At 45.0% G+C, this 64,672-nt stretch overlaps 1 protein-coding gene across 1 annotated transcript; it reads left to right on the top strand.

Annotated features, from left to right (window-relative positions):
* The first annotated feature begins 11,819 nt into the window (after positions 1-11,819).
* On the top strand, positions 11,820-23,589 carry LOC125450149 (c-Myc-binding protein-like). Its single transcript, XM_048526157.2, has 5 exons — positions 11,820-11,888; positions 15,697-15,769; positions 17,811-17,859; positions 19,669-19,795; positions 22,630-23,589. Exons 1-5 carry the CDS (start codon positions 11,874-11,876, stop codon positions 22,672-22,674), a joined length of 309 nt encoding a protein of 102 aa, XP_048382114.1. The 5' UTR covers positions 11,820-11,873; the 3' UTR covers positions 22,675-23,589.
* Positions 23,590-64,672: the final 41,083 nt, after the last annotated feature.

Here is a 64,672-nt window from a genome sequence, read left to right as displayed (position 1 = left end):
AGGATGAACATTTCCCATCAACCACCACCCTCTGTCTTCTTTCAGCAAGCCAATTTCTGATCCAAACTGCTACATCTCCCACAATCCCATTCCTCTGCATTTTGTACAATAGCCTACTGTGGGGAACTTTATCGAACACCTTGCTGAAATCCATATACACCACATCAACCGGTTTACTCTCAGCTACCTGTTTGGTCACCTTCTCAAAGAACTCAATAATGTTTGTGAGGCACAACCTACCCTTCACAAAATCGTGCTGACCATCCTTAATCAAATTATTCTTTTCTAGACGATTATAAATCCTATCTCTTATAACCTTTTCCAACATGTTACCAACAACTGAAGTAAGGACCTACTGCCTTTCTAGATTGACGTGGTTGTAGGTTTGGAAGGTGCTGTCTAAGGATCTTTGGTGAATTCCTGCAGTGCATCTTGTAGATAGTACACACTGCTGCTACTGAATGTCAGTGATTTTTGTGTGTATAGGAGAAAAATGGCTCTTATTTTGCACAAACAGCTTTTAGATCTTGAGGTTATAAGTTTATTTAATGTTAAGAGATAAATTAAGGATTTCATTTTAAGGGAATATTCATCTTTTTGATTTACTCGTCTGAATCATTTTAAGTTTTTAATCTTGGACATGCCATCTAATGTGGCACGGGATGGGAATGAAGTCTTCTTAAGCTAGGGAACTAGTTGTAAAAGACAAGTTCAAGTTTGGTCTTGTCTGCAGTCTTAAAATAGACTGTCTGCCTGTTTTCCCATTTGGCAAGATATGTTGGTGAGATGCAGAATTGGAATAGAACCTTGTTATGAAGTGAAAATAAAAGCTATAAGATTTCTCCTGTACCCTCTCCAAAGCCACCATATCCTTCTGGTAGTTTGGCGAACAGACTTGAACTCAATATTCCAAATGTGGCCTAACTAAGGTTCTATAAAGCTGCAACATTACCTGTCAATTTTTAAACTCGGTGCCCCGCCTGATGAAGGCAAGCATGCTATATGCCTTGTTGACTACCTTTTCCACCTGCGTTGCCACTATCAGTGACCTGCGTACCTCTACACCCAGATCCCTCTGACTATCAGTACTCATCAGGGTTCTGCCGTTTCCTATATATTTTCCATCTGGATTGGACCTTCCAAAATGCATTACCTCACATTTTTCCAGGTTAAACTCCATCTGCCATCTCCCTGCCCAAGTCACCAACTGATCTATATCCAGCTGTATCCGCAATTTCACCGACCTTTGTGTCATCGGCAAACTTACTAATCAAACCAGTTACATTATCCTCCAACTCATTGATATATATTACAAACAGCAAACCACACCTTGTTATCTAAGGTCCCAACTCAGATCCCTGAGGAACGCCACTAGTCACAGCCCTCCATTCAGAAACACATCCTTCCACGGCTACCCTCTGTCACCTATCACCGAGCTTTTTTTTTAATCCATCTTGCAAGCTCACTTCTCACCCTGTGCAGCCTTACCTCCTGTATCAGCCTGCCATGAGAGACCTTGTCAAAGGCCTTACTGAAGTCAATGTAGACATCATCCACTGCCCTACCCTCATCAATCACCTTTGTCACTTCCTCAAGTTAGTGAGGCACGATCTCCCCTTCATAAAACCATGTTGCCTCTTGCTAATATGCCCAGTGATTTCCAGGTGGGAGTAAATGATGTCTTGAAGAATCCTCTCCAATAATTTCCCTACCACTGAAGTAAAGGTCCCCGGCCTGTAATTAGCTGAGTTATTCCCGCCACCTTTCTTAAACAAAGTAACAACACTGACTATTCTTCAAACCTCTGGGATTTCCCTTGTAGCCAGTGAGGATACAAAGATTTCCCTCAAGGCCCCAGCAATTTCCTCCCTTGCCTCTCTCAGTATTCTGGGGTATATCCCATCAGGCCCTGGGGACTTGTCTACATTAATGTTTTTCAAGACCCCCAATACCTCCTCCCTTTTGATCTCAACATGACCCAAACTATCTACACACCCTTCCCCGGACTCATCATCCACCAAGCCCTTCTGTATGGTAAATACTGACACAAAGCACTGATTTAATACCTTGCCCATTTCCTCTGGCTCCACACATAAATTCCCTTCCCTGTCCTTGAGTGAGCCAACCCTCTGCTTGGCTACCTTCTTGCTCTTTATACATGTATCAATGACTTCTCATGACTCCTTTTAGCCCTCCTGACTCCTTACTTATATTTATTTTGACTTCCCTTGTACTCCACCCTTGCTCCGTGCGTGCCCAGCCTCCTAGGCTTGATAAATGACTCCTTTTTCTTTTTGATTAGGCTCACAATATCTCTTGTTATGTTCGTGTCCGGGTTTCGAACCGGCCACACCGGACTGTTGGAGGAGTTGTGTATTTTCACCAGTTCGTCTTGTCCTTCCAGATGTTGGATGATGGGCAAGATTCCTGCGATAGAAGCTGCATGCGGTGCATGGAGGAGTGACTCCGGTGAATGATGCTGGTTCCACCTGGAGCAAGCCATAATGGTTCTTATCTTTTGCCCAGATTGGGTGGTGCCTAACCCTTCTTTTTCCTTGTCTTATGGACCAGCTCACTTAACCACCCTCAAAGTGCAAGGAAGACTTTACCTGGTTCAGAAAGCCCATTCCCAAGAGAGATTGTTCCACTGGTCCCACCCAAAACAAGGTTGTTTATTCATGCTCAGTTCAAAGGGTTCTTTTAATAGTGTGACCTTCGCCTCATGCTCCATGTGCTGTTTGTTTTCCTGTCCAAGGTTAGCAATTTTCCACAACACGGAGGTAAACCGGTTAATCCCACTCTTCGAGTGACAGTCTATTTCTTGGTTGCCCAGCCTCATAGGGATGTAAATTCCATCCATTTATTGTTATACTAGAGCCATCAGGGATACGGAGACAGTAGGCTCTGCTAATATTTTTTTGTAATATTCACATCTCTTTCTGCTGTTTGATCATCATATTCTTGATAGGTCATATTCTTGTTAGTAGCTGTGTGGGGAGGGGTTTGCCTCGGTCGAGACTTGCCATGATATTGAGTATCCACACTCTGTCCAATGGGTCCATACCATGGATTTCCTTCAGCCTTTCCAGTTGTTCCCAGGTCTTTAAGTTTCCTCTTTTGTTGGAGGAAATTGTTCTTTGGACCATTTGTCTGTGGTGGTGCGGGATCGTCTCTGCACCTGTTGACCCATTAGATTAGATTAGATTCCCCACAGTGTGGAAACAGGCCCTTCGACCCAACAAGTCCACACCGCCCTTTGAAGCGTCCCACCCAGACCCATCCCCCTATATCCCACATACCCCTGAACACTACAGGCAATTTAGCATGGCCAATCTACCTTGCCTGTACATCTTTGGACTGTGGAAGGAAACCAGAGCACCCGGAGGAAACCCACGCAGACACAGGGAGAATGTGCAAACTCCACACAGACAGTTGCCCGAGGTTGGAATCGAACCCGGGTCCCTAGTTCTGTGAGGCTGCAGTGCTAACCACTGAGTCACCATGCCATCCATTCAAGATTTGTATTCAATTCTCTTCCCTTCTTCAGTTTTTTGCTGGGGCGGGCTTTGCGTTGCTTAGTCCATAAAGGGGGCTAAACATCATTGGAGTCAGTGGACGATTCCACTTTCTCTCCCTTTTGCATTTCGCTTTCCAAATGTCTTAGCAAGAGTTAGAGTGGTCTTTTACCGACTCTGGGATAGTAGGATTAGGAGGGCTTGGTTAGGGATCCATAAACTTTTGTCGTGAGGTTTCTTTCCATTTTTCCTAGCTGTTTTTGGTGCATTTCAATTCCTCACAGACAGCCATTAACTGGTTTTTCAGCTCTGTTTTATCTCTTGTCATGGCTTGACTTCTGTATTATCTCCTTCAGTTGTCAGATCGGTCCCATTAGCATGAGGGACCATCTTAGAACACAGAACATTATAGCGCAGTACAGGCCCCTCGGCCCTTGATGTTGCGCCAGCCTGTGAAACCAATCTGAAGCCCAGCTAACCTACGCTATTCCATTATCATCCATGTGTTTATCCAATGACCATTTAAATGACCTTAGAGTTGGCAAGTCTACTGCTGTTGCAGGCAGGGCATTCCACACCCTTACTACTCCCTGAGCACAGAATCTACCTCTGACGTCGGTCCTATATCTATCACCCCTCAACTTAAAGCTATGTCCCCTCCTGCCAGCCATCTCCATCCAAGGAAAAAGGCTCTCACTGTCCACCCTATCTAATCCTCTGATCATCTTGTATGTCTCTATTATGTCACCTCTTAACCTACTTCTCTCAAACGAAAACAGCCTCAAGTCCCTCAGCCTTTCCTCATAAGATCTTCCCTCCAAACCAGGCAACATCCTGATAAATTACCTGTGCCCCCTTTCCAATGCTTCCACATCCTTCCAATAATGCAGCGACCAGAACTGTATGCAATACTCCAAGTGCAGCCGCACCAGAGTTTTGTACAGCTGCAACATGATCTCATGGATCCGAAACTCAGTCCCTTTACCAATAAAACCTAACACACCATAGACCTTCCAAACAACCCTATCAACCTGGCTAGCAATTTTCAGCCAGCTATGCACATGGACACCAAGATCTCTCTGCTCATCCACACTACCAAGAATCTAACCGTTAGCCCAGTACACTGTATTCCTGTTACTCCTTCCAAAGTGAATCACTTCACACTTGTCCGCATTAAACTCCATTTGCCGCCTCTCAGCCCACTCTGCAGCTTATCTATGTCCCTCTGTAACCTGCAACATCCTTCTGCACTATTCACAACTCCACCGACTTTAGTGTCATCCGCAAATTTACTAAACCCATCCTTCTAGGCCCTCCCCCCCAGGTTATTACTAAAAATGACAATCCCCAGTGGCCCCAAAGCAGATCCTTGCAGTAAACCACTAGTAACTGAATTCCAGGATGAACATTTCCCATCAACCACCACCCTCTGTCTTCTTACAGCTAGGCAATTTCTGATCCAAACCGTTAAATCGTATTCAATCCCATAACTGTATTTTCTGCAATAGCCTGCCATGGGGAATGTTATTCAACTGCTTTACTGAAGTCCATACACACCACATCAACCACTTTACCCCCATCCACCTGTTTGGTCACCTTCTCAAAGAACTCAGTAAGGTTTATGAGGCATGACCTACCCTTCACCAAACTGTGTTAACGATCACTAATCAAATTATTCCTTTCTGGATGATTATAAATCCTATCTCTTATAGTCCTCTCCAACACTTTACCCACAACCAATGTCCGGCTCACTGGTCAATAATTACCAGTTGTCTCTACTCCCCTTCTTGAACAAGGAGACATTTGCTATTGTCCAGTCTTCTGGCACTATTCCTGTAGACAATGACGACATAAAGATCAAAGTTAAAGGTTCTGCAATCTCCTCCCTACCTTCCCAGAGAATCCTAGAATAAATCCCATCCGGCCCCAGGGGACTTATCTATTTTCACACTTTCCAGAATTGCTAACACCGCGTCCTTATGAACCTCAATCCCGTCTAGTCTAATAGCCTGTATCTCAGTACTCTCCTCAACAACATTGTCTTTTTCCTGTGTGAATACTGACAAAAAATATTCATTTAGCGCCTCTCCTATTTCTTCAGACCCCACGCACAACTTCCCACTACTGTCCTTGACTGGCCCTAATCTTACTCTAGTCATTCTTTTATTCCTGACATATTGATAGAAAGCTTTAGGGTTTTCTTTTAGGTTGATCCTGCCTGCCAAAGACTTCTCATGTCCCCTCTTGGCTTTTCTTAGCTCTCTCTTTCGGTCCTTCCTGGCTAACTTGTAACTCTCAAGAGCCTTCACGCCTCATCTTTACATAAACCTCCTTCTTCCTCTTGACAAGAGATTCAACTTCTTTAGTAAACCACGGTTCCCTCACTTGACCACTTCCTCCCTGCCTCACAGGTACATACTTATCAAGGACATGCAGTAGCTGTTCTTTGAACAAGCTCCACATTTCAATTGTGCCCAGCCCCTGCAGTTTCCTTTCCCATTCTGTGCATCCTAAATCTTGCCTAACTGCTTCATAATTGCCTTTCTCCCAGCTATAACTCTTGCCCTGTGATGGAAAATAAAAATATAGGGGCAGACGAAGGGTTAAATCTTACAGTGATCAATATGATGATGTACCGAATTACGGAATGTTGCAATAATCAATGAAATGCTGTGCCTTAATAGAATGAGGTGCCTGAACAGGTCAAGGGAGTGTAAAACAGTGGTCGTACAACTAAGCTAGCTATTAACAGCAGCTTAATTAGGTTGATTAAAGCATGTAACTGAGAAGCAAAGACTAGCATGACGTAATGGGATCAACCCGAGGCAAAGGACCGTTGTGACAGATGTAGTAATAAATAATCACTATCTTATAGACTAAGTTTGGAGTAGAAGAGACTATTGTGGCAGATGTAGTAATAAATAAGCATTATCTTAGTTTGAAGAAGAAACAGCCATAGTGGCAGAGACAGAAAGATAACATAAATTAACATTGAACATAGAACATAGAACATAGAACAATACAGCGCAGAACAGGCCCTTCGGCCTAATCTAAGCCCCTCCCCCTACACTATCCCATTATCATCCATATGCTTATCCAAGGACTATTTAAATGCCCCTAATGTGGCTGAGTTAACTGCATTGGCAGGCAGGGTGTTTCACACCCTTACCACTTTCTGAGTAAAGAACCTTCCTCTGCAATCTGTCTTAAATCTATTGCCCCTCAATTTGTACCTATGCCCCCTTGTACTAGCTGAAGTCAAAATCCTCGGAAAAAGACTCTCACTGTCCACCCTATCTAATCCTCTGACCATCTTGTATGGCTCTATTAAATCCCCTCTTGGCCTTCTTCTCTCCAATGAGAACAGACTCAAATCCCTCAGCCTTTCTTCATAGGGCCTGCACTCCAAACCAGGCAACATCCTGGTAGATTTCCTTTGCACCTTTTCCAATGCTTCCACATCCTTCCTGTAATGGGGCGACCAGAACTGCACGCAATATTCCAAGTGAGACCACACTCGTGTTTTGTACAGTTGCAACATCACATCACGGCTCTGGAACTCAATCCCTCTACCAATAAAACCTAATACACCGTATCTATGTACATGGACACCAAGATCCCCTTGCACATCTACACTACCAAGAATCTTTCCATTGACCCGGTATTCTGCCTTCCTATTATTCCTCCCAAAGTGAATCACCTCACATTTATCAGTATTAAACTCCATTTGCCACCTTTCTGCTCAATTCTGCAGCATTGGCTTACTGCCTAAGTGTAGAAAGATAACCCATACTGACACCATTGGGCATGCTAGCAACCTGAGAAAGAGCATGATAACTGAAAATGTACAAAGGCTAACAAACCCTGAGGATCGGGGGCGATCGGGAAACCACTTTCTGATTGTCACAGCTTTTGTTTGCAAATAAAAGTTTAACTTCCTGAAGAATTCTCCGTGTCTTCTGGTAGTTTCTCCGCTACACCTGCAGTATACACCTATCCCTTTCCATCACTAAAGTAAACATAACAGAATTGTGGTCACTATCACCAAAGTGCTCACCTACCTCCAAATCTAACACCTGACCTGGCTCATTACCCAGTACCAAATCCAATGTGGCCTCGCTTCTTGTTGTCCTATCTACCTACTGTGTCAGGAAACCCTCCTGCACACATTGGACAAAAACTGACCCATCGAAAATACTCGACCTATAGCATTTCCAGTCAATGTTTGGAAAGTTAAAGACCCCATAACAACTACCCTGTTACTTTCGCTCCTATCCAGAATCATCCTTGAAATCCTTTCCTCTACATCGCTGGAACTTTTCAGAAACCTATAGAAAACTCCTAACAGGGTGACCTCTCCTTTCCTGTTTCTAATCTCAGCCCATACTACCTCAATAGATGAGCCCTCATCAAATGTCCTTTCTGCCACTGTAATACTGTCCTTGACTAACAATGCCACACCTGCCCCTCTTTTACCACCTTCCCTGGTCTTACAAACATCTAAACCCTGGAACCTACAACAACCATTCCTGTCCCTGCTCTATCCATGTCTCCGAGATGGCCACAACATCGAAGTCCCAGGTACCAACTCATGCTGCAAGTTCACCCACCTTATTTCGGATGCTCCTAGTGTTGAAGTAGACACACTTCAAACCATCTTCCTGCCCGCTGGTACACTCCTGCGACCTTGAAATCTTATTCATGACCTCACTACTCTCAACTTCCTGTTTACTGGAGTTACAATTCATGTTCCCTTCCCCCTGCTGAATTAGTTTAGACCCTCCCAAAGAGCATTAGCAAATTCCTCCACCCCCCCCCCCACCCAGGATATTAGTGCCCCTCTGGGTCAGGTGTAGACCATCCCATTTGAGGAGATCCCACCTACCCCAGAATGAGCCCCAATTACCCAGGTATCTGAATCCCTCCCTCCTGCACCATCCCTGCAGCCATGTGTTCAACTACTCTCTCTCCCTATTCCTCGCCTTGCTAGCACGTGGCACTGGTTACAAACCAGAGATAACAACTCTGTTTGTTTTAGCTTTAAGCTTCCACCCTAGCTCCTTGAATTTCTGCCTTACACCCCATCCCTTTTCCTACCTATGTCGTTGGTGCCTATGTGGACCATAACTTGGAGCTGCCATTCTTTCTCTTTCAAACGTGTCATCTTTCCCCAGGCTCTTTTAATATCATCCACAGAGGTTTTAGATAGATCAAATTGGTGTTCTCTGATAGGGTGGCATGGTGGCTTAGAGGTTAGCTCTGCTGCCTAATAGTGCTCGTGACCTGGGTTCAATTCCACTCTCAGTCAACTGTCTCTGTGGAGTTTGCACATTCTCCCTGTGCCTGTGTGGATTTTCTCCGGGTGCTCCAGTTTCCTCTCACAGTCTAAAGACATGCGCATTAGATGGATTGGACATGCTAAATTGCCCATTGTGTTCAGGGATATGTACATTATGAGGGATGGGTCTGGATGGAAATGTTTGAAGGTCAGTGTGGACTTGTAGGGCTCAAGGGCTTGTTTCCACACTGTAGAGATTCTATGAATAATCCTTCAAATTCTGTACAATTTGATCTTCCAATATATCAGGTGGAGTCTGCCCACCCTTAGTTGTTGTCAGGAGTTCATGTTTCTTTTCCCCTGCCAATATTTCTTATGACTATCAGTTTCAATGGGCTTTGAGTCATAGGCTAGTTGTATTGTTGGTAGGGGAGGGTCTTTGGTGCAGAGATATTATTTTCACTGCCAAGTTAGACACCTGTTAGGGGAGCTCAAGGCATACAGCAAAATCATACAGAGGGTACACCAAATTTAGACAAATGGCCAAGAACTTTTAAAAGGGGGAGGTCTTAATTCCTCAGCCAGTGTCGGTCTGTTGTCCAAGATTTAGTCCTTTATTTCTCCAGTGACCCTGCTCACAGCACCAAATTGTTAAATCTCATATTTCCTAATGACAGTCCAATGATAAAATCAGTTACAACTTTTTTTTGGCACAACTTTGTTACAGCTCCAGATTTTCTTCACAGTAAAGCATTCAAAAGCTTCAGATTGTGTACAGCTAAAACTTAGAGCTCACGTACTGCACCCCACCCCCCAATCAAACCTTTGATGCTACTGGTCAGCGGCACTGGGTCGCCCCTCTGTAATTGGCTCCCTCGTACAGCATCTTAAAGAGCTAGTCGGGCTGGTGATCCAACACTGGTCATGATGTTTTCACAGATTTTTTAAATCTTTCTCCTCAAAGTTTTTTAAGAAGGATAACATTTTGCCAGCTGCACTTTCTATCTCGTTTAAGACAGACTTGCTGTTGTTTAACTCACTGAGACCACATTAAGAAAATATTTCCCTCAGGTTCTCTGTCTACTGTCAGCCATTTTCTGCTGCATTCCACCAGCCATTTTCTGTTCAGTTATGGGCTGCTGTCAGCTATTTTGTACTACTTAATTATGGGCAACCCTATCACCACACACCGTTGGGACTGTTCGAGGAAACCTCATGCTAACACAGGGAGAATGTGTGAACTCCACACAGACGTTACCTGAGGATGGAATTGAATCCAGGCTCCTCCTGCTGTGAGACAGTAATGCTAATCACTGACCCACTATGGTGTTTGAGTTGTGGAGTTGAGATGACTGACCCCCAACAAGCATAACCATCTTCCTGTGTGCTTGGTATGACTATAACAACTACGAGCTTTTCCCATTGATTATAGCTTTGTTTGGGCTCCTCTGGTGCACATTTGTTATAGTGCAGCATTGAAGTCAAGCGCTGTCACTCTCACCTCACCTCTGGAACTTAGCTTTTGTTCATGTTTGAGCCAAGGCTGCAATGAGGCAAGAAACTGAGTGGCTGTTGGTGGAACAAGTGCTGCTTGTTAGCACTGTTGATGACACCTTCCATCGTTTTACTAATGACCTAATGGGACAATCATTGGCTAGGTTGGATTTGCGCTGCCTTTTGTCCCGAAGCATTTTTCCATATTGTTGGGCAAATGGCAGTGTAACTGTACTGGAAGAGCTTGACTAGGGGAGTAGCAAGTTCTGAAATGCAAGTTTTCACGACTGTTACTGGAATGTTTCCCCAGAGCATTTGCAACATCTAGTGCAAACAACTGTTTCTTGATAACACATGGAATGAATCAAATTGGTTGAAGTTTGGTATCTGAGAAACTGGGGACCACCGAGGAAGAGAGATGAATTATCCACTTGACAATTCTGGCTGAAGATTGATGTGAATGCTTGTAAAAATTGTGAATGAATCGCAGAAAAGTTGTCTGCAGAGACAGCAGGTAACAGGGAAGACAAATGGAATTTTGGTATTTATTGTTAATGGAATGTAGTATAAAAGTAGGGAAGTGTTGCTGCATCTGTGCAAGATATTAACAAGAGATAATAGGAACTGCAGATGCTGGAGAATCCGACATAACAAAGTGTAGAGCTGGATGAACACAGAGCAGCATCTTAGGAGCACAAAAGCTGACATTTTGGGCCTAGACCCTTTTCTGATGAAGCCCAAAATGTCAACTTTTGTGCTCCTAAGATGCTGCTTGGCCTGTTGTGTTCATCCAGTTTTACATCTTGTTACCTAAGGTATTAACAAGATGGCTTTTAGTACTGCAGCCAGTTTTGTTCTCCTTCCTTGAGAAGGAACAGACTACGATTGGAGTCAGTTCCGATCAGATTCACTTGGTTGATTCCAGATGTGATGGATTTCTCTTATGAAGAGAGGCTGCACTGTTTAGGGCCATATTCTCAGGAGTTTAGAAGAACAAGAGGCAGCATATTTAAAACAGGCATGAAGTGAGTTACTCCTATCAAACGGTCACAATGTGTGGAATTAACAAATGCATCGTGCGATGAATGCTGGAACAGGAAGTAAATCCAGAGGAGAACATAGACAGTGATAATGGGAAAGTCTTTTTTTTAAAAAATGAGCTGCTTGTCCTGGTGTTGGTCTGGATGTGCCTCCCAGGTTAGTCAATGTGCGGATCCAGCTGTTCACCTACGGGTTACTGTAGATGTTAGCCCCAGTTGTGGACCTGGATGTTAGTCCCAGGGATTAGTGCAGATCTAATACCCAGCTGTTAGACCCAGTAGTGAGTGCAGATGTTAAACCAGGTGTGGGTCCAGCTGGTGCTCCTGGGATTAATGCAGATATTAGTCCCAGGTGTGGAAAGATCGCGGCTCGTCGAAGTTCGGGGCGGGGGCTGAGTCACTCGCTTACTAATTGGACAAACGGCGCGAGCGCGGTCACCGACGGTACCATATGATTGGCCATTCAGTGAACCGGCAGTCATTGGCTGGAGATCCTGTCAATCAGCGAGTTCGGGGGCGGAGCCTGGGATATCAGCGTCAAAGAATATGGCGCGTTTTGGGGTAAGTAAGTAAGCGAGTGAGTGGGTTGTAGAGAGGTGGGAAGGAGGGGGAGGGGAGAGAGAGTAAAAAAAAAAGAAAAGAGGGTGAGGAAGAGATGCTGCTGAGGGGTGGTAAGAGAGGGGGAAGGGGTTTGGGTTTGGGTGAAGGGCAGTGGGAAGGAAATGAAGTGAGGGAGGGAAGACAGGAGGGGAGAGAAAAGTAGGTTCAGGTGGGGGTTGGAGGGCTTGGGGTGGAGGGGGTGTTGGAGGACTAGGCTGGGGGTGGGGGATGAATAGAGTAAATGGTGAGGTTGGGGTGGGAGAGAAAGTGGGTGGAGAATGATGGAGAAATAGAGGCAAGATGTAAGTGGGGGGAAGAGAGGTAGATGAAGATGAGGTGATGAATTTGAGGTGCAAGTGAAGTGGGTGAGGAAGGGGAACAAGGGAGGCAGGAGAGCTGAAAGAAAAGAATGGAGGAGGCATGTGGAGTGAGAGGGGAAGAGGTGGATGGGAGATTAGAGGAGGAGGGGATGGAACTAGGATGGTGGGAGGAGGAGGAGAGGAAAAAAACAACTGGGAAGGAAAAGGAGAGTAATGCTAACTGGGAAGAGTGAGAAGGGAGTGAAGTAAGCAGATGAAGAATGTGTAAAGCTATGGCACAGGTCTTTGTGAGTGCTTGTGTATGAATCTCAAAAAGCTAGCACCATTGCAAAATTCTACAGGGTAATAGGAAAGACAAATCAGATGTTAGCCTTTACTTCAAAAGAATGGAGAATAAAATGTGTGTGGGGGATGATACTAAACTATGCCACAGATTGCAGTTGGGATACTGAGACTAGTTTTGGTTACTGTATCTAAGGAAAGATGTTGGACAGAGTGCAAAGAAAGTTCACTAGGTTGATCCTGGGTATAATGTGATTGGCAAATTGGAGACATTAAGTAGGTTGGGCTTGTCAAATTTAGAAGGATGAGAGGAAACCTGAACTTATGAGATTCATAGTGAAGTTGAAAGGGTTAATGTGGAGAAGCTGCTCCCTGTATTTCTTTGAGTACTCCCCACTTTCTCCCAGTCCTGATGAAGGATCCAGACCAGAAATGTCAACTTTGCTGCTCCTCTGATGCTGTCTGAACTGCTGTGCACCTCCAGCTCCATGTTTTATCAAGTCTGACATCCAGCATCTGCTTTCCTTTCTTCCAGGTCCAGAACAGAGATAAGAAGGAATTTCTCCTTTTAAGAGTGCCTGGATCTATAGAACCACAGATGGCTGTTTAAAGGCTGGGTTATTAAGTATATGCAAGGCTAAGATAGATTTTTAGTCATTGAAGGAATCAAGGGTTATGGGTAAAGGGCAAGAAAGTGGAGTCGAGGATTCTCAGTTCAGCAAGAAAGTGGAGTCGAGGATTCTCAGTTCAGCTGTGATCACTTGAAGGGTGGTGCAAACCTGATGGGCCAGATGGTCTGCTTCTGCTCCTTCATCTTCTGGTCTTATTGTCTAAGTAGCTGTAAATCAGGAATGGATGGGAGGCAGGTAGTTGAGAAAGTGCCAAACACTGATACTGTGCAAGTTGTTGGAGCTGCAGACTGACAGGTCCTTGTGTCATAATGGACTGAACTTTCAGAGAGGCCAGTGAGATAGTTGATGCATTTTCAGGTTAGCAGAAGTAATGAGCAGTGTGCACAGGTTCAGTGCTGAGGCCTGAACAGTTTTACAACTTGTATAAAGGACTAGATTGAAGAAATGGAAGTTGCCAAATTTGTTGATAAGTAGGTGGATAGGAATGTAACTTGTGAAGGTAGCAAAGGGATGTGAATAAGTTAAGGGGGTGGATAAAGGTCTGGCAAATGTGGGAACTGTGTAATTGTTCAGACTGGCAAGAAAACAAAGAAAAGGGCATATGATCTAAATGGTGAAAGAGCACAGCTCTGAGATGCAGAAGGGCCTGGGTCTCCTTCAATAATGGCACAAGGAAACTGGGATGGGAAGGAAAGAAGGTCAAGGGAGTGGGAGGCAGAGAAGAGGGTAGGAAGGACATGAGGGTATAGTGGAAGGGGGAGCGAGAGAGGGAAGTTGATGTGTGAGAGAAGAACGTAGAACAATACAGCGCAGAACAGGCCCTTCGGCCCTCAATGTTGCGCTAGCCTGTGAACTAATCTAAGCCCACCCCCCTGCACTATCCCATCATCATCCATATGCTTATCCAAGGACTGTTTAAATGCCCCTAATTTGGCTAAGTTCACCACATTGGCAGGCAGGGTGTTCTACACCCTTGCCACTCTGAGTAAAGAACCTGCCTCTGACATCTGTCTTAAATCTATCACCACTCAATTTGTAGCTGTGCCCCCTCATACAAGCTGACATCATCATTCTTGGAAAAAGACTCTCACTGTCCACCCTATCTAATCCTCTGATCATCTTGTGTGTGTCTCTATTTAAATCCCTTCTTAGTCGCCTTCTCTCCAATGAGAACAAACCCAAGTCCTAGCGAGTTTTGAGCCAAGTCCCCCAGTCCTTCATAAGGCCTTTGCTCCAGACCAGACAACATCCTGGTAAATCTCCTCTGCACCTTTTCTAGTGTTTCCACATCCTCCCTGTAATGGGGTGACCAGAACTGCATGCAATATTCCAAGTGAGGCCACGCTAGCATTTTGTACAGTTGCAGCATGACATCACGGCTCTGGAACTAAATCCCTCTACCAATAAAACCTAACACACCATAAACTTTCTTAACATCACTATCAACCTGGGTGCCAACTTTCAGGGATCTATGTACATGGACACCAAGATCCTTCTGCACATCCACGCTACCATTGACCCAGTATTCTGCCTTCCTATTCTTCCCAAAGTGAACCACCTCACATTTATCCACATTGAGCTCCATGTGCCACCTTTCAGCTCAATTCTGCAGTTTTTTCAAGTCTCCCTGCAACCTGCAACATTATTCCACATTGTCCACCACTCCACTGACTTCAGTGTCATCTGCAAACTTACTAACCCATCCACCTATGCCTGCATCCAAGTCATTTATTAAAAATGACAAACAGCAGTGGTCCCAAAACAGATCCTTGAGGCACATCACTAGTAACTGGTCTCCAGGCTGAATATTTTCCATCAACCACCACTGGTTACCTTCTTACAGAAAGCCAGTTTCTAATCCAAACTGCTAAATCTCCCTCAATCCCATGCCTCCGTATTTTCTCCAATAGCCTACCATGTGGAACCTTATCAAAAGCTCTGCTGAAGTCCATGTACACCACGTGAACTGCCCTACCTTCATCCATATGCTTGGTCATCTTCTCAAAAAAACTGAGGTTTGTGCGACGTGACCTGCCCTTGACGAATCCATGTTGACTAGACGAAGACTGCACATCGGGAGTAAAGAGGGGTGCGTGTGGGTGGTGGGAGGGGGAGGAGGAGGAGGAACAGGAGATGGGGATGTGGGACGTGGTGGAGGTGAGGGAGAATGGTAGTGCCTGGAGGGGCAAAGGGAGATGGGGAAAGGGTGAGATGAGGTGGATGTTAAGAAAGGAGAATGGAATGGAGAAAGGGAGATGGATAGATGAAGAAGGGTCAGGAACACAGAAAATGAGAGAACAGTGAGGAATGGAGGGCAGGGGTCAGAGAAAGCATAAGTTTTGGAAGGTAGGGTGGAGGCGGAAGGATGGGCAGGAGTTTAGGAGGAGAGAAGAGGGGTAGAGCAGGAGAAGAGAGTAGAGATGGATGAGGGAAAGAGTGGGTGAAACAGTGGGTGGTTGAGGATTGATGTCACTAATAAACTTATACATATTTGTACCACAAATGCAGAAACATTATTACTTTTGTTCACTCCAGGCTGCTGATTTACAGAGAGAGCAATTTCGTAGATACTTAGAAAAAGGCAATGTGCTGGATATGCTTACAAAAGGTAAGGTGCTGGTTTCATATTTTTTTTTCATTCGTGACATATGGGTGTAACTAGCTGGCCAGCAGTTACTGCCCATTCTTGGTTGTCCTTAAGAAGGTGAGCTGCCTTCTTGAACCCTTGCAGTCCATGTGCTGAAAGTAGACCTACAGTGCTTGTAGGGAGGGAATTCCAGGATTTTGAACCAGCAACAGTAAAAGAATGGCAATATATTTCTAAGTCATGGTGGTGAGTGACTAGTAGAGGAGCTTGTAGTTGGTGGTGCTCCAATGTATCTATTGCATATGTCCTTCCAGACGGAAGTGGTCGTAGGTTTGGAAGGTGCTGCCTAAGATCTTTGTTTTTATGAGTTGCATCATAAATGCTGCTGAACGTCAGTGGTTAATGACAAACTGGAAACTATAGAAACAGGGTTGGGCCATTTGAGTCTCCTCTGCCATTCAGTGTTATATTCCTGCTTCCTCTTTACACTGCCTGATGCCTCAAAAATCATAAAATTTATCTAAACGTATTCAATATATACTTGTTTCCTCTTGGAACCCCTTGCAAGCAAGGCCAGTGTATTCTCTGCTCTCTTAATTGCTCGCTGCACATGCTTGTCTCTTGGCTGGCTTACATCAACATCTAGATCCCTTTGTACACCCACATTTCCCAATTTGAAATTTTTTTCATGCTGATACGTATAACTTCACATTTAGCTACGTTGTGGTGCATTTGCCATGTTGTTTTCAGACTTGCTCAACTTATCTAAGTCACCTTGAAGTGTCCTTGCATCCTCCTTTTTCCAGTTTTGCATCATCAGCAAACTTGGAAGTGTTGTGTTTGCCTCAATCATCAAGGTCATTAATTTATATCATGAGTAAGTGGGTCACAATCACTGATCCTCGAGGATTAGCCACGGCCTGCCAGTTGTGGCAAAAAGACCCATTTTCATCCCTGTCCATGTACCAATTCTTGACCCACACAAATACACTATCCCCCAACCCATGTGCCCAATAACCTTTTCTGAAGCGTGTTTATCAAAAGCCTTCTCAAAATCCAAGCATGCCGCATTAGTGGCTGGAATGGTGTCAGAAATGGGGTGCCACTGGGGCAGGTACTTGGTTCTCAACACGTTACAATTTATGTAACAGGTATGGATGAACGTATGGTCACTAAATTGCTGATGACACCTTAATACATAGGAAAGTGAGTTGGGAACAGGACATAAGGTGCCTACGAAGGGCTAGAGAGAGGGTACGTGAGTGGGCGAAGATCTGGCGAATAGAGTTTAAAATGGGCAATTGTGAAATTGTTCATTTGGCAGGAAGAATTAAATAAAAAAGCATATTATCTAAATGGTGGGAGGTTGCATATCTGAGATACAGAGAGATCTGGTTGCTCTGCTGCATGAATCACAAAGTCGGTGTGAAGGCCCAGTGATCTGGAAAGCTGGTACGACATTGTTTTATTGTGACGCTATTTGAATATGAGAGCAGAGAGGTTGTCCTTCAGTTGTATAGGGTTCTGGGGAGACTGTAATTGGAATAGTGCACAGTACTTACTGTACTTACAGAAGGGTATGAGTGTGTGAAACAGTTCAGAGAAGGTTTATTAGTGTAATAACTAGAACGAGTGGAGTGCCTTACGGGAAAAGGTTAGACAGGATAGGCCTGTATCATCTGGAGTTTTGAAGAGCCAGAGAAACATCTAAGATCCAGAGGGGACTTGACTGAAAAGATATGGAAAGGATGTTTCCACTTTTTGGGAGATTCTGGAATGAGGAGACATAGTTTAAAACTTGAGATTAATCTAGTTAAGAAACAGATGAGGGAATTATTTTTCTCCTGAGGGCTGAGAGTCTTTGGAATTCCGTCCTTAATCAGTGGGTGCAGAATCTTTAATAAATATTTTTTAAAGTCAGAAGTAGATGATTACCAAGGAGGTGAAAAATTATCGGTAGGGATGTAGAGTTGAGCTGAAAATCGGGTCTTGTTCTTTGTATGTCAATATGTCTTGAGCACTTGCAATGAATGTATAGACTTGAAACAGTTTTATTTTTCAGTGCTGGTCATCCTGTATGAAGAACCAGAGAAGCCCAACAATGTCATGGAGTATCCTTTACTGATCAGCAAATGTTACCTGTTCTCTCTGGCCTCATTGAGAAACTGTGCCATAACAGCTGTAACAGTTTTGTTCATTTTCGAGGTGCCAGTGCTGTTGCAAGATCAGAAGTTATTGCCGATGGTTCTCCGAACCTGATAGCGTTGCAGTGATCTTGATAGCCTTAACAGTCTGTGTCTGAAAGAAACAAGACCTGAACAACATTCCGGCTTGGGCAAGTAAATATCAAGGAACATGTGCCAGGTAGTGACCAACTTCAACAAGAGAGAATCACATGTCACATATGACATTCAGTTTCCTTGCCATTGCTAAATCTCTCTCTTCTGATACCCCCATCACCCATCAGTTTTGACAGGGACTGAACTGAACAGAATACTATTGCAACAAATCTTGGCACAGGTTAGAAGCTGATCACACCTGATCTGAGAGCAGCTTATCTCTGGCATCTTAACTAAATCTAACTTGTTCCATTTTGCTGTCATTTGAAGCAGCAAAATCCAAATCTAAGGTTTTAGGAAAGAGATGTACAGGAATGTGAAGAACCAATTTCTTCTGCATCATGTGGTAATGACCTGAAACTCATTGCCTACCAGGATGGTTGGAGTGGAGAATTTCATTAATTTCAAAAGGAAATCGAATAGGATTCGCATGAAATAACCTTGCAGGACATGTTTTTGATTTACTCTGACTTTCCACTGGAACTTTAGAAAAGATATTTGGTTAGAGTGTTAAGTTCTGGAATTAAGAGGGGTGTGATAGCATTGAAGAGGGTGGAGAGAGCATGATCCAGGATTTGCCTGGGACTAGATGAAAAGAGATTAGATAAACTAAACTAGGGTTATTTTCCTTAAAGCAGAGGACACTGGAGGTGGGGCACGGAGAGACTATCAAGATATCTCAAATTATGACTGTTGATAGGAAGAAACTCCTTCCCTTTGATGAAGTGGTTTGTGACCAGGGGCATAGATTTAAGCTAAATGGCAGACTGTTTAGAGGACATGTCAGGAAAATCTCTTCACCCAGAGGCTGGTGGGAATCTTGGAACTCACTGCCTCAAAGGATGGTAGAAGCAGAAACTCTCCATAGCGTTGGATAAATATTTAGGTGTGCACTTGTGATGCCAAAGCATATAAAGCTAAGAGTCAAGTATTGGAAAATGGGATTAGAATAGTTTACTTGTTATTTATTTCTGGTGTAGATGTGGTGACAGAAGAGCCTTTCTCTCTGATGCAGATCTCTATGACTATGACTCTGCGATTTAATAAATTTCGTAGGTTGTTTGTTTTCCTACTTATCTTTTGACTCTATATTCCTTAATGTTTCATAATGCCTATTGCTACCTTGACCTTTAATGTCCATATACCTTGTTATTTAGTTTAAATGTTGCCCTTATTGTCATACGAAAGAGGAGAGACAAGAAATAGGACCAGGAATAGATCATTCAGCCCTTTGCCTGTACTGCTATTCAAATGGATAATGACTGACTTGACTCTCCTCACATCCACCTGCCTCCCCTTTCACCATAAAGCTTGGTTCACCTACTGGCCAAGAATCAATCCATCTGAGTTTAGCATTTAAGGCGAAGTTATATTTTGGAATCATTACAGAAATGTAACTCCAGCACAAGCTATACTGCTATATTATGCTATTTGTACCAGTGGTATTGTAGAAAACAAGAATCTCGAACTAATGGGTCTGCCTGAGAACGATCTATTTTCACATTTCTTTGTGCATTGCTCAGTGGTGTTACAGTTTTGCTGTACTGAAAGAGAGCTGTGTCTATCCTTAATATGTCTTAGTTTTTTGAAACAGCATTTGGCCATAGGTCCTGAGCCTTCAGATGTATTAGCACTGCGACTTGAAATAATAGAACTGAGACAAGAATACCAATTGCAGCTGGAGGAAAATAAAGAACTAAAAGAGAAGGTAATGCATGATGCCATGTGTTTCTGCTGAGTAATGAGTACTATCTCACTCACTGTCCGTGAGATGGCCCACGGTTGTATGAAGCCATTTGAGTTGTTTCATTGTGGTGGGGCTGCATGAATCCAGTCAGATTTTCTCAACAGTTAGAGCCATAAATGGATGAAGTGCCACTGATACCTACAGCAAACTTGATTTTTACCTCATCAAATTACGATTTTATGCTCCATTTATCAGTCTCTAAATCTATTCCAGTGATGAACCTTTCCTCACTGGATTGTTTTCCTTTTGTTCTCAAACAAGGGTGGTTGGCTGTGTTGAGGGTTAATGTTGAAGTTCTGAGGAAGGGTCACTAGACCCGAAACGTTAACTCTGCTTTCTCCTCCACAGATGCTGCCAGACCTGCTGAGCTTTGCCAGCAACGTTGTCGTTGAGTGTTGAGAAATACAAATTTATTTTATTTAATTTTTAGTTCAGGCTCTCTACCACACCAGCAGGAAAGGCCAGACAGCTTGCCAAATATGGCTTTCATATGAGGCCCAATCACACTCTCTAAATTCCAGCGCAAATAGGAAGAGAAGTCAGTGATGCTCTCATTTCTTGGGTATTGCATGGGTTGAGTACATCCTCAAGGAAAGAAATATTCTCAAAGGCTGGGGTCCTTGGATCAGTAGGTTTAAGAAAACAGCAGCTCGTGCCTGACCTTTTGTCACATTGGAGCAGGTAGTGAAATTTAATGAATCTGGTGAACAAGTACTAGTGAAGCTTCCGGATTGAGTTTGCTTCTTCTGACACTCACAGATATGATTGGAGGCTCTTCTATCACAGCTGCCATTCTTATGATTCCAAAACGACACCATGTGGTTGATGCTTAATGCCTTTCTGGGCTTGTCCTGGTAGACAACACATTCTCCATTAAGTAATTCAATGGATGCATTGCAAAGCAAAAAACTGTATTTGATTTGACATGTGGAGTCTTATGCAGTTATATGAATGATTTGGATATAGGTTATGTCACTATAATCCTGCTGGACCATAGGGCTGAGCTAGAGATGACTGGTGGTGGTTTAACCTGAGTGTCACAGTGCCTCCAGTGAGGGGAGAGGTTGAGATGGAGAGTCCTTCATGAGAATCACAGCTGGAGCAGGAATTAAACCCATGCTGTTGGCATCACTCTTTGTTACAAACCGGAGTCCAGTCTTCTGAGCTAGCTCATTGCATTGATTTGGTTGTCTGTACAAGAGGAATGATGAAGTTTGGTGAAGAGAGAGTAATTTAGACTCAACCATGGGGGAAATAATACCATGTACCAAGCCAAATGTTTTAGGAGAAAAGAATAGTGAAAAGAAAGGCGGATTATAAATTGAGATTCTTCATGCAGGAACAGAGACTTTTTGGTTCAGATAGACATGTCCAACTTGCGTTCAGGTTGAAAACTCCGTATAAAACATGTAGATTCTGAATTTTATATCTTGTGTCCCTGAAAAGGATATTAACAAGTATGGGGTGATATGCTACAGTCAGAGTTTTACTTACTGCACGTGTGATACAAAAATGATAAAGCCATAAAAATGAATTGGTAAAGGTGTATGAGGTTAGCGGCAGTTAAGGGAGGTGAAAGCTGAGATAGGTTTGAGAAATGAATGTTTTCTCACAGGACCAGAGAAGGTTAAAGATTCTAGAAAATGATGAAGGTTTTGGGAGGATGATCAGATTGTTCCCACTAAATGAAGCCCAGAAGATGAAAATGTAGGAAGCGGAAGCAAGACTGGGCAATTTCTCTCATTGAGACTCGTCCACCATTCACTGTGATCGTGACTGATTCTTTATCTCAGTGGCATCCTCCTATTGTCTCTCTAAGCCCCTTGATATCAAGTGTCTAGAAATAGATGTAAGGTAAACAGGAGCAGGAGTAGGCCACTCAGTCCTTTGAACCTGCTCTGCCATTCCATTTGATCATGAGTGTTCATCTAACTTAGTACCCTGTCCACACTCTTTGATCTCTTGCCCCCAAGAACCATATTTCACCCCATGAAGACATTCAGTGTTATGGCCTCTGTTTCAGTAAATCACACAAGCTCACCACTTGGAGTGAAGAAATTTAACCTTGTCTCGCTCTTAAACACATTCTTAAATTGTGAGCCCTGGTTCAACTCTGCCCTTATCCACCTTAAGTTTATTCTGTCTAATCCTTTTGAGTTTTATAAGTTTTGGAGATTCCCTCCACCTCTTCATTTTTAACTCCATTGAATATAATCCCAACTGATCCAGTCTCTGTTTATGTGTCAGGCATCAGTCTGGTAAATCTGTTCATTTCTTTCTTCAATCTTTTCAGTGACCTGGCCTCCATAGTCTTGTCTGTTTGAGATTCCACAGGTTTGCCAGCCTCTGAGTGGAAACTTTTCTCCTCATATTAAGAATGAAATGCCTTTCCAGATTTGGACTGCCGAAGTAAAACGCTGTCTGATGAATCTTGCTTCACACTGGTCAAGTTCTATGTACAGAGTCTACATTGAACTGTTGTTCGTTTTAAAATCCTGTGGTTTTGGTGCATTTTTGTAGAACTATTCATTTCCTCACTGATTTTTATTGAACTACAAAATAAAATTATTTCTTTGAGAGCAATGCCGAATTTTCAGGGACAGTGGTGGAAAGATGGAGGAGGACCTGAAATGTTAACTGATTCTGAGCTTCTCCAGCAATTTCTATTTTGATTTTTGATTTCTAGTGACCGTAGTTCATTTGGTTTTTATGCAGACTGTAAAAGTTTTTGATATAGACATCTCTGGGAAGCTCATTTTAGTGACGGCTAAAATATTTTGATCTTTTGTCCACAGCTTGCACAGTTTGAACTGCCAAAAGAGACAGGACAAACTGAATAGCGAATCAGGAATTTCCATGTTGTCAGAAGGCGTGAAGTGAATTTGGATTATTTCAGCTTTGGAAATCCTATCAATTTTGGGGACTTATAGGGCAGAAAATCAGCCAGCCCTTTGTCAAATAAGTTGCCACTTTCAGCTGACCACATCTCTTTCAAATGAGAGAGCAGCCCGATAGTCCTCTGGCATTATGGCAACTTTACCTTTACCATACAATGATGCAGTTGCTGTATTGTGTGCTTGTCTGCAGAGCAGCATTTGGAATTAAATATTGAAACATACTTCAAAAAATGTGTTTAAATTAGAACAATGTATTGGTTACATGAGGAACTTTGATTCAGATATGAAAAAAACAAAACAAACTGTTCATGTATTGTTGGAACTGTCTAAAATGTTGTATTCAAGTTGGAATGATGTTCCCAGAGACCTGAGAGAGATTTCAATGATTGTTTGGCCTAGGTTTGTTAAGCACGAAGTTTGTGGGGAGGTGTACTGAGCTTGTTAAGAAGTACATTTTGTCTTACATATGCTGCTAGTTTGGGTGCAACAGGTTAATAGTACAGGTGGTGCAATACAGTCCCTAGCATTGCATTATCTGGTCACAAGCCAGACTGAACAAATGGAACTTGGCAGCACTTGAGTGCAGTTATTAACCTCCCTTGTTCACCGTTCATGCCAGCAGTTTGGCAGAAAGTGCATTCTGGTTATCAGACCCACTAACTCAAAACTGGAGTCCAGTACCTTAGAGCAGCAGGTCCACAGGAATAGTATTTTATCAGTAAAGTACTTTTATTAATAATCTGACTGACAACAGGACTAATTGGCTCCATTAATACACAAACCCTGTTGCTGCTTGTAGTTGTAAAGGACTTCACTGTTTCTCTTTTTTGGATTTACTCAATAAATTTGCTTATACATTTGGTGTGTTTATTAATTAAACTCAATCTGAATTCATATAACTACCATCCTCTCTCCATCTTTCCCTGTGATCTCCCTCTGCTCTTCCCTCCACTCGCTCTGTCTTGCGCGCGCGCTCTCTCTCTCTCTCTCTCTCTCTCTCTCTCTCTCTCTCACACTCAATGTTTCTTGCACATCCCCTCTCAATATTGTGGAAGCCTACTGTGTTTGTTGAACTTGTTGGGAGGCACACATTTATATAATGTCAGTGGAGTGACAGGAAGTAGTAATTGTCAACTGTTTTCTTTCTCAGACGGGAGAAAGTTAGTGGGGTGATTCAGAAGCTGCTTTTCTTGATTGAGAGCAATGACCTGAACTTGGGTGTTCAGACAAAGTTTCAGACTTTGCAGATGACACAAAACTTTGAAGCAGACTGAACTGTGCAGAAGATAAGGATTGATTTCAGTAGGACATAAGCTGATGCAATTAGATGGATTTAGAGTAGCTGAGACAAGCCTGCAATAATCCATCTTACTGGAGATGCAGCATGAAAGGAGGAGTACAATTCTATTTCAAAAGATGGGATAAATTGTTGGCAGGTGGGATGAGAAAGTGGTTGAAAACTCAATAGGTATCCTATAAATTGAGGTATTGTGCACAGAAGCTCAAGATAAGACACCAGTTCTGTCACACTTCAGACATAATGTTGGATTCAGACAGCACAACCCAGGGAGGATGTTAAATTGTGTCTATTTGGACCAGTTCAGAAAATGAATGCTGAGGCATTTCAGTTACATGGTTAGGTTGGAGAAGTTCAAGATTCACTTTCAAGAAGGGGGTGGCACGGTGGCTCTAGTTAGCACTGCTGCCAGCAACCCAGGTTCGATTCCACCCTAGGGCAACTATGGAGTTTCCACATTCTCCTCGTGTCTGCGTGGGTTTCTTCCAGGTGTTCCAGTTTCTTCCCACTGTCCAAAATTGTGCAGGCTAGGTGGATTGGCCATGAAAAATTGCCTGTAGTGTTGAGGGATGTGTAGAGTCAGTGGGTTAAAGAGGGATCTGTCTGGGTAAGTTGGTGTGGATTTGTTGGGCCAAAGTGCCTATTTCCACACTGTAGGGATTCTATGATGGTTGAAGATTGAGAAAAAATTTGATAGAGGAATTCAGAAGCATCGATTAAAACAGTAGATGGTGACAACCTGTTCTTATTGATAGATGGGCTGTTTAACCAAGGACACCAATTCAAGGTAATTGGCAAAAGAACTGCTGGTGACTTGGGAGAGTAGTTAAGAATGTGTCAGCCAAAGGTGTGCTTGGAAGCAAAGTCAAGTGAGTCTTTCAAAAGGGATTTTAATAAGTACCTGAGAGTTTTCTGCTCAGGGTGGGGGAAAGAGACTGGCTGAGTTTCTCTTGCAGAGTGCTGACCTGAACATGCTGAATTGTCTCGATCCATGTCATCATTGAATGATTCTAAGAGTTTTCTTTGCTGTTAGAAAGCCCACTTATATTGCATGGTTCCATTAAGGTTGCCCTTCAACCATGGTGTGCATATCTTAAAAGAAGATGCTGTTCTTACAGTCTGCACAGTCACAGGCAAACCAAGTGCTGCCACACAGTGGTCTGTGAAAGTTCGTAAAACTTGTTCAGCTGTCTTTCTGTTTTTCAAGTGTTACAATTTTACAAAAAACAAGATCAGTAGTAAAGCTTAGTCATAAGCAAGATAAGGTTAATTTAATCCACAAATTATTGTTGCAATTGTCTTATGATAAAGAAATACTTATTCACAAAAGCTGATAATGATTAATGGTGTGTTCAAATAAATGATATTTATAGGTGGCAGTAAGGTCAGCCTAATATCCTTACAAGCCTGTTACTTGAGTTAAAGGGAGCAGTGGAAACTTCGCACAGACCCTGATCACGTGCATGTTTACACACACACATAGACACGCTACACAGCTAATATCCCCAAACATGCACACAGACACATGCACCCCCCTATACTCAAAAGTCTGAATAATGGCATGCTCAACGCCCCTTAACCACCCTGCCTGCATGTAAGGCATATGTACCTGAACCCCTAGGTCTCTTTGTATGACAGCATTGCCCAAGGCCCTACTTTTAATTGTATAAGTCTTACCCTGTTTGTTATACTAAAATGCAATATGTCACATTTATCTAAATTAAAAACCCATCTCCCACTCTCAGCCAATTGATCCATTATATAAGCTCATTCACTGTCCTCTGTACCATCAATTTTGATGTCAGCTGCAAACTTATTAACCATACCTCCTATATTCGTGGAAAGACATAGACAGACTCAAAAGCTGATCGTCATCATTGCATTTGGTTCCAGCTCTCTTCCGGGTCTCTCACACTCCATCTCTCCCATGAGGAACAGAGCCTGCTCCAGAGACACGCTTCAGGATGACTGGTTCAGGGAGGAGGGGTGAGGTTAAAGGATTAAAACCTGACACACATTATTTTTATTTTAAAAATTTACTTTATAAAAAAACCTCGTACATATGCAGGGAGTAAAGCAGTTCTGTACAGTCTTTGCAAGTAAAGAAAAAACATACATTAGCATTTAGAACATAGAACTGTACAGCAGAGGAATGGGCCGTTAGGCACATGTGATGCCAAATTAAACTATTCCCTTCTGCCTACCCTTGGCCCGTGTCCCTTAATTTCTTGCATGTTCATGTGCTTATCTAAAAATCCCTTAAATGCTCTTATTGCACCTGCCTCCACCACTACACCTGGCAGTGTTGCAGACTGCTACCACCCTGTATTAAAAAATCACCCCAACTTCGTCTTTCAACTTTCACCCTCTAACCTTAAATGCCTAGTATTTAACCTTCGGGAAAAAAATTCTGACTATCAACCCCATCTACGCATCTTATAACTTTACAGACTTCTGTCAAATCTCCCCTCAGTCTCTGTTGCTCAAGAGAAAACAACCCGAGTTTTTCTAGCCTTTCCTTCTAGCTCATACCCTCTCATCCAGGCAGCATCCTGGTAAACTTCTTCTGCACCCTCTCCAAAACCTGTCTGTGTCTCTAACTGGCGAGTCTCCTATCACTATCGCTCACTTGTATCTTGCTGAACCCTGCTGCACAGCTGAACCAGTTGTGGTGCCACAGTCCTGGTAGCTGCTTTTATACTTCCCTGAGAGCTATGCCCCCAATAGTATCCAAACCTGTTAAAGAAGGGAATAGCCACAGGAGACTTCTGCACTACCTGCCTGCCTCTCCTGGCAGTCACCCATCTACCTGACTGAACTTATGGTGTGACCACCTTCCTGTAACTAGTGTCTAGCATGTTCGCCAAACTCCAACCAAACAATGCAGTCTGCCAGGAGCTGCGGACGGTCACACTTCCTGCAAAAATAGTTGTCAGGGACACCAGACTGCTCCCTGAGCTCCCACATTTGGCAGGAGGAGCACACCACTGCCCTTACTACCATCTCTGCCCCTTTACCGTAAGAAAGGGAAAAGAATCATGCCTAGCCTGCCTTACTCAGTGAAGCCCACTATTCATCTAAGCCTGCACTTACTATCTGCACTGACTGGTTCCTTAAATTAAAGAATGCATCAACCAAGAGTGTGTTTTGAAACAAAGTCAAGTGGATCTTTCAAAAGGGAATTGAATAAGTACCTAGGAGTTTTCTGCCCAGGGTGGGAGGCTGGGACTGTTTATGTTTCTCTTGCAGAGTGCTGACCTGAACAAATAAGCTGAATTGCCACAATCCATGTCATCATTGAATGATTCTAAGAGTTTTCTTTGCTGTTAGATGGCCCATTTATTATATCGTGTGGTTCCATTAAGATTGCCCTTCAACAATGGTGTGCATATCTTAAAGCAAATGCTGTTCTTACAGGCTCTTCTGCACACTCTCCAAAACCTGTCTGTCCCTAACTGGTGAGTCTCTGACCACTATTGCTTGCTTGTATCTTGCCAAACCCTGCTCTGTAGCAGAGCCAGTGCTCCTCTGACAGGCTGTGCCCCTAACAGTATCCAAACCTGTTAAAGAAGGGAATAGCTACAGGAGACTCCTGCAGTACTTGCCTGCCTCTCCTGGCGGTCACCCATTTACCTGACTGAATCTCTGGTGTGACCACCTCCCTGTAATTAGTGTCTATCACTCTCTGCCCCCTGTATGCTCGGCAAACTGCAGCCAAACAATGCAGTCTGTGAGGTGCTGTAGCTGGTCCCACTTCCTGTCACTAGACTGCTCCCTGATGGCCCACAACTGGCAGGAGGAGCACACCACTGCTCTAACTACAATCTCTGCCCCTGAATAGTAAGAAGGATAAAAAAGAATCTTACTTTGCCTACCTTACTCAGTGAAGCCCAGTATTCACCCAAGCCCACACTTATACTAACAAGCTGCACTGACTGGTTCCTTAAATTTACAGTGCAACTTTACAAGCCAACCAAACATCCTTGAGGCTACAACAATCTTTCTAACAGTTTCTCTCAATGCCTCTGCACTTTTCTTTTGGTTAGAGAGAGAAGGAAGGATGGAATGAGGAGACATTTCTTCAGTCAGAGTGGTGAGCCTGTGGAATTCATTATCACAGGATGTAGTTGATGCTAAAATATTGAATGCATTCAAGAGGTGACGAGATATTGCACTTGAAGTGAGTCAAAGGTTATGGGCAGACAGCAGGATTACGTTTTTGATTTGGGTGATTGTGAAGAATGGCAGAGCAAGATCGAAGGGCCGAATGGTGGCCTCCTGCTCCTATCTTCTATGTTTCTATGAAACACTACAGTAATGTAATGTTTGGGGCTCACTGTTTCTTGGCAGCATTCTTCCTCATTTTGCTGAATAAAGTCGTCACTGCAGTGACTCTTTTCAGAATGCTCAGCGGAGTCTGTCAGTGTCCTTTATTGATTTCTCATTGCTTGCAGCTGCAAATTCAAAGGCATTTCTTAATCGTGCAGGACACACTTTATATACATTTGAAGGCTTTTATAAACTGAACTTTGGCAGAAAGACCTCAGACAATCATCTTTCTCTGTTGTGCCTTTGTGATGGCTACCCCAAGCATTAGTGCATCCCTCAGAACATAATCCTGGACCTTGGAATGTGCCAGTCTGCAATACTCGGCAGAGGTCAACTCCTTGCTCTGGCAGACCAACCGACTTTGGACCAAAGAGCACCTTTCACTGAGTCGAAGGTCTTCCAGGTGTAGTCGATTCTTGTCTCAGTGTGTGTCCCAGGGAACAGACCATGGGTTCTCAGAGCTGCTTGGTTGAACCCTGACAAAAACAATTATGTTTCTCTCTAGATTTCCTTTGCAAAGACACATTGCAGCAGGAGTTGTGTTACTGTGTCTGCCATCCACAGCCACTCAAAGGCAGTTATGTGGTGGCGCAGAGGGCCCAGCATTCATGACGGATGTAATGGTCAGTGCCCTTCTCACCACCAGCCAAGTGATGTCTTTGTGCATTTTGGCAATGAGGCATTCTGCCAAGTGACTTTGACAATATGCTCAGGGAATCACGCGACAAGACCAATCCTCTCTTTTCCCTGCATGGTCATGACAACACTACATGCTGACCACTTCCTAATGGACTTGCGATCAAATGTGTTTCCTTTCACAAATTTCTGCACAAAGGACAGGTGATATGGAACAGTCCAACTATGTTGAGTGTTCCATGGTGCCGAGGCCTGTCCCATCCTTTGCAACACTGTGGGACAGGTAGGATATCAGTATGTAATGATACTTAGTGTTTGCATGCCAAAGGTCTACACACAGCTTCATGCAGCTGCACATAATGGTGGCCATCAGGAAGAAAGCGACATTGGGTACATTCTTCTCCCTCCCCTTTTACAGAGCTTTGTACATGGTGTCCCTGTGGACACAGTCAATCGTAGACCTCCAGATGAAGTAATTAATGGCTTGAGTGACTGCAATAGCACAAGTTCTGGGAATGGGTCTGACTTGCACCATGTACAACAACAGAGAGATTGCCTCCCACCAGGTTTGTACCTGCATTTGGAGAGGGACCAGTGCCCTCAAAAGACCAGTTTTTGCCTCACCTTGGTGATACGGTCCTTCCAAGTTTTGATTTTAGGACTTCATCACTAATAAGATGGATATTTTGCAGAGGGTTTGCACTAATGGGACTGCAGTGAATACTGGAAAGCATTCTAGTTCTAGGTAGAATATAAAATCCCCTGCTTGAATGCTGTGTAGAACCATTGATTTTTAGACTGCAAAGCATTTAACATTACGAGCTGCTGCACATCAACTGCCGCATCCTCGTTCATCGAACCTCCCAGAAGCAAAGGCACTGAAGTGCTGCTGATCACATTTTAGAGTATGTGTTCTGATTAATTCTGTACTGCTGCTTCCCCAGCTCTGCATGTACTTGCCCCATATAGCACAACCCAGTTACCTGGGATAAAAGAGGACACTGAAGGACCACCACTGGCCTGAAACATGAATTCTTGCTTCTCTCACCAGAGGCTGCCAGATTTGAATACTTCCCGTACATTATATTTTTCATTTCAGCTTTCCAGTATTTACAACATTTTGCTTTCATTTGACGAACAAACTTAAAGAAATTACAATCAGATTTTCTTTTCAATGACAAAATATTCTATGCTGTCCAGCTCTCAAAATGTTCAGTGACCACTTATAACAGTATTTATTATTATTGTCCTATCTATGCGAAGTTGTTCAAAGTCCTTCAGTCTACTATCCTTTCATAATGACCAGAATTTACCAGGCATCAGCGTCATTTGGTTACAGATCCATGCAGGGTCTAGACGCGAAATGTCAGCTTTCTTGATCCTTAGATGCTCCTTGGCCTGCTGTGTTCATCCAGCTGTACACCTTGTTATCTCCTTAAATAGTAGATGTTTGCGGATTGTGTGAACATATCTGACTTGAATTGTACAAAGTATTTGTCTTCTGCCATTTGACCTTTAAAATCATTGAGGCTTGCAGTACATTCTGAAATGCTGCAAACTGTTGCTACGAGATGATTACAAATGTTGATTTTGCCATTACATATTTTAAAAGTGCCTAGTTCTGCTAGTTTAGATCTACATCAGGGCAATGTTGTACTGGTCCTATTAGAATGGTTTTGCATTTATTTCAGTTGCAGTTGTCATGTCAGTTGTTGGGAAATTTTCAGAAGATAACTCTACCATCACCCTGGCAGCATGTGGGGGCTTTTTAAGTTGAGAAGAGAGAGATTTAAAATGGACATTCAGGACAACTTTTTTTTAACACAGAGAATGGCTCACATGTAGAATGAACTTCCAAAGGCAGGAATGGATGTGAGTACAGTCACAAAGTTTAAAAGACATTTGGATAAATACATGAATAAGAAAGGTTTGGAGGGAAATAGACCAGATGCAGACAGATGGGACTGGTTTAGTTTGGGATTTTCGTTGGAAAAGACTGGCTGCAGTGAACAGTCCGATTCTGTGCTGTGTGACTCTTTCATTGTACAATTGTGACCATGATGGAGGTGCCAGTTTTGGACTGGGATGGACAAGGTCAAAATCCACATAACACCAGGTTAGAGTCCAGTAGGTTTACTTGCAATCACAAGGATCAGAGCGCTGCCACATCAGGTGAAGTGATTGTATAGTTGTGGAACAGAAAGAGTTTAGGAGTTAAAGATCAAGTGTAACGCAACTCTTAACTAAAAGACCTGAAGTAAGAGACAGAAAGGAAGCATCTGAAGAATTTCTGAAGCAGGATCTAGAACCAAAATGTCAAGCCTTCCTGCTCCTCTGATGCTGCTTGACCTGCTGTGTTCAACCAGCTCTACACCTTATTATCTACACATGAGAGGGAAGCTGGATGATGCAGTGAACAGTCAAACCTTGTCTGAGTGTAATTTGGGCATTTTCTTCAACCCTCACTTTGATGTCTTGTCGCGCTCTCCTTTTTTTTTGGGCCAGTGGGCAGTGTTAAGTTCCCCTACAACTTCTCATTGGAAGTCCGTTCCTCAGGGAGCAATGAAAATCTTAGTTTGTGGGTTGAGACATAGTTCACAGCTACAGAACCCTCCCAAAACCTGCTGTGCACTCTCCAATTATTACCAGTGTGTGACAGGCAAGGACGCTGAGATTTGATTGAACATTGAGTGCAGCCAGCAGCTCACAGAGCTGGTCAGGTAAGATCTGCTTCAGTTACACTTAACGGAAAAAAAAATGTAAGTCAAGACATCATCATTCAGTTCAGCTACATCTGACATGGGGATTGTGAGCAGCAACAACAGGAACGGACAGAGTGTGTGCTTTTCGAAATTTGTCAGCACCCTTTGATCATACCACAGGGAGAACACGGATGAAACTGAAAAGAATGAAAAAAACAACTTGTACAATTCATGACTTCATTAGGGAGAGACTGAAAGACATAGAGGGACTCACATGTCAGCAAACAGAAAATTTATCTCTCTTATTGTAGGTGCTACTTTGTCAATTTATTATACAGAAGCTCTGGTTGTAGCACGTGGGTACGATTTGTGGATGAAGATTGGGATTTCTTCCAGGAGTTACAGATTATAGCCAAGCTTTCTTGATAGGTGTAACAGGCCAACAGTTCTCTTGAGAATTTGCTGGAGGAAAAGTGTAATCAGTCTCCAAGGACAGCTGAAATTTGACAATCTCCACAACAATTTGCACTTAATAACACCTTTCTAGGATTCATCCATCCCACTGGATATTTCACAGCTTTCTAGCACCGCAGACTGATCACAAACTGACCCTGAGATAGGAAGAACTGTCAAAGCAGGAGTCAGAGATAACACAGTCTGGAGTTGGAAGAACAGAGCAGGCCAGGCAACATCAGAGGAGCAGGAGATCAGGTATTTCGGGTAGAGAGAGCTCGGAAATAAATAGCGGGGGGTGGTGCTGGGGAAGGGAGTTGGGATGGTGATAGGTGAGTGCAGGTAGGGAGTGATGGGGATTGGTCAGTGAGATGGGAGGAGCAAATAGGTGGGAGAGAAGATGGAGAGTTTGTATCAGGTCCAGGAGTGGAAATGAGAGGGATGGTTGTTCATTGGAGGAAGCCAGGTGGGGAGATTTTGAAGCTGGTAAAATCCACATTTAGGCCATTGGGCTGCATGCTCCTCAGGTGGCATGTGACATGCTTCTCCTTCAGCTTTTGGGAGATATCGTTGTGACCCTAGAGGAGGAGACCCAGGATGGACATGTCACCCAGGAATTGGGAGGGAGAGTTAAAATGGTTCACGACTGGAAGATGTTATTGTTTGTCACAAACCGAGCGCAGGTGCTGTATAAACTGACCCTACTCTGGGTCCAGTAAGTCACAATACATGTCAGCAATTTTAATAAGTGAATCCAGGGTAAAATATCCAGGTTTGATGACAATCCAAAACTGTGCATCATTGTGACTGATGTGAAGCAGGCGAGGAGGCTTCAGAATGATATAAACAAATTGTGGAAGATGCAAATGTGAAGTTATCCACATCAGGAAAAATAAACAGAGCATCAGAGTATTCTTCAAGCAATGATAGAATGGGACAATATTGGTAACTGGAAGGAGTGTATGGGTAGGATGGGACAGTTAACACTCTCGCATAGGAGGTTGAGGAGCGAGTGATCTTACAGAGGTTGAAAAATGAGGGGCATATGTGAGGTGAACTGCAAAGGGAAGTTCAAAACTAGAAGGCTTAATTTTTAGCTGAGAGGAGAGAGATTTAAAACATCTGAGGGGCAATCTTTCCACATAAAGAGTGGTTCGCATGAGGATGGAACTGCCAGAGGAAGTGGTAGATGCAGGACCAGATACAAAATTTAAAAGACATTTCAGACAGGTACAAGAATATGAAAGAATTAGAGGCGTTTAAGCCAAATGTAGACAAATGGCAACAGTTTAGTTTGGGCATGGGCGAGTTGGACCAAAGGGTCTGTTTCCATGTTATATGAATCTATGACTATGTGGATGTCCTTGTCCAGTGGTCATTGAAATCAAAAATGATGGTGTAGTAGGGCAGCAAGGTGTTAGAAAGGCAAACAGCATGTTGGCCTTCCTTACGCGAGGATTTCAGTAGATCTTGAAAGTTTGTACAATTGATGAGACCACAGCTGGTGTATTACATACATTCTTGTTCCAGATACCTACAGAAACTGATACCTGCTGTAAAGAGACAGTAGTAAGGATTTCCCAGAAATATAAAAAACTGAAAGAATTGCGGATAATGTAAATCAGGAACAAAAACATAGTTGCTGGAGAAGCTCAGCAGGTCTGGTAGCATCTGTGAAGGAAAAAATCAGAGTTAACATTTCAGGTCCAGTGACCCTTCCTCAGATCCTTTCCCAGAATAATCCCTGCTGTGCCAGGTTGGCCCTGTGAGGAGTATTGAGCTTGAGTGGATCTGCACTCACTGAATTATATATGAAGGTGAAGTGTCTCTTTGATGTGTTGAGAATTCTGCTAGGGCTCAGGATGCAATGATAATGTTTCCCCCATCCTGGGAGTCCAGATAAAGGAACCACAGTCTCAGCATACACATGGGTAACCACTTGTAATTGACATGATGACAAATGTGTTCACTCAGAGAGTGGTCACCATCTGGAGGCCTGTGCCACAAAAGGCTGTGGAGACGAAGGTCCTGATGTTTTTTTGTTCAAAAAAGAAACAGATAAATTTCCAGAAGCTAAAGTTGTAGATGGGGATGGGAAAAGAACAGTTGTATGATTTTGCAATAAGTGATCAGCCAGGATCACAATAGAAGGTGGAACACGCTGATGAGAAGTTCACCAATTCTGCCATTGCACATTTTTTCCTATTCTTCGCTTCTCTTGTCAGATATTCAACTTCTCTTCTGTCCAGACCTGCTGTCCACTCTCTACTTGTTTACTCACCGTTTTCATATGTTACGGAATGGACCAAAAATCCTAAAAATACATGAACTTTTATTTCCAGGCAAGTAAATGATGCTGCATTCCAGATGTGATTTGAATCGTCAAACTACTGAGGTTTTAGCAAAACACACTTTATTCTAACTCCGTAATTAAAATGCAAACAAAAAATTGACATAACTTTAACGCTATTGAAATACTTAAATAATGTGTTGTTTAACTGCTACTCATCAACCGACTCAATATCGCAACATTCCATGAACATCCCTGGCAAATACAAATTCAACAATTCAACAGATTCCAACCCAGAAGAAGGATCAGTAACAGTATGAATCTAGCACAGAGAGAGAGCTGTATCTGGTAGTTTCAATTCCAACAGCCCAATTTCAACAATTAAAAGCAAAACTAAAACCTTTGGTCTGTTTGAGCTGATTTTGCCCATTTCTGCTTCATTTCTTTACTTTAAATAAAAATTACTTACTCTGCTCTTCATGGAGCAGACGCCTCAGCACGTGCTTCACAACCCCCTCACGAAGAGAAACCGAACAGACCAAATCCCTCTGAAAGGCACATATTGTCACACGCATCTCTCTCTCTCTCTCACTTTTTGGGCTGCATCTCCATCACCCCTCCCCTTCCCCATCACTCCACCCCCAAGCCCAGTCTTCAGTATAAATACCACTTATTCCCGACTGCTATCAGTTCTGATGAATGGCTGCCAGACTCGAAGCAGTAACTGTTTTCTTCTTACAGATGCTGCCAGACCTGCTGAGTTTCGATGTTTTGTTTATTAATTTCAAAGACAATTAGTGATGGATAATGACGGTTGACTTAACCAGCAAATACAAAAGCTGAACTTCACTCCCTGCACTCTCATCGAGACAAGGTACTATCTCTGAGTGCAGACAGAATACAAAGTGTAGAACCAAGCTCATGCTTCTGCCTCCTGGAACACAATTCCCAGATAATCGCCCCCTGAATGAGACATCGGCGTGCACAGAGTTCAGACTTTATTACATTGACCAGCAAGCATTTGCTCTGACTGTGGTTGGTACAGATCACACAAGCGTGCACCAACATACCCACAGTACAGCTGGAGACTATCATTTACCATCCATCCAAATGATATTGCAGTTTAGGATTTAGAATTCAAATTGTGCCTTTTCCACATTTTCACTGACATGATCTTGTCAAACCAGGCATTTAGAAATATAATGTCACGAATTCAGTGACCTGCTTCAGAAAGAGAGAGACAGGCTGACAGAGTGAGTAAGAGATAAACAGAGAGAGAGCAAAAATAAACAGAAAGACAAATGCTGAGAGAAAGACTCACAAAGAGACAGTGGGGGGCCGGAGTGGTGAAAGACTGTGAGAGAAAGAAACAGTGTGTGTTAGAGAGAGAGAGAGACAGACGGAGACAGACAGGGAGAAACAGAGCATGAGAGAGAGTGTGTGAGAGAGAGAGTGAGAGATATAGAGAGGAACAGAGAGAGCAGTGAGAGAGACAGAGAGAGACCAAAAACACTGAGTGAGAGAAAGAGAGAGGGAGACGGAGTGAGAGAGATAGAATGATGTGTATTTGAGTGAGAGAAACACAGAGAGAGAGAGATTGAGAATGTGTGTGTGAGGGAGAGAGAGTCAGTGAGTGAGAAACAGGCAGTGCGAGAGAGACATTGTGAAGAAGAAAGACAGTGAGAGAAAGAGAGAGAGTTTGAGACACGGTGAGACAGAAAGAAAGAGTGAGAGAGACAGTGAGACAGACATAGAGAGGGAAAGAATGAGAAAGAGGGGCAGAGAGAGTGAGAAATCGACAGTGAGAGAGACAGTGAGAGATACTGTGAGAGACAGAAAGAGAGGCAGCGAGTCAGAGAGGAGATGCAGAGAGAGAGACACAAGGAGAGACAGATCGATAGAGAGACATGACAGAGGGTGGTAAAGAGCAAGAGGAAGAGCGAGAAAGAGAAAGGAAGAGTTTGACAGAGTCAGTGATAGTCAGAGAAAGAGGAAGAATGATCGTGAGTGAGAGAGAAAGAGAGAGAGAGAGACAAAGAGGGAAAGAGCGACAAGTATGACAGAGAGAGAGAGAGAGAGATAGATAGAAAAAGTGTGACTGAGGGAGCCAGTAATTGAAAGAGGCAGCAAGGGGAGTCCCTGAGGCAGAGAGAATGAGAGAGACAGAGTGCAAGAGAAAGGGCGCGAGAGATAGAGATCGAAGTGAGTGGCGAGAACCAGCCTGACAGAGATACAATCAAGATTCATTAAGCTGAAACACCTTTTCTCTGAGCTACTGAACAACTCTGCCCTTGAGTCCTCAATTTAGTCATGATCCATGTTGGACCACTCCTCCTTTTGATTTGGCCAGATATTTACATCTTAGAAAAACAATCTTCTTGGCCAAATGAGATGCAGCATGTCCATCCGTCTCTGAGGCCAACAGGCAGAGAATGCAAAGTGTAAAAGAAAATTCAATTACATTTGCATGTGCCTTTGCTTCGTGCCCATTTGATGATGAAACTCTGGTGGCTGGATCCAGACTGTCCTCAAGGTGAGATATTTATTCAGTATTCAACATTTCAAAATGTGTGTTTAATTACATAAACACTACTTTTTTCAATGAGGCAAATAGTTTCATGTGCAATGCTACCGGCATCTGACAAAATACTGTCAAGTTGAACTCTCCTCTGGAAGCGTATCCTTCCCTCATAAGATCAGCAATACCATGCACTTTACTGAACGGCACAAACCATTTGAACTCTGGCAAGTGGACAACCTGACAGTGAAGCATTGCCTTACCACTGCTCCTGGTAACGCGACAGTCTGTGTACTCTGTGGTTTGGATAGCTTGCATTTAAAATGAAGATTTTAACTATTTCAACATTTGTGATAAATTTAAGTTCCAGTCATGAGACATATAAAATAATCAGAGGGTTAGATAGGGTGGGTAGGGAGACCCTTTTTCCTCGGATGGTGACGGCGAGCACGAGGGGGCATAGCTTTAAATTGAGGGATGAAAGATATAGGACAGATGTCAGAGGTAGTTTCTTTACTCAGAGAGTAGTAAGGGAATGGAACGCTTTGCCTGCAACGGTAGTAGATTCACCAACTTTAGGTACATTTAAGTCGTCATTGGATAAGCATATGGACGTACATGGAACAGTGTAGGTTAGATGGGCTTCAGATCGGTATGACAGGTCGGCACAACATCGAGGGCCGAAGGGGCTGTAGTGTGCTGTAATGTTCTACGTTCTATGTTCTATGAATAGAAGTCCAGCAAGATCTAATCATAGTGAAGGGAAAGATTGTTGTCAATCAAAGGAAAAGGTGTGTAAAGCTGAATTTGGGGGTGTGGGAGGACACCTTGTGGTGCAGTGGGAATGAACAGGTTAGTTAGAAAAATAGGCCACTTTAAATCGACAGTTATAAAGCTGTCGTTAAACCTCAGACCTGGGGATTCAGAACACTTTTAAATTCAGCAAATCAGAACTCATAAAACAATGCATTAAGAGAGAAAACAGCATGAAATTAACATAGTGAGAGACATAAACATGTGTTTTTGAAAACTTTCCCTACTTTTCCATGATTAGATCTTGTTGGACTTTTGCTCATGAGTTGAACTTAAATTGGTTACAAATGATGAAATAATTAAAACCTTCGATTTAAAGCAAGCTGTGCAGACCCCAGAGCACACAGACTATCACATTACCAGGAGCAGTGGTGAGGAAATGCTTCATTGTCTGGTTGTCCAATTGTCAGATTTCGGGTGGTTTGAGTCAAGTGCCCATGTCCGGTGATCTTATAAACAAAGGGCGTTGCTTCCAGTGAAGCTTCTGACAGTAGTATTGCACGTTAAATTATTTAACTTGTAAAAATAAAAGGAGAGTTCATTGAACACATGTTGAATTGTTGTATGATGAATAAATCCCTCACCTATGGAGCGTCTGGAACCAGCCACCAGAGTATAGTCATCAAATTAGCCCGAAGCAAAGGAACGTGCAAACGCAATCAAAATTTGTGTTTTTCACTTTGCATTGTATCCCTGTTGATGTAAGAGATGGATGTGCTGTGGTGAAATCATTTGGCCAAGAGATTATTTTGCAAGATGAACTTGCTTGGAGGATGGCAAGTTTTGTCAGTGTGAGGCAAGAACTTTTAAACATTGGGTTTTAATATTGTCAGGTAAAGGGACAACAGGCAAATTGGTGGGCTTCAAAAGTGAGAGAGAGAATCCAGAAACAATGTATTCCTGTTCGGGTGATGGGAAAGGCTGGTAGGTACAGAGAATGTTGGATGACTGCACAAATTGAGGCTTTATCTGAAACAAAGAAGGTTGCGTAGGTCAGGAATAGACAGCAGGGATCAAGTGAATCCCGAGAAGAGTATAAAGTCACCAGGAGTATATGATGAGGGAAAAGCAGGAGTGCACAAAGGGAACATGGGGTAGCTTTGACAAATGTGAGTAAGGAGAATCCAAAGGGATTCTACAAATACATTAAGGACAAAAGTAAATAATGAAGGAGAGAATACAACTCATTAAATATCAACTTCCAGAGATGGGGCAGATAGTAAATCAGTAGTTTGTGTCAGTTTTTATTGTGGTGAAAGATATGGAAGCTCAAAAACATGGAGAAATAAAAAATAAAGTCCATATTACAGAGGAGGAGGTGCTGGATGCCTGAAAATGCATAACGGTGGATAAATCCCCGGCACCTGATCAGGTGTACCCTGGAAATCTGTGGGAAGCTCAGGACCGTATTGTTGTGCCTCTTTGTTGTATCTTTAATGCCACAGAGTTTGGCTAATGTGGTCTCACTGTTGAAGAAACATGGGAAAGGAACGCCACGGAGCTATAAAAAGTGAGCTCAATGGCCTCAACCTGTTCCTATGGTCCGATGTTGAACATTCACTTTCTACATTACCAATGGACAGTTGCAGCTGTGTGTATCAATTGGTAAAAACAGAAATTGCTGGAGACACTCAGCAGCTCACTGTCAGTTTTTCTACTTGTATCCAGAGCGTGTCTTTGTGTTTCTGTTGAATACCTTCAACTGGAACAGAGAGAAAGTGATTCTCAATGTCAGCTGTACTGTCATAACAATTTCTCAGGAACTTTTCATGATTTAGTATTTACTGTTGAGTAATTGTTGAAGATTTTGTTCAGAGCTTCAGTTCATTTACCTCCAGAAATTCAACCTGTGATCAGGAAACACTTGAAAGTGGATAATGATCAAGAAATGTTTCAATAATTAGCTGATATTAATCTGTACTCAACAAGAAGATTTCAGAATGGGCAACATTCTCAGAGAGTTACAACATTCTTAAAGGGACAGACACAGTTGATGTAGAAAGTGTGTTTTGCCTGGCTGTTGGGCTTCAAGTAAGGGAGCACAGCCTCAGAATGAAAGACAAACAATTCAGATCAGGAAGAATAGGAACCTCTTCACTCCAACGGTGACCCCAATGAATTCTCTACCCCAGATTGCAATGGAAACTTGATCATTAATTAACTCCAAGATGGAGACTGATAAGATTTCCTTTTAGTAATTACATCAATGTTACACGGGTAGCTTGGGAATATGGCATTGAGGGAGATGATTAACCGTGAGCTAGAATAAGCAAGAGCAGGCTCGAGAGGCTGAATGGCCTCAACCTGATCCTATGATCCGATGTTGAACATTCACTTTCTACATTACCAATGGACAGTTGCAGCTGTGTGTATCAATTGGTAAAAACAGAAATTGCTGGAGACACTCAGCAGCTCTTGGAGCATCTGAGGAGTTTTCAGAAAGCTTTTTGACCTACGTCGGCATTCCTTTGGAGTCACAGCGTCCAAATGCTGGAACTCCAACCCAAACAGCATTGGCTGGTCCTACACATAAAGCATAGTAAATAAATGCCGGAGTATGTGCTTCAAGCCCAGCTCCGTTATTCAATATAATCATGGCAGATAATGGAAGATGGTGAATAGTGGTGTTCCACAGGGATCAGGGCTGGAACCTCTGCTGTTTGTGGTCTCGATAAATGATTTGGAGCAAAACCTGACTGGTCTAATGAGTAGGTTTCAGGGCACTACAACAATTGGTGGAGTTGTGTGAAGTGAGGAGGATTGTCACAGGATACAACAAGATATAGATCAGTTGGAGGCATAAAAAGGTAGAAAAGTTCCAGATGGAACTTAATCTGGACTAATGTGAGGTGGTGCATTTTGGAAGGTCACATACAGGTGGAAACTCCACTGTGAAATGCAGAACCCTTAGGATTGTTGATATGAGATGTGCATGGCAGGTTTTTCACACAAAGGGTGTTTAGTGCCTGGAGCTCACTGACAGAGGAGATGGTGGAAGCCGACACAATCGCAGGTTTCAAGAAATACCTGGACAAACACATGAACAGGGAAAGAATTGAGGGATATGGAACCTGCATGTGACGGCAGTTTTTTTCTATGGAAGGGAAAAATGAGATGGCACAGGCCTGGAGGGCTGAAGGGCCTGTTCCTGTGCTGTATTGTTCTTTGTTCTCTTATTCCCTTTGTTCTCGGATCCAAAGCCTGAGAAGCTGCAGCTCCATTAGTTTGCTGAATACTCCTTCCACAGAGTGAATACCCCTTTCACAGGAAGAGAGAGAGGGAGAGGTATTTGAGATTGAAAAACAGCAGCAATGTTAGTTTCTGAAATTCGGGCTAATAATTAACACTTGACCAGAACTGGATGCGAGAAAGGAATCAGATTATCGGGCCGGCCCATGTGGGATCTTGCTATGCATCAATTGCCAACATGCCATCTTCGCAAGCAGTGAGACTTCTAGTCAGCGAATTTGTATGTTTTGTGAACTTTTCAAAAGGATGAGGCCTGAAAAAATCAACTTCCTGCTGACACATTTAATATTTCGATGTTGCTGAGAGAAGAAATCTCTCGGATCTTGTGCCATTTCTCGAAAGATTTTCCAATTCTGTTTCTTTTCTCCCAGGAAATTGTTATTCACTCAGAAGATCCAAAGAGAGTGAGAGAGTTTGGGGCAAGGTCATCTTTGAACAACAGCATTCTCCAAGAATGGCACAGAGTCCTGAGGCCTTTTCGACAGACTGTCTCCCTGGCGCCCATGAGTTCCGTCTTGTTATTCTCCCAGAGTTTGATTTCCTCTGTTGGACCCTGGTTTTTTTAAAGGGGCCTCTGGATCACTAGGTTCTGTCAGATTGTGGCCCTGTCATTTGAAAACAGGTTTTAAGCCTGGGGTTAAAGTAACTGAGGCCTTCGGAGTTGACACAAACTTGCAAATCCCCACCATCCCCAGTGAGTATCTGAAAGACAGGACTTCCCAAAGAGGGAATTTAAACCCTAAATGTCAGACTGTCTCATATAAACTTTCTGTAATGTCAAAATAATAATGTGTAAAATTAAAATTGACTTTGGGAGTGAGACAGAGAGGGGGTTGAAAAAGTGAGAGGGGCAGTAAAAAGAGAGAGGGGCATTTGAGATTATGAAGTAATTTGTGATTTTTGACTGTTTATTACCCTGAGGTTTGATTTCCTCTGGGGGACCCTGGTCTTTTAGGGGCCTCTGGTTCATTGAATCCCGTCGGATTGCGGCTCTGCCATTTTCAAACAATTTTGAATCCTATGGTTAAAGTTACTGGGGCCTTGGGGTTTCATACAAACATATTAGCCCCCCACTCCCGTGGTGAGTGTCTAAGTGACAGGACTCCCCAAAGAGGACATTAAAACCCTGAATGTGAAATTCTCCTTAAACACTTGGCATAATGAAGAGTAATATGTGAGTTGTGTGGGGCAGGATCATACAACCGCAACAGCGAAAGAAAGAGATACACTGGCAAAAGAAAGACAGGAGGAGAGACAGGGAGAGGTATTTTAGACAGTGAAACAGCAGGAATGTTAGTTTCTGGAGCTCGAGCAGATAATGAACTCTGGTGCAGCATCACAGAGGACAGAGCAATCAGATTACCTGTGACTTTACCCAGGGAAGTTTGAAAGTCAAGATTGAAATGGCTGCAATGAGTGCAGGACAGAAAGAGAGGTGGACAAAGACAGAAACAGGAACGGAGAGAGAGAGGGAGAGAAAGATTCAGACCTAGGAATCACATTGTCAGCTTAAAAATCCCCAGGGACAGAACCTCAGAAAATATCCCCCTGGTCTGGCCACTGCTGTGTATGTTGGGAGTTTGAGCATCAGAGAATCTGAGAGGCTCATGTGGGATCGATGTTGAATAATTTCAAGCTGCACTGATATAATTCACAAATTAAATTGAAACAAGGAACAGTCAATCTCTGCTGCCCTCAAGTTAACATGTCAATGTTCAGGATGATTCAACAAGGTTCCTGCCCTGACATTAACATCTCAATGTGTCAGCGAGCTCTCGGGGGTGGGGGGAATAAGCCATTCCAGGGGTGGAGACAATAAACCCCTCACTGAGAATAAATCTGGAGAAGAATGCATCAGATTCTTTCTGAAATACTTTTCCCCTCTGTCTGTCAAGAAAGTCACCAGCTCTCCCTGTCTGTCAAGATTTTGTGTGTGTGTGTGTGTGTGTGTGTGTGTGTGTGACAGAGAGAGAGGGATAGATTGGGACAGAGAGACCGAGAGATAGAGAAAGAGAGTGATAGACAGACAGAGAGAGAGAGGGAGACAGAGAATGGGAGGGAGAGACAGAGAGAAACTTTTGAGATGAGGTAACTTCTGGAGTTACAGCAAACAGTGACCATTGAAGCAGTATCACAGAGGATAAAGAAATCAGATAATCAGGGTGACTGTTGCTGTATTGTTTGACAGAGAACTTGCTGTACAGCTACGTCTGCAATGCCATTGTGGCAGGCAGTGAGTGTTCAAAGCAGCAAACTCGTTGCTTTTGAAGTTTTTGAAAGGAGCCCCTCTCATCCCCAACCCCGAGTCCTGACACAACCCGTCCATCTTCATTCCCACCTCTCTGGCCCTCCCTTTCCACTGACACTATCCCCACTGCCCCCTCCCTGCATCCACCAATCACCATCCCACCTACCCTCCCCAGCCCAACCCCTTCTCCCTCTATCTATTTCCCAGCTCCTTCCACCCTCCCCATTCCTGGTGGGGGGCTGTCGGCCTGAAATGTCAACTTTCCTGCTTCTCTGATGCTGCCGGACCCGCTGTGTTCCTTCAGCCCGACCCTGTATTGATCCTGACTCCAGCATCTGCTGTTCATGCTGTCTCCTTTAACTAATCCTGTCTCGCTCCTCCCAGGGAATTGTTGTTCACTCAGAAGATCCAAAGAGAGAGAGAGAGAGAGAGAGAGGCTTTGGGACAGGGTGATCTTTGTACAAGAGCATCCTCCAAGAGGGGGGGGGCCACAGCTCTGAGGCCTGAGGCCTGCAGAACAGGCAACACTCCGTGGTGTCCATGTGAGCTGTTTCTGGTTATTACCCCGAGGTTTGATTTCTTTTGTGAGCCCCTGGTTTTTTTTTATGGGCCAGTAATTAACAGGGTCCTGTTGGATTGTGGCCTTGTAGCTTTAAAACAGGTTTGAAGCCTGGGGTTAAAGTAACCGGGACCTTGGGATTTGACACAAGTAGGTAAACCCCCAGCGAGCCCCTGACAGACAGGACTCCCCCAAAAGTGGAAATTAACACCCTAAATATGAAACTCTCCTGAAAGACTTGTTACTATGTCAGAGTAATGTGCGATGTGTGGGGGCAGGATGATACAATTTGCGAATCACATCATTGTCCACTTTAATTCAATTCACTGTGAATCTGGGAGGGCGTCCTCTCCCCCTCTCCTGCTTGCAATCCTCTCCAGCTTCCTTTTGTTTCTTAAACAAATAAAACATCCCACAGCTTGAAGGGCAGAACGGTCTCCTCCTGCTCCTATTTTCTATATTTCTATGTCCAATGCATCACTCATTTTCATGTCATACTCTAACATCCAAACAATGAAAAGCAGCGGATCCAGCACAGATCCCTGTGGCACATCACTGCTCACAGATCTCTAATCTGAAATGAAACTTTCCACCACCTCTCTCTGTCTTCGACCTTCAAGCCAGTTCTGCATCCAAATGACTAGTTCCCTCAGTATTCCATGTCATCTAACCTCACTAACCAGTCTACCATGCAGGATCTTGTCGAATGCCTTACTGAACTCCATACAGATCACACCGACCGCTCTGCCTTCATCAACCCTCTTTGTTACTTCTTCAAAATGCTCAACCATGTTAGTGAGAAATGATTTTCCACGCACAAAGCCATACTGACCAACCCTAATCAGTCCTGGCCTTTCCAAATACATCCAAATCCTGTCCCTCAGGATTTCCTCCAACAGCGTGCCCACCCCTGATGTCAGGCTCACTCGTTTATAGCTCCGTGGGCTTTCTTTATCATGTTTCTTCAACAGTGACACCACTTTAGCCAAACTCTGTGTCATCGATGGCATAAACACCTCAGTAAGAGGCGCAACAATCACTTCCCGAGCTTCCCACAGAGTTCCAGGGGACACCTGATCAGGACCTGGGGATTTATCCACCCTGATGTAATTTAAGGAATCTAACATCTCCTCCTCTGTACTATGGACATTTTTAAAAAGATATCACTATTGACTTCACCATATTACCATATTACTTCCACATCCTTTCCCACAATAAAAAACTGATGCAAACTACTCATTTAGTATCTCCCCCCATCTCCGCCTATTCCACACACAAGTTGATCTTTAACGAGCCGTATTGTCTTCCCAGTTACTTTTTTCTCCTTATGAATTTGTGGAATTCCTTTGGATTCTCCTTACTCTCATTTGCCAAAGCTGTCCCATTTCCCCTTTTGCTTTCCTCCTTACATATACTTCCAGTCACTCTCTACTCTCCTAGGGAGTCACTTGATCCGTGCTGTGTATTCCCGACCTCTGCAACTCTCTTTGTTTCAAAAAAAGCCTCAGTTTCTGCAGTCATTCAACATTCCCTGCCAGCCCTAGCCCTTCTCGGGAACAGGAAAAACACTGTTTCTGGATTCTCACTATCTCACTTTTGAAGCCTTCCCATTTTCCAGCTGTCCCGTTCCCTGTGAATATTTAAACAAACTTTTGCAAGTTCTTGCCGAACACTGTCAAAATTTGCATTCCTCCAATTTAGTACATCTTGCAAAACAATCTCTTGGCCAATGATCTTCACCACAGCACATCCATCCGTTTCCTATGTCAACAGGGATGGAATGCAAAGTGAGAAACAAAGACGTTGATTGAATTTTCATGTTCCTTTGCTTTGGGCTAATTTGAAGACAATACACTGGTGGCTGGTTCCAGACTCTCCTCAAGGTGAGACATTACCTCAGCATCCAACAATTCAACAGGTGTTCAACAAACCTGACTTTTTTTTAAACAAGGCAAATGGTTTCACATGCGATGCTACTGTGAGAAGCAAGTTATCTAAAGGAACACTCTTATGTTGATCACTCCGCTCGATGCAACGTCCTTCCCCCATAAGATCACCAGCAATGTGCACTTGACTCAGAGCCACCTGATATCTGGCAAGTGAACTACCTGACGGTGAAGCGTTGCCTCACCGCTGTTCCGATAATGCGATAGTCTGTGTACTCTGTATCTGCACAGCTTCCGTTTAAATCGAAGACTTTAGTTCTTTCATCATTTGTGACAAATTTATGTCCTAATCATGAGCATCAGTTCCACAAGATCCAATCATGGAATGCAGGGGAAAGCTTTTAAAAACAGATGTTTATGTCTCTCGCTAGTTTAATTTAATGCCGTTTTCTCCCTTAATGCATTATTCTGTTAGTCTCGCTTTATTGTATTCAAAAGTGTTCCGAATCCCCAGGCCTGGGATTTAACGTCAGCTCAATACATATTGTTTGAATGTGACCTATTTTTCAAAACAACCTGTTCATTCCCACTGCACCACATGGTGTCCCCCCTCACCCCCAAATTCAGCTTTACACACCTTTTCATGTGATTGACAACAATCCTTACTTTCCCCTGTATTCCATGATTTGAACTTGTTTGACTTCTGCTCATGACCAGAACTTAAATTTGTTACCAATGATGAAATGGTTAAAATTTTCTTTTTAAATGCAAGCTGTGCAGAGCACAGAGTACACAGACTGTCACATTACCAGGAGCAGTGGTGAGGCAATGCTTCACTGTCAGGTTGTCCACTTGCCAGATTTCAAATGGTTTGTGCCTTTCAGTAAAGTGCATGGTATTGCTGATCTCATGAGGGAAGGATACGCTTCCAGAGGAGAGTTCAACTTGACAGTATTTTGTCAGATGCCGGTAGCATTGCACGTGAAACTATTTACCTCATTTTAAAATAAAAGTCGAGTTTATGTAATTAAACACACGTTTTGAAATGTTGAATACTGAATAAATGTCTCCCCTTGAGAACAGTCTGGAACCAGCCACCAGAGTTTCGTCATCAAATGGGCACGAAGCAAAGGAACATGCAAATGTAATTGTATTATTGCAGTCTCTGCCTGTTGACCTCAGAGATGGATGGACATGCTGCATTTCATTTGGCCAAGAAGATTGTTTTGCCAAGATGTAAATATCTGGCCAAATCAAAAGTCGAGGTGGCCCAACATGGATAGCGACATAAAGTGAGGACTCAAGCAGAGTATCAGAGATAATGGGAACTGCAGATGCTGGAGATTCCAAGATAATAAAATGTGAGGCTGGATGAACACAGCAGGCCAAGCAGCATCTCAGGAGCACAAAAGCTGACGTTTCGGGCCTAGACCCTTCATCAGAGAGGGGGATGGGGGGAGGGAACTGGAATAAATAGGGAGAGAGGGGGAGGCGGACCGAAGATGGAGAGTAAAGAAGATAGGTGGAGAGGGTGTAGGTGGGGAGGTAGGGAGGGGATAGGTCAGTCCAGGGAAGACGGACAGGTCAAGGAGGTGGGATGAGGTTAGTAGGTAGCTGGGGGTGCGGCTTGGGGTGGGAGGAAGGGATGGGTGAGAGGAAGAACCGGTTAGGGAGGCAGAGACAGGTTGGACTGGTTTTGGGATGCAGTGGGTGGGGGGGAAGAGCTGGGCTGGTTGTGTGGTGCAGTGGGGGGAGGGGATGAACTGGGCTGGTTTAGGGATGCAGTAGGGGAAGGGGAGATTTTGAAACTGGTGAAGTCCACATTGATACCATATGGCTGCAGGGTTCCCAGGCGGAATATGAGTTGCTGTTCCTGCAACCTTCGGGTGGCATCATTGTGGCAGTGCAGGAGGCCCATGATGGACATGTCATCAAGAGAATGGGAGGGGGAGTGGAAATGGTTTGCGACTGGGAGGTGCAGTTGTTTGTTGCGAACTGAGCGGAGGTGTTCTGCAAAGCGGTCCCCAAGCCTCCGCTTGGTTTCCCCAATGTAGAGGAAGCCGCACCGGGTACAGTGGATGCAGTATACCACATTGGCAGATGTGCAGGTGAACCTCTGCTTCATGTGGAATGTCATCTTGGGGCCTGGGATGGGGGTGAGGGAGGAGGTGTGGGGACAAGTGTAGCATTTCCTGCGGTTGCAGGGGAAGGTGCCGGGTGTGGTGGGGTTGGAGGGCAGTGTGGAGCGAACAAGGGAGTCACGGAGAGAGTGGTCTCTCCGGAAAGCAGACAGGGGAGGGGATAGAAAAATGTCTTGGGTGGTGGGGTCGGATTGTAAATGGCGGAAGTGTCGGAGGATAATGCGTTGTATCCGGAGGTTGGTAGGGTGGTGTGTGAGAACGAGGGGGATCCTCTTGGGGCGGTTGTGGCGGGGGCGGGGTGTGAGGGATGTGTCGCGGGAGATGCGGGAGACGCGGTCAAGGGCGTTCTCAATCACCGTGGGGGGAAAGTTGCGGTCCTTAAAGAACTTGGACATCTGACATGACTTAGCTCAGAGAATAGGTGTTTCAGGTGAATCTTTTTTCTGCCTCTGTCTGGCTGTTTTTCTCCATTAGGTTTGATCTCTGCCTCTGTCTCTTCCTCTCTCACTCACACTCTCTCCCACTCTCTCTCTTGCACTCTGTCTCTCTCTCAGTCTTTCTGTCCCAGTGCCTCCCTCTCTCTCTGACCCTTTCAATTGCTGACTCCCTCACTCACACATTTTCTGTCTATCTCACTCACTCTCTGTCCCACTTCTCAGTCTTTCCCTCTCTGTCTCTCTCGGCTCACTATCATTCTCCCTCTTTCTGTGTCTCTCATTGTCTGTATCAAACTCGCTTTCTCTCTCTCACTGCTCCTCTTGCTCTTTCCCCCTCTCTGTCATGTTTCTCTATCTATCTCTCTCTCTCCTTGTGTTCCCCTCTTTGTGTGTCCCTCTGTGTCTACTGTCTGACTTGTTGTCTCATTTTGTGTCTCTCACAGCATCACTCTCCTCTCACCATCTCTCTGTCTCTAACTTTTTTCCTCTCTATGTCTGTCTCACTGTCTCTCTCACTCTTTCTTTCTGTCGCACCATGTCTCAAACTCTCTCTTGCTCTCACTGTCCTTCTTCCTCACAGTGTCTCTCTCCCCCTGTCTGTTTCTCACTCACTGACTCCCCCCAGGTCACATACACATTCTCAATCTCTCTGTGTGTTTGTCCCTCTCACATACACATCACTCTCTCTGTCTTAGCCCGTGTCTCCCTCTCTTTCTCTCACTCTGTGCCTCTCTCTGTCTCTCTCACTGTGCTCTCTGTTCCTCTCTGTATATCACTCTCCCTCTCTGTCTCTCATGCTCTGTTTCTACCTGTCAGTTCCTTTCTGTCTCTCTCTGACACACACACACACACACACACACACACACACACACACACGCACTCATCAGAAAAAGGGTCAGCTTTCTTGCTCCTGAGATGGTGCTTGGCCTGCTGTGTTCATCCAGCTCTGCACCTTGTTATCGCGGATTCTCCAGCATCCACAGTTCCTTTTGTCTCTCACACTGCTTCTTTCATCTTTTCTCTCCCCACTCCCTCTCTCACTGTCTCTCTGAGTGTCTTTCTCTCTACATACGTCCTTCTATTTATTTTTGCTCTATCTGTCTATCTCTCTCACTCACTCCGTCTGTCAGCCTGTCTCTCTCTTACTGCCCTCACTTTCTGAAGCAGGCTGCTGAATTCATTATATTTCTGAATACCTGGTTTGACAAGATAACAGTGAAAATGTGGAAAAGGCACAATTTGAATCGTAATTCATAAACTACAATGTCATTTGGATGGACGGTAAATGATAGTTTCCAGCTGTACTGTGGGTATGTTGGTGCACGCTTGTGTGATCGGTCCCAACCGCAGTCAGAGCAAATGCCTGTGGGTCAAGAAACAGCATCTCAGTGACAATGTAATAAAGCCTGAACTCTGTGCACACCCACATCTCATTCAGAGGGTGATGATCAGGCAGTTATGTTCCAGGAGGCAGAAGCATAAGCTTGGTTCTACACTTTGGATTCTGTCTGCACTCAGAGATGGCACGGTGTCTAGGGAGTGAGGTGGTATCCCCAAGGTAGCAGTGGAGAAAGCTTAGGATTTGCAATTTGGTGTTTTTTTGGCTAAATCAACCGTCATTATCCATCACTAACTGTCTTTGAAATTCATACCGTAAACCCTCAAAACTGAGCAGGTTTGACAGCATCTGTAGGGAGAAAACAGAGTTACTGCTTTGAATTTGTGACTCTTCATCAGAACTGATAGCATCTAGGAATAAGTGGTATTTATCCTGAAGACTGGGATGGGGCTTATGTGGTGGGGAAAGGGAGGGGTGAGTAGGTGGTGAAGATAGAGATCAAAGAGAGATAGAGAGAAATGTGTGACAATATGTTCCTTTAAGAGGGATTTATTCTGTTTAGTTTGTCTTCATGAGGGGGCTGTGAAGCAGGTGCTGAGGTGTATGTTCCATGAAAAGCAGAGTAAGTATTTTTGATTAAAGTAAACAAAAGAAGCAGTAATGGGTGGAGTCAGGCTCACACAGACCCAAGGTTTTAGTTTTGCTTTTAATTGTTGAAACTGGGCTGTTGGAATTGAAACTGCCAGATACAGCTCTCGCTCTCGCTCTCGCTCTCTCTGTGAGTGTGTGTGCTGCTAGTTTCATCCTGTTACTGATCCTTCTCCTGGACTGGAATCTGTTGAATTGCTGGATTTGCCTTTGCCAGGCTGCGTTCATGGATGTTCCTTTATTGGATCAGTTGACGAGCAGTAGTTCATACATTATTTAAGTATTTCAGCGGAGTTGAAGCTCTGTCAATTTTTTGTTTGCATTTTAATTATTGTGTAATGATAAAGCCTGTTTTGCTAAAAGCTCAGGAGTTTTGACCATTCAAATCAAATCTGGAGTGCAGCAGCATTTACTTGCCTGGAAATAAAAGTTAGTGTCCAGGCTATCTCCTTGCTGTTTTTTGGGAAGTTTGGTCTGTTGCATAACATATGAAAGGGGTGAGTAAACAAGGAGATAATGGACAGCAGGCCAGGACAGAAGAGAAGCTGGATATCTGATAATAAAAACTAAGAACAAAGTTAAATATTTAAACATAACAAAAGCTTTTCTGATGAAGGGTCTAGGCCTGAAACATCAACTTTTGTGCTCCTAAGATGCTGCTTGGCCTGCTGTGTTCATCCAGGTCCGTTATGTCGGATTCTCCAGCATCTGCTGTTCCCATTATCTCAGAAAGGGGTTACCTGTTTTGTGTGGGGCTCCGTGGCAGACGAAACACTTCCCCTGTCATAATCCAAATCTTTGCAATTAGAGCTTTTCTTGAAGAGTACTGGGTAGTGATACACTGGAAGGAGCTGAACAGGATAGTTTATTTGTTAGAAGCCTGAGATTCAAATCAGTTGGGGTTCTGGAAATCGCGCAACATCAGAACAACGACTAGCTTCAAAGTACTGATATTTGTAGTTGAGATGGAAAACATAAGCAAGTGTACACCTGGAAGTTCCACAGTGAGAGAGATTGTGTTCCCTCTGTAGGTGTGAATAGAGAAGAGCAGTTATTATCACGCTGTCTGTAGACATCCCAGTCGGACAGAGATATATCTCACGAATCATGCAGATGCCCGAGTGAGCGAAAATGTAAGGACCACTCATTCACATTATTGCTGTCAATTATCCAAGAACGGCCAGTCCATAATTTATCTTCCATCATATTTCATCTTCTATTGACACTTTCTAATGGTAATTCTGTGATCCCGGTCCCAGAATAACACAGTGACATGAGCATTCTACTGCTGACTCTCAGTTTCATCAGCAAGTTCCTTGCCATTTATTCAAACTTCACTCTGTTTATTTATTTTAATTCCACAGCAACACCTCCCATGGTGCATTTGTGACTTTACTCAAACAATGTCTCTGTTCTGGCGGTGTGACAAACTAAAATGTTATGGTTTGCAATAAACAGACGGTATAATCTGACAGAATAAAACCTAGTGAGTAATATACTGAATGGGCACAATCCTGTCAAATTTCCTTCACTGTTTGGGGTGGCACGGTGGCTCAGAGGGTAGCACTGCAGCCTCACAGCGCCAGGGACCCGGGTTCAATTCCAGCCTCATAACTGTCTGTGTGTAGTTTGCACATTCTCCCCGTGTCTGCGTGGGTTTCCTCCCACAGTCCAAAGATGTGCAGGCTAGGTGGATCAGCCATGCTAAATTTCCCCTAGTGTTCAGGGGTGTGTGGGTGATAGGGGGATGGGTCTGGGTGGGATGATCCAAGGGGCAGTGTGGACTTGTTGGGCCTGTTTCCACGTTGTAGAAAATCTAATCTCATAACTGTTCGCTGAAAATCTTTGATTCTTTTACAAAGGGCAAAATAATGGTCTTTCTTCATGAAACAAATATATGAATTCTGGAGTTCACAGTCATTCGTATACAATGCACAGATTCCAACAGAATGGTTACAGGAGAGAAGGAGGCCATTCTGCACACCATGGCTCTGCTGCCTCCCTGAATGATTCATTCTTCAAGGATCAATTTTCCACAATCTCTCAAACTCTTCGCCTCCTTCCTGTACAGACATGAAGCTAACTCCATCCCATGGAGCTGGATTGACGCTGCCTCCACTGGGCTCCTAAGCTTAACATTCCTGATCCCATCCAATAGCAGCGGGAAATATTTTTTCTGCTTTCTGGAATGTTTTCATTCACTCATCGCCTCAAATCATTGTTCTCTGGTATTCAATATTTCTGTCAATTGGATTGTTTTCTCATGATTGCACTGTCTAAACGCCTCCCGGTTTTCAATACTTTGTTCAAATCTCCACTCAACCTCCACTTCTTCAATGAGCAGAATCGGAACTTTCATCTGTCAAGGTCACTGAAACCCTTCGTCCCTGCTCTCATTTTCATCAGTTGTGGTATTGTTGCTTCCGGGAGTATATGCCGCGATGTAATATTCACGGCACTTAAGAACATAATATTAAACATGTTTTATGACATTCGGTCCCAGGGAGCGAACATGCTGACCCATGTGTGAATCATACTGTCCTGGGCCAGGCCTGGAGGAACATCGATCTGGATTGAAGTGAATGGCTAAATGGAGTAGATTGTGGAAAAAAAACTTTCAACAGGGATGGTACAGGTTTAACAGGTAAAGAGTGAACTTTCTTGGAATGTAGCCAAGAATTGTGGCAGCTTGGGGAGATGGTAGAGTGGTTGTACTTGTAATGTACTGGTAGTCCTCGGGACGAGGCAAACACCCTGAGAGAGCTGGTGGGAGTTACGGCCCATTTGTAACTCCAGAACATTAAACTCATCCCCTTCAGTCCTGACTGTGAAGCCATTGCCTGTTGCAAAGGGAAAAAAGATCACAAATATATTTAGGGAAGGACTTGTGGTATTTTTATATAATGTAAAGCACAGCCCGTTGATAATCCTGTTTAACAATCTTTAAAACATTTATCACAAACTACTGGAGCAAAGTACATATTGGATGTGAGTTTGCTCGCTGAGCTGGAAGGTTCGTTTTCAGACGTTTCGTCAGCTTTATTTTAATTTGAAAAAATATACTTTATTCGTAAGATGTACAAAAAATAAAACATATTTATACACCTACCCAGTCATGCAAGCCGCTCCGGGTTACCCAGGGGGTACACACATCAACGTAAAGGAAAAAAGCAAAGAAGGAAAGAAAAAACAAAGCAAAGAAAATACCCCGGCAGTCGTCACCCCGCAGAGTCCCAGTTGGCCCCCTGACCAGTTGGGGAAGGCGCCAGCTGGGCCCAGTTACCAGATGGGGCCCTTTTTTCTATTCTGGACGAGGGGTTTCATACCGTGGTCTTTCCCCACCACGCCTTGGTGGCGGCTGCCCCAAGCTTTAGTGCGTCCCTCAGCACGTAGTCCTGGACCTTGGAGAGCACCAGTCTGCAACACTCGGTCGGGGTCAGTTCTTTCAGCTGGCAGACCAGCAAGTTGCGGGCAGACCAAAGAGCGTCTTTCACCGCTTTGATGGTCCTCCAGGCGCAGTTGACGTTGGTCTCGGTGTGTGTCCCAGGAAACAGCCCGTAGAGCAGGGAGTCCCGCGTCACGGAGCTGCTCGGGATAAACCTCGACAAATACCACTGCATCCCCCTCCAGACCTCCTGCGCATAGGCACACTCCAGAAGGAGGTGATCGACAGTCTCATCCCCCCGCAGCCACCTCGAGGGCAGCGTGCAGTGGCACAGAGATTCCGGGCATGCATAAAGGATCTCACTGGCAGAGCCCCTCTCACCGCCAGCCAAGCAATGTCCTTGTGCTTGTTTGAAAGTTCTGGCGATGAGGCATTCTGCCAAATGACTTTGGCAGTCTGCGTGGGGAACCACACGACGGGATCCACCCTCTCCTTTTCCCGAAGGATCCCGAGGATACTACGTGCTGACCACTGCCTGACGGTCCAACTACTTGGAGCATTCCGCGGCAACGAGGCCAGGCCCATCCTTCACAACACCGGGGACAGGTAGAACCTCAGTAAGTAGTGACACTTGGTGTTTGCGTACTGAGGATCTATGCACAGCTTGATGCAGCCGCACACAAAGGTAGCCGTCAGGGCGAGGGTGGCGTTCGGTACGCCCTTTCCCCCATTTCCCAGGTCTTTGTACATGGTGTCCCTGCGGACCCGGTCCATCCTCGACCCCCAAATGAAGTGGAAGATGGCCCGGGTGACCGCAGTGGCACAGGTCCAGGGAATAGGCCAGGCCTGCGCCACATACAACAGTACCGAAAGCCCCTCGCATCTGACAACCAGGTTCTTACCCGCGATGGAGAGGGACCGGAGCATCCACCTGCCCAGCTTCTGCTTCAATTTGGTGATACGCTCCTCCCAAGTCTTAGTGCACGCCCCAGCTCCACCAAACCAAACACCCAGCACCTTCAGGTAGTCTGTCCTGACGGTGAAGGGGACGACCCCGTTCCCGAAGAACATGTCCTCGCTCTTAACCCTATTGACTTTGGCACCCGAGGCCAGTTCAAACTGGCCGCAGATGTCCAACAGCCTACTCACCGACCGACGATCGGTGCAGAAGACAGCGACATCGTCCATGTGCAGGAAGGTGCCTGGGATAGTCACGCCCTTCAGGCTCACGTCCTTCCTGATGGATGCGGCGAACGGCTCCACACTGCACACGAACAAGGCAGGAGAGAGCGGGCAGCCCTGCCTGACTCCAGATCTAACAGGAAAACTGTCTGATTCCCACCCGTTGATCGAGACTGCGCTAACGATGTTGGCGTAGAGCAGCCGGATCCAATTGCGGATGCCCTCCCCGAACCCCAATTTGGAGAGAACGTCCCTCATGTCAGCATGAGAGACCCTGTCGAAGGCCTTTCCTGGTCCAGGCTGACGAGGCAGGTGTCCACCCGCCTGTCCTGTACGTAGGCGATCGTATCCCTGATGAGTGCGAGGCTCTCAGTGATCTTCCTGCCCGGCACAGCACAGGTTTGATCAGGGTGAATCACTGACTCCAGGACAGACCTGACCCGGTTGGCTATGACCTTGGCCAGGATTTTGTAGTCCATGTTCAATAGTGAAATGGGACGCCAATTTTTAATTTCTTCCCTCTCCCCCTTCCTCTTGTAAATGAGGGTGATGATGCCCTTCCTCATGGACTTGCACATTTCCCCTGCCCGAAGCGCACTATCGTACACCTCCAGCAGGTCCTGGCTGACCAGGCCCCACAGAGCGGAAGTCGTTGCTTCCGGGAGTCCTATTCCTCTCCAAGGACTTGAGGGCTCTGGTCAGCTCGTCCAGCGATATCAGCCGGTCCAGCCACTCCCTCGTGCCGTCGTCTAAGACCTCCGTGATAGACGACAGGAACGACTCGGAGGCCGTGCTGTCCGTGGGCTTCGTGTCGTACAGTCCGGCATAGAAGGATCTGCCGATCCTCAAAATGTCGGGGCGAGACGACGTCACCGAGCCGTCGCCCTCCTTCAGCCGGCTAAGCACAGAGCTCTCTTTGTGCACCTTCTGAAAGAAGAAACGCGAGCACGTCTCGTCCCGCTCCACGGAGCGGACCCTGGACCGTAAGATTATCCGGGAGGCCTCCGCGGCGAAGAGCAAGGCTTGCTGGCCCCTCACCTCACGGAGGTCCTCCGTAACATCGATCCCCATCAACTGCAGAAGAAGCAGGTTCTGCACCCTTTTCTGGAGTCGCGACAGCTTTCCCCGCCTCTCTCTCGCCTTCCGAACACCCTTGAGGACAAAGAACCTCTTGATGTTCTCCTTCACCGTCTCCCACCAGTTGCCCGGAGACTCAAAGAGGGGTTTCACAGTTCTCCAACCGGCGTACTCCCTCTTAAGCTCCTTGACGTTCTCTGGGGTCAACAGAGTCGTGTTGAACTTCCACGTCCCCTTTCCAGCCGGCTGGTCGTCCTGTAAGTGACAGTCGGGCAGCAGGAGGCAGTGGTCAGAAAGGAACACCGGCTCAACGCCGGTGGACCTGACCGAGAACGCCCGTGACACAAACAGGAAGTCTATCCTTGAGCGAATAGACCCGTCTGGCCGCAACCAGGTGTACCTCCGCTGCGCTCCGTCTGCAGGGGTGCTGAAGACGTCGAGCAGCTTGGTGTCCTTCACCGTGCCCATCAGGAATCTGGACGTGACGTCCAGTTGACTCCCCCCACCCGCTGTCCCCACGCCGGATCTTCCATCTGCATCGATGATGCAGTTGAAGTCTCCGCCTAGGATGACCGGCCTGGACGTAGCCAGCAGGGGTGGAAGCCGCTGCAGGACGGCCAACCGCTCACTCCGTACCGCTGGGGCGTACACGTGGATCAGCCTCAGGGGAGCGTTCCTGTAGGTGACGTCAGCCACTAGGAGGCGCCCCCCACCACCACCACCTGAACTTGAGAGATGGTGAAGTTGCGCCCCCGCAGCAGAATAGCCAGGCCCGAGGAGCAACAGTCATTGCCCCCTGACCAGATCGAAGGCCCACAGGTCCAGGCGCCGGACCATTTCCCGTACCTGCCGAGGTGCGGTATCCCGCACTCCTGCAGAAACAGGAGGTCCGCCTTGACAGTGGTCAGGTAGGCCAACGTGGACACACATCTCGCGGTTGACTTGACGCTGCGCACATTAATGCTCGCAACTCGTTCCCCCATTGTGGGCAGTGACCGCAGTACCCTCCCCAAGTCCAAGGTCCAGCCCCTCCATCTGTCCCTTCATGCCCATTGCCCGGGCTAACTGCTGGACGCTCTCCGGGCTCAGGAAACCATCCGTGCTGCCTTCCGGGTGGCATCTCCCCGTCAGGGGTGTGGAGGCAGGAGGGTCAGGCTCCGGGTCAGGCTGGGGACGTGCTGTTTCCTCCTTCCCGTCTGGAAGTTCCGGGGGGCCCTCCAGTGCCCCAGCGGCACTTGACTGGGTGTCGGAGGGAGCCTCAGAACGCCTCCCGTCACCTGGAAGCGGGGTACTACTTTCCTTCTCCCTCGAGATCTTTAACTTCTGCTTCGGGTGGGCCCTCTCCGAATCCCCTTCGTCAGAGGAGCTCTTATAGCCCCCCCTGTAGCTGCCTCTTCCCACCTGATGGTTGCGGTTCCTGGGCCCGTCGACGCACCTTCCTCCTCGCTTTCCGGACTGTTGTCCGCTCCCCTGGGTCGCCTGTTGCCGCCTCCATCGACTCCGGGTTGTCGGGGGGGTGGGGATCGGAGCCTGCAGGGGCGCTTTGCTGGCCTCAGGCCCATCCTGCGTGGCCTGGCCCTCTTGCTCATTAGTGGGGTCCTTGCTGGGCCCTGGTGCCTTCCTCTCCTCCGGGGGGGGGGGCTGGTCCCGCATTGCCCCTGCCGGTGGCTTGGGCGTAGGTGGTCCCCCGCTGCGGGCATGCCCTCTAGAGGTGGCCCGTTTCCCCGCAAAGGTTGCAGCTTCTCTCTTGTGGGCAATCCTTTGCAAGGTGTCCCTCCTCCCTGCAGTTCCTGCAGATGGTGGCTTTGCAGTCGGCCGCCACGTGACCTGACCTACCACAGGCAACGCAGACTTTAGGTTGCCCTGCATAGGTCAGGTAGCCCTTGCTCCCACTGATCGCGAAGCTGGACGGTGGGTGTACGACGTTCCCATCCGCGCCCATCCTCAGCGTCACCTTGACCTGCCTCTTACTCGTCCAGATGCCAAAGGGGTCCACGATGTCAGTTAGGTCCCCTTCCACCTTCACATACCTTCCGAGGAAGGTCAGGACATCAACTGCTGGCACATGCGGGTTGTACATGTGTACAGTCACCATACGGCTCCTCTGCGCTGGCATCACAAACAGTGGGACAGCGGTCAGTACAGAGAGGGGGCCCTCACCTCCTTCCTCCTTGAAAACCTCCAGGAAGCGCTCGCAAAGCTTGGCACTCCGGAAGGTCACATCGTAAAAACCTCCTCCGGGGAAATCCTGCAGGCAGTAAATGTCCGCAGCAGCAAACCCGCAACAGTCCAACAGGACCCTCTTCACGAAGAAGGTGCGGTCCACAGGTGCACCTTCATCCACCTTCTTTACAGAAACACGGATGGTGTTCCGGACCCCCTGACCTGGGGCACGAGCACTTGCCGCAGCCATCATTGCAGGTTGGCTGCTCCCCTGAACCAGCGTTCGGCCGAAGCCAGCATTAAGATCCACTGGTCACAAGGTTGCCGGCCAACCCAACGTCTTCCTTTCACCTCCAACACAGCACTCTCGTCCTCTCGGTCCACAAGAGAGTGGGTCTTTATTGTGTTCGAGATGTTAGCTGGTTCACTGAGCGTGAAGGTTTGTTCCCAGATGTTTCGTCACCATTCTAGGTAACATCAACAGTGAGCCTCCGACGAAGCGCTGGTGTTATGTCCCACTTTCTATTTATCTGGTTGGGTTGGTGATGTCATTTCCTTTTCTTTTTCTCAGGGGATGGTAGATTGGCTCCAGCTTAATGTGTTTGTTGATGGAGTTCCTGTTGGAATGCCATGCTTCTAGGAATTCTCGTGCATGTCTCTGTTTGGCTTGTCCTAGGATGGATGTGTTGTCCCAATCAAAGTGATGATGTTACTTAGAATGGTTGAGAGGTGACTTAATTGAGACACATAAAATAATCAGAGGGTTAGATACGGTGGATAGGGAGAGCCTTTTTCCCTGGTTGGTGACAGTGAGCATGAGGGGGCATAGCTTTAAATTAAGGGGTGAATGATATAGGACAAATGTCAGAGGTAGTTTCTTTAGTCAGAGAGTAGTAAGGGAATGGAACGCTTTGCCTGCAACGGTAGTCGATTCGCCAACTTTAAGTACATTTCAGTCGTCATTGGATGAGCATATGGACGTACATGGAATAGTGTAGGTTAGATGGGCTTCAGATCGGTATGACAGGTCGGCACAATATCGAGGGCCAAAGGACCTGTACTGTGCTGTAATGTTCTATGGCCTATGTTCTATGTGACTGAAGAGAGTCGACTGCTGTGACACAGAGGAGTGAAATGAAGCGTTGGAGGGGAATTGGATGCAGTGATGGAGAGGCGTGGAATGCAGTGATGGAGGGAAATGGGATTCAGTAATTGACAACATCAAGCTTCATTGACTGGGGTGAGTAGGACTTAGTGAATGATGGGAGTGGGAGGCAGTGTCTTAACTGAGTGTGAAATGATGATTTGAGATGTAGAGACCCAGTGAAACGGAATTTAATGATTGAGGTGATCGGCATGCGATGACAGAGGTGCGTGAGATATTGTAACTCGAGAGAGAGAACTCGCAGAATTATACAAAGCAGAAGTACCAAAGAGGCCACATGACCGATGAAACATGACAACCATCACAAGTCCCACTTACCCCGACTTGGCCCGTAGCCTCGGATAATATAACACTTCAAGTGCTGGACCACTACGTTTAAATGTTTTCAAGGTTGCCTTCCTGAAGTGACCTCTCAGCCAGTGCGCTCCAAACCTCAGTCGTGTCTGTGTGACTACGTTCTTACGTGAAAAACTTTCCAAGCCTTCTACTTTTCACTTGAAGATTACACCCCATTTTATTTTAGCTCCGATTAAGGGAAACAGCGCTTTCAAAAATATATTTCCACCCCCTGCCCATGTCCCTTCTCATCTCTATACCGCTGTCAGGGCAGGTTTGAACATTTTCCTCTCCAAGGAAATCAATGCAATCTTATCCAGCCTTTCTACACAGCTCCATTCCAAGCAAATTCCTGTTAAATATTCTGTGGTCAACCTCCACTGCAGTCAAATCTTCTTGTTGCTGTTCGCAGTCCTCCAACAATGTCCTAAACAGAGTCCTGAAACATGACCTCCTTGTGCGTTTGCACTGAAGGATGCCTGAGAAAGGGAACTATCCAATGTGCCTCATTCACCACTCTGTTCACCTGCCTTGCCACATTCAGGGGTCTGTGTACAAGCACCCCGGATTCCCTTCTTCCTCTCTGATTCCGAATGTCCGGCCATTCATTCAGTAATGTCTTGCATTCTTCCTCATTCCAAATTGCATCATCACATATATGTCAGGGTTAAATTTCATCTGGTTCTGACCCCAACATCTGGCAAACCATTCATATCCTCCTGTAGCCGAATACCTTCATCCTCACTGGGATTACTTGGCCAATGTTTGTGTAGTACATAAACTTAATAAAAATTCCCACCACACCACGCTCCAAAATATTCATCTCAACAGCTGCATTATTTACGAGTATCACAAAGTTGAAGTGATCCAGTATGACCACCGTGGTATCCGCAGCTGCCAGTTCCACAAACTGACCTCTGCTATAGCCGCCGCCCTCCAGTCATTCAGAAAAATCTGGAATCCAACTTGCCCAATTACCCCGGGTACCATGGATTTTACTTGTTTTTCCCTCATGTCCGATTTGGTATCTTGCTAAAGTAATTGTGGAAGTTTGTGTCAACGACGTGAACTGTTAAACACATTGTAACCTGTGGGAAATATTCCAACAGGTTTCTGAGGCATGACGTCGCTCTGGCAAGCCTCAGTGAATTCCATTTCAGATTTTGTTTCTCCAAAAGGACATTAATTGTATGCTTCACTTTTTATCCCCCAAGAGGTTTCGTGCCAATTAAATGAGGTCCCTGGTCTATATCTACCACATTACATGTGCAGTGTAAGCTGGTGCATTAGCTGTTCTCCAATCCTCTTGCACCGCTTCTGTGGCAGGAGACGATTGGAAAATTTGGCTGAGTCCCCTGTAATTACCTTCCAGACCAACCCAGGATGCATGCGAGTCGGACCTGAGTATTTGAGCTTTTGAATGCGCCAAACCCTCCAATGCCTCCTCGTTTCATACATCAATCTGATAAGGAACTTCACAGTCCATTTTCCCACATTCTGTGCTTTCATCGTCCTTCTCCCGAATAAAGTCATCTGTGAAGTATTCTTGTAGAATTCTACCAATGTGTTCCTGTTAAAGCACAGATTACTCTCTTTACCTCAATAGGACTGAATCTTTCAATGGATATTCAATTCCCCTTGACAGATTTGTAGAATATATTGGGATCCGCCTTTCTGTTGCTTGCCAGCGTTTCCTTATTCACCTGTTTGCTCTTTCAATTATTTTCTTGCTTTCCTGCATCAACATTCTTTGTGTCGGAAATGATTTTGCTTCCAGGAAATCTGTATCCAGGAATATCTATGTCCTTGTGATGATCCGGGAATATCTGTGCTCTGATTCAGTCCCCTTTCCCCCTGTGAAAGTATATGACTGACGCACAAAGTGCGAGTGTGGATCAGTTTCTGTGGAATGAATGAAGAAACTAATCATTTTCTAAACGCCCAAAATAGATTGAGGGGTGATAGATGTAGGACAGATGTCAGAGGTAGGTTCTTTACTCAGAGAGTAGTAAGGACGTGGAATGCCCTGCCTGCAACAGTTGTAGATTCGCCAACTTTAAGGGGATTTAAATGGTCTCTATATAAACATATAGATGGTAATGGAATATTGTGGGTTAGATGGGCTTCAGCTTGGCTTCACAGGTCGGCGCAACATCGAGGACTGAAGGTTCTGTACTGCGGTGTAGTGTTCAATGTTCTGTGTTCTGTGTCTGCAAACTAACCAACCAGTTCGGTGAGCGAACCACAACCCGAGCTACAAATCTCCTCAAGAACCTTCGAGAAACACAAACGCAGAAGGACACTCAACGGCATGGGCGAGCGTGCGTGCACAAACAGACATGGATATAAACAGATAGAAACAAACATACACAAAAAAGTATGCACACTCTTACTTATACAGAGAAAAACCGACCCACTCAGACATACATTAATACCAGTGACACTATCATGGAGTCTCACAGGGAAAACAGACACTTGCCAAGTGTGAAGCACAGATAAACGTGAAACACATTTGTGCGTTCACAAGCAAAGCTGCATCAGCGTGGACACATAAATATTGACCCACATATACAATTTCAAAAATAGTTATACAATCAAGCACGCACTTAGAAATGCAGAGACAAACAAAGAGAGGCGTACTCTTACATATGCAGATGCAGTTGCTAGTTACACACACACCAACACATACTAAGTGCATACACAGTCAAAGAAGAAGACAGTAGTACAGAGAGTTAGCATCGCAACAATGGGATTTATCAAATAAATACAAGGCTGATCACCGTTGAGCTGAATGGATTGACAGTAACAGATTGTGCAGGAGTAAACTGTGATGAGTCCCGAGAAATTCTCAGTCAGCGATTGGTGTTGGGAACATTGTTGTCTTCATTCCAGGACGTACTGTTTCAACCCATTCATTGAATGAGACACCTCAGGTGCAGAACACCTCCGCTCGGTTCGCAATAAACAACTGCACCACCCAGTCGCAATCCATTTCCACTCCCCCTCCCATTCTCTAGATGACATGTCCATCATGGGCCTCCTGCACTGCCACAATGATGCCACCCGAAGGTTGCAGGAACAGCAGCTCATATTCCGCCTGGGAACCCTGCAGCCATATGGTATCAATGTGGACTTCACCAGTTTCAAAATCTCCCCTTCCCCTACTGTATCCCTAAACCAGCCTAGTTCGTCCCCTCCCCCCACTGCACCACACAACCAGCCCAGCTCTTCCCCCCCACCCACTGCATCTCAAAACCAGTCCAACCTGTCTCTGCCTCCCTAACCGGTTCTTCCTCTCACCCATCCCTTCCTCCCGCACCAAGCCGCACCCCCAGCTACCTACTAACCTCATCCCACCTCCTTGACCTGTCCGTCTTCCCTGGACTGACCTATCCCCTCCCTACCACCCCACCTATACTCTCTCCACCTATCTTCTTTACTCTCCATCTTCGGTCCGCCTCCCCCTCTCTCCCTATTTATTCCAGCTCCCTCTCCCCATCCCCCTCTCTGATGAAGGGTCTAGGCCCGAAACGTCAGCTTTTGTGCTCCTGAGATGCTGCTTGGCCTGCTGTGTTCATCCAGCCTCACATTTTATGATCTTGGAATTCTCCAGCATCTGCAGTTCCCATTATCATTGAATGAGACAACTGTCAGTTCGAAGACGTGCATAAGAAAAGAATGAGGAAGATGTGGTCGCAATTTTAGCAACTTCCAATTGCTGGACGGTGTATCCTTACAGTTGGATCGAATCCTCTCCCCACCAGGCACGGCAAGAGCATGCGTCTTGACTCGTGTGACTGATTTGATGAGCAACTGCCAGCCAGCAGGAGGAGATCGGTATTTTGGGGAGCTGGATAACAAATCACTTGAGCGAGGTCGCTAACAGGTTAACATGCTGAGGAGAGATTCGGTTCTTATGTTTCTTCAATATTTGAACAATAGATCTAACAGGATATTTCAAAACGCCTCTCAGCTGTTCTCTGAATTTGGACTGCGTCACCGCATAAATAAAAGTATTTGTCCAACAATTTAAATTCTGCAGCATCACACCAACTTGTTGAAAGGTAATGACACTGTATAATCCCCGGGATCTCTTCCCGTTATGTTGTAGTATTTCACTTCTAATACATACACAGACCAAAGGAGGATGAAACTGCCAGATATGGTGAAAAACAAAATCACAGATTTCCTTCTTCCCTCCACCTCTGGGTCACTGCAATTCTCTCGGTTGCTTTGGCCCTTCAGTCCCTTACGGGCTCTGCTGGGCACTAAAATATGTCTGACTGTCCCAGCATTAATTAACAAAACCAAACTGAAGGGTAGGAAGGGAGTTGGAATCTTATCAAACCAGTCAAAACCCACCCAACCAGGATGAGAATAGTAGCTTGGCTTCGCAGAACCAGGTTACATTGTCCAAGGTTCGTATATAAAGTACAAAAGAATGTTTTTCAAACAAAGGAGAATGCAGATTGTTGCTAGAACCACACCTGCTGTTTTTGCAGGGCAATACCGTGTTTCCAGCTGCTGGCAACAAATGACAACAAAGCGATCAAAGGAGAACATGACGGTAAACCAGACAGAACAGTCTGTAGCTGCAGAAAGTGGGACAGCCATTAAACTACACATAGGCGTGATATCCAGGAAAGAAATTGGGAAATAATAAAAATTGCCGTGGATCAAGATGACTCCAGTGATGATGACATTAGGTCTACCATTGCCATGGCCACCAGGTAGCGAGTCGTGCAGGTGGAGAGGCCACACTTTCTGTAGGACATGATCACAATCCCCAGTAAATTCACTGAAGAAGACAGAACGAAAAGTGAATGAAGACACTTCCTAAAATTCATCAAAATCTGACATTCATCTTCTTCACTGAATGGACCATGCATTCGTGTGTGTGCCTGTGTGTGTCTGTGTATGTGTGTGTGTGTGTGTGTGTGTGTCTATGTATGTGTGTGCCTGTGTGTGTGTGTGTCTATGTATGTGTGTGTCTATGTGTGTGTGTGTCTATGTGTGTGTGTGTCTCTGTGTCTGTGTGTGTCTGTCTGTGTGTGTGTCTATGTATATGTGTGTCTGTGTGTGTGTGTC

This window comes from Stegostoma tigrinum, chromosome 48 (assembly GCF_030684315.1).
Source record: "Stegostoma tigrinum isolate sSteTig4 chromosome 48, sSteTig4.hap1, whole genome shotgun sequence".
Classification (NCBI taxonomy): domain Eukaryota; kingdom Metazoa; phylum Chordata; class Chondrichthyes; order Orectolobiformes; family Stegostomatidae; genus Stegostoma; species Stegostoma tigrinum.
The sequence above is the reverse complement of the archived record's forward strand: the minus strand, read 5'-3'. Positions and strand labels throughout refer to the sequence as shown.

Excerpts from the sequence above, each read along its gene's own strand:
- LOC125450149 (XM_048526157.2), top strand. Across the intron at positions 15,770-17,810 it reads GCTGGATATGCTTACAAAAG|TGCTGGTCATCCTGTATGAA; the intron begins GTAAGGTGCTGG and ends TTTATTTTTCAG. Across the intron at positions 17,860-19,668 it reads AAGCCCAACAATGTCATGGA|TTTTTTGAAACAGCATTTGG; the intron begins GTATCCTTTACT and ends AATATGTCTTAG.